The 72,089-nt window shown below is 39.4% G+C and overlaps 1 long non-coding RNA gene across 1 annotated transcript; it reads right to left on the bottom strand.

The window, feature by feature from the left end:
- Positions 1 to 31,744: 31,744 nt before the first annotated feature.
- On the bottom strand, positions 31,745 to 36,135 carry LOC134299219 (uncharacterized). The gene is made up of 3 exons (XR_010006388.1): positions 36,033 to 36,135; positions 34,996 to 35,103; positions 31,745 to 32,201 (listed from the first exon to the last, which is right to left on the bottom strand). It is a non-coding gene; the product is annotated as an uncharacterized LOC134299219 (long non-coding RNA).
- Positions 36,136 to 72,089: the final 35,954 nt, after the last annotated feature.

Here is a 72,089-nt window from a genome sequence, read left to right as displayed (position 1 = left end):
CCAAAAGTTTGTCCATGCCTGATATATATATATATATATATATATATATATATATATATATATATATATATATATTTAATACACAAATTAAAACTAAAGGGAGTTCTTTTTCAAACACCTTGTATATAATATAAACATTTCTTGGGGCTCCACAATAAACCTTTGCTTCAAAAAGGGATCCATAGCTGAAAAAGTTTGAGAACCCCTGAATTAGATTATGAAAACATTCATTAACATCCTTCCCCCAAGTTTTTGGCAAACATTTGAAATTCTTGACTACCAATGAGCATATTGTTACAACTGTCCTTGGTATTCCATGGTGAGCAAACACAGATTTAAGCCTTATTTTCTTGTTAGGTAAACTGAATGATTCCGGTTATTTTGAGAAATAATCAACTACCAGACAAAACCAGAAATTGTCCTGTTCAAACACTCACCTTCTCTCATAGTTCGTCATGGATCTCACGTGATTTAAGTGGCTGTTTTTTATATATCTTGGAGCAAACTGAATACAGACTGTTGACATACCAGACCAATACATTAACCCTCTTCTCCAAGCTTTAGTTTTCTGGACACTTTAATGAGACTCATGAATCTATGAGTTTATAATCTGTCTTTGAGATACAGATAGTCCCCGAGTTATGAACATTTGACTTACGAACAACTCATAGATACAAACGGGGCAGTGGTGGTCAGCTGGGGAGTGGTCGAGCTAGCTGTTTCTCCCCAGCCAAGGTGGAAGAGGCTGGTGAAGAAAGCCAGCAGCAGGCTTCTTCACCCCTTGTCACCAGCCTTCCTTGCTTCTCACCAGAGCCTTGGCTGAGAAGGAAGCGAAGGAGCTTGCTTATAGGCTCCTTTGCATTCCTCCTTAGCCAACACTGGGGTAAGGGGTGAAGGAGCCTGTTGCCAACCTCCCTTGACCCTATCCAGAGCGTAAATTCATGTCCCATTTCCATAGCTCCCTCTACCCTGTATAACTACATATGCTTGGATTACTCTTGCATTACATACACTCCATCGGGATGCATGGGTAATGAGCTCACTTCTGTCATCTTCCATAGAATCCCCCTCACTTAAGGAAAAATCCACATTAACTCACAAGAAGGGTATGTACCAGATACTTAAGTTTACTTGGCATATATACTATGTTAAGTTGATACTTTTGAAGCAGTAAATGCAATCAGTGGTTTTTTGAGTCACTTCCAAAGGCTTATGGTAATCTGGATTTAAGATACGTAAGGAGAAAGGTATGATAAAAAATAAACAACATCACATACTGATGAAGCATCTTAATTGCATTTTTTGATGCATCAGCATTGACAACAAGTCATTTTGCACATCAAAATATTGAAGTACAGGTGCATGGCACAAGTATTGTTTGATAATGTTAAAAGCTTCCTGATGTTCCACTATCCATTGTGAAATCATTTCCCCCCAATAAATTTCTTAGTGATAATCTCATCATTGCTTCCCACAGAATGTACTTTGTCGATATTGTACTAACCTTAAAATCCTAGCACACTTTGTTGTTCTTGAGAGGGCTTAATTTTTTTTTGTTCATAAACTTCATTTGATGACTTAAACATAAATGATAGATGATTAAAATACTATCTTCCCCAGGGTATATTGGATGTACATAATCATGATGAAAATCTTCACAATTTCATCTGTCAATAACCAACTTTCTCATGTATGATTGTAAAGTTTTTGTTTTTTTTGCAGCCAAATGACTCAAATTTTCAACTGTAAGAATTGTATGATGCTGTTTCCAAACTGCCTTAATAAGAGCTTATGGATCAAGACATACACACAAAGTCCCCTTTTTCTGTAGTAACAAGCCTATTCATCCAACTTTAGATATACAGTGTTCCCTCGCTACTTCGCGGTTCACTTTTCACTCCCTCACTGTTTCACAGGTTTTTAATAAACACTAAAATAATAGGGTTGTTGTATGTTTTCCGAGCTGTATGGCTATGTTCTAGAAGTATTCTCTCCTGACGTTTCGCCCACATCTATGGCAGGCATCCTCAGAGGTTGTGAGGTATGGAAAAAAAGCCTTCGACAACACTAAAATAATAGTATAAATCATAAATATTATAAATCCCTTATAAATCCCTCTTTCTACTTCCTTCCTAAGGAGAAGCCTAAGGAAGGGAGAGAAAAGGAGGCTGAAGCAGCTTTATTTTTGCCTTGCAAGGCAGTGGCAGTGACAGGAGCACGCATGTGCGTGCTTGAGAGGCAAGGAGTGGACAGAGATGCTACTTGCAAACAACACAAATATAGGGTCCCTATTTCGCAGATTTTCACTTTTCGCGGGTGGTCCTGGGATGTAACCTCCGTGATACGTGAGGGAAAACTGTACCTCCTTTAGTTTACATTTGACCCAAAGTATCCTTTAACCTATGATATATCATAAAAGATATTCTCCAACGCCCTTTAAAACAGGAACAACTGCCAGATCAATAGTGACATGACGATGATCTTGAAATTCACCTAAATCTTGAAATATCTTTGTTTTTCTGAATTTAACTGTGTGTATGCTCTGTATCAACCTGATAAACCAAACCCAACAAGCTGTTCTACCTAGTAATGGAATTACTAAGCACTCTGTAGCCATTCCTTTGGACATATAAAATTCAAACACAATAGTTCCCAGTGGTTGTATTCTTGCCCCATCATAAGCCACTAGAACTATATCACTCTTAGTCACTTTTAGGACCTCATCAGATGGGCAGGGGTAAAGTGTCAGGCTCTGTTCCATCTCGTTGGGGTCTGTCCTCTGGCTTCCCATGTTGTTTCCCCATTCAGATCTTTCTTTCTCTGCTAACTCTTCATGTTCTTCAATGAGGAGTTGGGTAAACACCTGATTCCTCCATGAGCACTCTGGACTCTGCTGCTGAAAAGGAGCCTCATGGAGTTCTGCTGGAAGTTGCTCAATGTCATGTGATGGACTCCATGGGATTCAGTTCGGACAGCAGAAAGAAGCAGAGAGCAGACAATCCTCTCTGTATGTGGTAAGGTTTTGGTTTTATTTTACAGAATATTCCAAACAGCAAGACATTTTACATTTAATATAAAATTAATTGAATATCCTATAATAATATCATCATGCCACCTAACTTACAACTTACTTACAACTGCACCACTCATCTCCTGACCCAACTTTCCTATCACTAAACTGCTTATATTAAGCTCATGAATCTTTCAGGATTGAATAGTGTTAATTTATATAAGACATCATAATGATTTTTCTTGCCATACTTGTTGCTATACCCTTTTTTCCAAATTCTGGGCATCTTCAAGAATTCTTGTTACTTTTATCCAGTTCTGTTTGTATTCGTATTAGATATTTTTAGCTCCTGAAACTTGAATTGAAATTCCTTTATTTTTATGACCTTCTTGTAGCTCATACAACTCCTTAGATGTTGTTACCATGGTCCATAGCTGAACTCTTGTTATCTCATCAACAGAACACATTTTAACAGCCTTCTCTGCAGTAAGACCAACATTTTTCAAAAGTCCTTCTTTCAAATTCTCCCCCTTCATGCTGGAAATAGTATTATCTCTCACCATGTCCTTATTTGTAGTCCCAAATTTGAACTAACAGCTTTCAATTTAAACTCAGTCAAAATTGCTGAATGGTGAGTGCTGGACTTGGCACATGGTTCCAGAAGCAAATTCTTTTTTTTAACAAAACCTGTTCTTAAGGGGTAAAAATCTATGTCTTTTTTTTTCTAGAGCCTTTGAGGGATCTCCTGAACCATTCTCAGGGAAAACAGAAGTATTATATAAATATAACATTTCTTCCCCTAAACAATGTAACGAGATAGCTATTAGCCTTCCTTGTTTCTTACCTGCTCACTATCAGCCCATGGTGTCTAGTGAGCCATTCAAACTGGGAGGTGAAATGGAGAGCACCTGGGCACTACTCAGGTGGTGAAGGCAGTTTGGATGTGACTAGCTCTGATTCCTGCTTTTAGCAGCTACTTTGGGGTGGAGACCAAGGAAAGGAAGGGAAGGTGAGATGATGTAACCTCCAAATTAGTTCTTCAACTCCAGCAAAGCTTTTGCAGATGAGATTAGCCATGGGTGAGTGAGCAAGGATTGTCCTCTCCATTCCAATCCCTCAGCTGAGCTCTGACCTTCATTTCCACTCATTCAGCTGCCAATCTACCCATCAATAGTGGCCAATGGGAAAACTGTACCACTCTGGTGCCTGGTAATGAGAGGCTTGCCAGCCTCTCATTATTTTCAACATTCAGGCTTGAAAGAAGCATCTATGGGTATGTATCTATGAAGACCTTTCTCAGACAGTCTGCAGAATGTCTAGATTTCAAGAATGGGGTTGAAAATGATAATAAGACACAGCCCATGAATCTGGTCCTGATCTAATCCATAGGTTTCATCTATATGATTATGTGAAAAGAAGAGAAGGTCATTTAATAGCCACCTTTAAATATCTGAAATCTTATGGAAGATAGACTGAACTAGGTTGTTGTGAGTTTTCCAGGCTGTATGGCCATGTTCCAGAAGCATTCCCCTGATGTTCCACCCACATCTATGGCAGGCATCCTCAGAGGTTGTGAGGTAATAGACTGAATAGACTGAACTTATTTTTTTGCTCCTCCAAAGAATAGGATTCAGATAAGAGTATTGTCACAAAAATGGAAATTCAGACTAAACATTAGAAAGAACCATCTGATGTAAGGCTGTCTCAGAACATTGTGGATTATTCGTCATTGGAAGCTTTGAAAAAGGTTTATTGGCCATCTGTCAGGAATGGTTTAACTGTGGATGTTTGCAGTGAAAGGAGATTGATATAGGTAGTCCTTGGGGGTTCAGTTTAATAATGCAAGTAAATATGTCAAACTGGGGTACCTTCATTTCCATAAAAATAACAGTAAATACTAGAGACAAAAAGAGAGGTTTGCCAAGAAAGGTGAATATGTGGCACAGCTGAAAAGAGATACTTGTAATTTCATTCTTAGTAAGCTGTATGACTTCTTCAGTTGCACCCTCTTTCCTTTAAGCATGTTACAAAGATCTTTGGCCAAGGAAAATCTTAGTTTGTCATTCTGAAGATGACCTGTCTTACAAAGAATAGTTAAATACAACCAATAATTCCCTTTTTAGAAGTGAGATTGTTATTTTCCCACTTTCATTTTTGTCTTACTCTGCCTTGAGCACAATACAATATAATAATTATTGTTAACAGCAAAGTCAGGATTTTCCAAAACAGGTTTGGCACTACCGAGCTTTCAACTTTTACAGTATTAATTAAGACTTTCAGCTATAACCTCTTGTGTTCAGGTCTCTTGCTCTTACTGAAACTAGGTTAAGCAGTAATGAAATTTTGGTTGGTAATTTCATCTTTAAAGCAACCTGGCTTTTAAATGAAGCAGCAATTCTCCGATGATGAATTGGGAAAGAACAGTGAGTTACTAAAGCTTTGTGGGCAATTCATGTAGGACTCTAGAAATCTGTGGTAAAGGGGATTAAATGCCTGGAATACAGGCAGAGGCTCTGTATTGATGATTATACAGAAGAGTAACTGTTAACATGATAAGCTTTTTATATGAATGCAATAATAAACCATGCAATTAATCCAAGACTAAAGAAATCTGCTGTAATTGGTTTTACCTTAAGCTGCTTCTTGACATTCTTTGAAACGACTGAAGGATTGACACCATGGAAGTGAAATTCAGTTCATAATGTGTCTGTACTTACATTTGAATTGCAGGGTACAGGGATTTGGATATTCCACATTTCAGGGTTAACTCTCCCTGGGCAAATCACAGCATATTAAAAGATAAAATGCTATTCTCACATGCTAAACTCCATACAGTTTCTATGAATGTTAACAGTATTGTGATACCCTTAGTTTTCCAAAAGCCTGAAAGTACTTCACACAAGACGTTTGTGATACTTTAAGACTATTTTATTTCACATTGACATACATTTTCATAAGTAATAGTTGTAATAACTTGTGAGTCGCCAGATGTTTTGGCCCTCAACTTCCAGGAATCCTAACAGCTAGTAAACTGGCTGGGATTTTTGGGAGTTGTAGGCCAAAACACCTAGGGACCCACAAGTTGAGAACCTGTCAAGAGTCAGACGCCAATTAGCGAACAAAAATAGTTTATTCAGCAGATAAGCCAAAAAGTAATGTTAACACAGAAAAAACCTTGAAACACTTCACTATCAGTGCTTCAAGAGTAGTTCAAACAAAAATGTAATTCAGCAACACAAGCAGGTAAAAACAAAGCTAAACAAACTTAGTGCAAACTGCACTTTCTGAGTCCAAGCCCTGCCAGCCGGCTCTGTAGTTTTCAAAGGAACAGTTCCCAAAAGAAAACACCAAATTGGTCAGGAAACAAACAAACAAACTAAGAATGCAGTAGACTGCTTCCACAATGTGGATAAAGCCGAAGGCTCCAAAAGGATGGTGAAAAGACGTCGTCCGGGATTCCAAGGTCAGGTCAGGAGATAACAGCGGTGTCCAAAGAGCAAGCCAGGAGTCAAAAGCCGATAGTAGTCATTAATCACAGGGCGAAGGCAGTAGCAAGGTCAAATTCCGATCCAAGGTCTGAAGAGGGTGCAGTCATCCAAAACAGGTCCACGATAAGACACAGCGAGAGCCAAGCTAGGTGATAACAGCAGATTCAAATCATAGTCCAAGTCCAATCTTCATGGAAACACAGAGATCCCAATGGCGCCTCAGCAACACCTTGCCACACGCAAAGTGCAGTGGCCAAACATTCCCATTTTATTCCCCTTCCTCCTGGGTGACCAAACACTCACACCCAAACGCCAGGTGTCCCAAATCTACTCAGAGTCTGAGCTCCACACAGCTAGAGCTCGTGGATCTGGAGTACCTAGCAATTCGTCGGAGTCCCAATCATCCTGCCCACACTTAGCCCCATGAACACTTAAAGAACCATCCTCCCTTCTCCAAGCATCCCAATTGGGATCAGCTCCTGCAGAAACCCCAGGTTCAGAAGTATCCATAGACCCCAAATCCCCAGACATCTCCGGTGGCTGTGCCCATTCAGTGCCCGCTTCCCCAGCCACCACCTGTTCCTCAGCATCCATCTCCCCACCTGAATCTTCCTCAGAAGATCCCCCATATAGCTCTCTAAGTCGCTTCCTGCGCAACTCCTCCAATGAACTCTCATCACGAGGGTTTTTTCTTCCTCTTCGAATTCCATCCCCATCAACCATAATCCCCGAAGGCGCAGTCACAACAGAACCACTGCAATAGTTACTTCATCAGATACTGAGGAAGAGCTAATGAGAGGAAGGGTAGGAAAAGTTACTTAAAATCTGGCCAGAAAGGAACTTTATAAAGTTCTCATAGTATGTTACATGGACTATAAATGTAACAATACATATCATGCAGACCATTCATATTGTGTGGAAGAAACCACAATTTCTTTTACAACACCAAATAATGGCACTGCTTTCCCCTTGCTCTCTTGATAAAGTAGATTGTTGCCTCAAAGAAATTATCCCATTTCATAATCAAAAGCTCAAAAAATTCAGAAAGTTAATTGCATGGTATCATGAAATGTTTTTTTCCCTGTATTTTGAGGGTCACCATTCAATTTTTCCCATGAGTGTATCCCACAGTAATAATATTTTCAGATTTCGTTTTTCTGTGGGTGAAAAAAAAGGTTGCTCCCAGGGTGAGAGAGTCAATCTTGCAAGCCGTCTACTTGTTGCTGCATAAAGGTTTACAATTTTTACTTTTATGATATTGCAACTCTGATGTCAAGGAAGAGAGGAGGAAGGCATGTTTCTTTTCTAGAGATATTGTGGATCGATATGTTTCAAAACCTACTGTTCCCTTGACATAGTCCTAGAAATGAATGAAAATTACACCACACCTAGGTATAGCACAGTTCATTAACTTCTCATTGGAATGGACTTTTTCTTAAATGTCTACAAAAAGGCACTTTTAAGGGTGGAGAAACTTGCATACTTGATTTCCCACCTTACTTATGGGAGATGGAGGGAGGTACGAAAATGTAGTTTGTTTGCCTCAATTTGTCCCTCTCTTTCTTCTAAAGAATTGTGGTCGACAATTATTTTTATATTCTATCCAGGCATTTTATGTTTGACTTGCCTAAATTACCTAAAACAGTATTTCTCAACCTTTGGGCCTCCAGGTATTTTGGACTTCAACGCCCAGAAATCCCAGCCAGCTTATCAGCTGTTAGGAACTGTGGAAGCTGAAGTCCAAAACACCTGGAAGCCCAAAGGTTGGTAACGACTGACCTAAAGACACCAGATCCTGTACCTGGATGGGTGGCCACCTGTGAATATGAGGTGCTGTAGACTATATTTCAAAGGAGGGAACTAGCAAAAACACCTATTCCTTGCTTTTAAAAATCCTATGAAACTCATGGGGTTGCCATAAGTCAACATGGTGACTTAAAGGCACAGAGTGCATACACTTTGTTTGGGATCACTTCACCCTTATTCTTTCTTTTTAAAAAATAATTTTTATTGAGAATAAAATAGTAAAGAAAGATAGAAAAAAAGAGGAAGGTAAAAACAAAAGGGATCAAACAAACAAGGGTAGTATTGACTTCTAATCTCTTCCAATTCTTCTTCCTTATTCTTTCTTGAATGAATAATCTGGATGCCAGAAACATATCTATTTAATCGCAGTGGCTACTTCAAGAGTCTGGAATTCTTTTCCTAAAGAGTCTAGGCTGATTCCTTTTATGGCATCTTTTTAGAAGTAGATGAAGACGTTTCAGTTTCAACAGATTATTGGAAACAAATTGGTTATGAGGAACGGACTTTTAATAATTGTACTGCACTGCTTTTTTGTTCTTCTTTAAACACACACACACACACATAAATTTTATTTCTACCCCTCCACCATTTCCCCCAAAGGGACTCGGGGTGGCCAACAAAATACAGCAAAGTGCCGCATATAGATAATACATAAATCTGAAATGATAAAAACCACATAATTGCAATCACACACATACATAATTAAAATGCAAAACATTAAAATTCATAAAATGCAGTCATCGCTGCGGATAAAAACAAGTTATTTCAATAGCTAAGTACTTAAATTATTTGAAATTCTATTGATAACTAAGGGAGCATAAATACTGTAAAATTAATGTAGTTTATTATCACTTTAACTGTCTTGGTTCAGTGCAATGAAATCATGGGAGCTGTAGTTTTACATGGTCATTAATCTTTTCTGCCAAAGAGTGCTGGTGCCTCACCAAACTACAACTCGCAGGATTCTATAGCAGTGATCTAAAGTAGAAGTTTAGTCACTTTAAGCCCCAGATCTGGGTGGAAAGGTGGTACGTAAATGCATAAAGTACTACTGCTGCTATTGCTATTATCATATTTATGAGTAGTCTTCATTGGTAAAACAAACTGCATCATGATCAATCATCTATTTTACATTTAAAATATTAAACACCAACCACAAAGATGGCAGGGTGTCTCAAGATGAAGATTAGGCTATTCAAGTTATATTTTTGTTACATAGAGAACTAGGTGCACACCATGGGAATAGCTTAGTGGAAATTCACAAAGACCATGAGATAAATGCAGCCTTTGTGATTGGTAATGGTAAGCACTAAGGACTGAAAACATCACTTGATTGCTGGAGATATGAAAGAACGAATGTGTTTGAAAGGCCAGTTATTGAAATAAGTTGCTTATCAAATGAAACTTGCTCTTTTGGAGGGCAAGACTGAAACAGATAAAATATGTCAGTTTCAGTACATTAATCCTAATACTTTGGAGAATCTGACAAGTTCATCTGATGGATATGGTAAAGAAATGAGATAAAGAAGTGGAGTGTCTCTAAATCTGAATAGCAAGCATATATGTCAACTGTCAAAGGGAAAAAAGACACAAGTTTTTCTTCAGGCACAGCATCATTCCTTTCTAAGAAATGCACAAGTAATTTGTTTCTACTATTGTTGAAACAAGAATGGAAACATCAGTGGAGGTACTATATAAACTATATCTACCTATGGCAAATGTCAGTGTGGAGAAAGTAGTAAATACTATCTTGAATTGAGATAGGGAAATGAGGGTTTGCTTTGTTGTATTGTGCTTTACTTTATTCACACCCTGCACAACAATAAAAGATGTACATAGAAACTGACTGGTTTGAATTCTTCAACCTCAGCCCAGTGAACATCCAAAATCCTGTTTGAATAAACTTGTCTTTGCTTGATCACAGCAGAGTAACAAAGAAGAAAGGAACTCTACAGGTCTGTCAGATTCGAATCCCATCAGACCCGAAATTCACAGATAAATGAATCTCTTTTTGGTTAAAATACTACACCGGATTTTTGTAAAAACAAGATAGATTTTGTGTTGTCTGTTTATTATCCTTGGGAAAATGGCAACAATCAAATTTTCTTGAAAAAATGAATTAGGCTGAAAATAGTAGTCTTAAAAACAAATCTGATTTGACTGGCAGTCATGTTTACAGTTTGTTATTGGTGCTGATTGAAGAGTTATTGTTTCATAGTTTACTGCCTCATTTTATTTTCTGTCTGCAGATACCATTTTTATTGGAGATATTTTGGCCAAAATATATCATGAATGTAAAGAGTGTTGAATGTTGATGTGTGCTTTAATGTTATTTCTGATTTATGGAGATCCTGAGATAAACTATTATGACATTTTCTGGGAATGAGGGTGGTCACTCAGTGGATTTTCATGGCCAAACAAGGAATCATATCTTGGTCTCCAACACCATAGTCCAATGGTCAAACCATTACACCAAAATGGTTTTCAAAGATTATCATATCTTACCCTAAAAGTAATTTATTTTAATGAAAGGCAGCTTGTTGATGTTAATGTTACACTTACAAGTATTTGTACCACATTTCTGCTAAAACTTACAAATGGATATGTTCTGTGGAAAGTGGAAAGTTCTGCTTAAATTGGTCGGTCTGTCTGTAGAACAATGGTTCTCAACCTGGGGTCCCCATATGTTTTTGGCCTACAACTCCCAGAAATCCCAGCCAGTTTACCAGCTGTTAGGATTTCTGGGAGATGAAGGCCAAAAACATTTGGGAAGCCCAGGTTGAGAACCACTGCTGTAGAACATAACACCATCTCCATAGGGAGGAATATGCCATACTCTCTTTTCCCTACCTCCCTACAATTCTCAATGAGTTATGAACCACATTGTAGTGCAATCATGGCTACATTAGTGGACTAGTGTAATACCTTGAGTGTTTAAAACGCATTAAAAAGTTCTCTCACCGGAGATGAACATAGGCACCCTCAGGATCAGGTTGAGATGTGATGGAAGGCAAATCACCATCAATGCTGTATGTCAGCAAAAGTCAGTAGTGAATACTTATGAGAATCCTGGACAGATGAAGTTCTCTGCAGTTTGGAATCTGTTCTGTGCAAAACAACAACATGCAAAATTATCAACAGATGAGTCCTGAGTTGTGAGTAAAATTTAAAAACTGCATGATATTTCAAGACTTTCTTGTAGTGAGAAGAAAATAGCTGAAATTGTTGCTACTTTCAAGAGTCACAGGATTGAGGAGGTCTATACATACAATAATCGAGGAAGAAGGTTTCTTAAGCCAAATTGTCAAGTCAATACCCATATTGGAAACAATTATTTATTTACTTAAAGTTCCATCTTTCTCCCAGCATGAACTTCAATGTGATTTCATCAAGTGCTGATAGCAGTGTGGAGACAAATCTTGGTTACATATAACAGAACAGTTGTATCTCTTCAAATTTCCCACTTATGATGACGCTGAAGCAAATCTATAATGGGGTTTTCCAGTCAAGATATGTTCAAAGGGGATTAGCTAATGCCTTCCTCTGAGGCTGAAAGAGTGTGACTTGCCTGAAGTTGCCCAGTGAGTTTATATGTCTAAGAAGGAACTCAAACTCTGGTCACCAGAGTCATAGTCCAATACTCAAACCACTACCTTCTGGCTCCTGTATGAGAGTATACCCCAAACAAAGAGTTCTAACTTTGTGTATGGCTTCCTGCTTGAGATCTCTCATGCTCAAGACATCTCATGGTCAATGGAAATCACCTTTGGGGTTTTGGTGATCAACAGATAATTTTATTTTGTGTTATCAGACAGAATACAACCATAGTTATTGGGTGAGTCATAGTCATAGTTAAGTTACTCTTAGTTTTGTAAATTGTTGGAAGATACTCTGACAGTATAGGATTTTGAGAGATCCAAGAGTATGAAGAAAGTGTAGGGAAACAAGGCTTTCTTTGCCAACAAAACTATATAGAGGTTCCAAACTAGAAAGGTAATTGTTCAGTTTCTGGCTGGTTCTTCTGCTTCCTGATTTGATTCCTTTTTGGCGATTTCTGCAAGAAATTCTGGCTTGCTGAAATTTCAGGGCTGGCCTAGGTTCAAAGCTCAAAGTTCAATGTACATGTGATCTTTTCATCCCTCCTCCCCGTTGTAGGACACGGCTCTACAAGGGCCGGAAAAATAGTACAGGTCAATAACTGGCTCAGAAAATGGTGTCAAGAGGAGCATTTTGGCTTCCTTGACCATGGTCTACTCGTCCAAGAGGATGGACTACTGGCAAGCGATGGGGTGCATCTCACACAAGTAGGAAAACATCTTTTTGCACACAGACTCACAAACCTCATCAGGCGCACTTTAAACTAGATCCACTGGGGGAGGGGAACAACAGCCTGGTGAACACTATATTACCCACGACCACAGGGAACCGCCAAAAGGCTAAACGGAGGGCTGCACAAACACAGCAAGGACCAAGTACAGAGAGCACAATAATCCCAAATAAACAGTTCGAGGGGAGGTCACAGGGGCTTACATGTCTTTACACTAATGCTCAGAGCATGGGAAATAAGACGAACTCCAACTCCTAGCACAGCACCACACATACGATGTCATAGGCATCACTGAAACCTGGTGGGATGACTCCCATCACTGGAATTTAGCCATTGAGGGCTATAACCTCTTTCACAGAAATAGAACAAAGGGGAGAGGAGGGGAGTAGCTTTATATGTCAAAAACAGTTACGTTGCAGAAGAAATGCAAGACTGTAATCCGGGAAACCAGCTTGAAAGCATCTGGATAAGAATCAAGGGAACCGGGACTCAAAAAGATCTTGTCGTGGGTGTCTACTACAGACCTCCGAGTCAGGATGAAGGACTTGATGAAGCCTTCTGTCAACAGCTGACCAAACAGGCACAAAGAAGAGATATAGTAGTCATGGGCGATTTCAATTATCCCGATATCTGCTGGAAAACAAACTCAGCCAAGAGTACAAAGTCCAACAAATTCCTCACTTGCCTTGCAGATAATTTTATGGTCCAGAAGGTAGAAGAGGCAACAAGGGGATCAGCAACTCTTGATCTAATCTTAACAAATGTGGAAGACCTGATCAATACAGTTGAAGTGGTTGGATCCTTAGGGGCAAGTGACCATGTGCTCCTGCAGTTTCATAGAATCATAGAATCATAGAATCATAGAATAGTAGAGTTGGAAGAGACCACATGGGCCATCTAGTCCAACCCCCTGCTAAGAAGCAGGAAATCGCATTCAAAGCACCCCCGACAGATGGCCATCCAGCCTCTGCTTAAAAGCCTCCAAGGAAGGAGCGTCCACCACGGCCCCGGGGAGAGAGTTCCACTGTCGAACAGCTCTCACAGTGAGGAAGTTCTTCCTGATGTTCAAGTGGAATCTCCTTTCCTGTAGTTTGAAGCCATTGTTCCGTGTCCTAGTCTGCAGGGCAGCAGAAAACAAGCTTGCTCCCTCTTCCCTATGACTTCCCTTCACATATTTGTACATGGCTATCATATCTCCTCTCAGCCTTCTCTTCTGCAGGCTAAACATGCCCAGCTCTTTAAGCCGCTCCTCATAGGGCTTGTTCTCCAGACCCTTAATCATTTTAGTCGCCCTCCTCTGGACGCTTTCCAGCTTGTCAACATCTCCCTTCAACTGTGGTGCCCAAAATTGGACACAGTATTCCAGGTGTGGTCTGACCAAGGCAGAATAGAGGGGGAGCATAACTTCCCTGGATCTAGACGCTATTCCCCTATTGATGCAGGCCAGAATCCCATTGGCTTTTTTAGCAGCCGCATCACATTGTTGGCTCATGTTTAACTTGTTGTCCACAAGGACTCCAAGGTCTTTTTCGCACACACTGCTGTCAAGCCAGGCGTCCCCCATTCTGTATCTTTGATTTCCATTTTTTCAATACAAAGGAATGCTGAAACTAAGACAAGTCAAACACGCATTCTGGACTTTAAGAGAGCTGACTTCCAAAAAATGAAGGAATTACTGAGCGGCATTCCATGGACGCCGATATTAAAAAACAAGGGAGTTAAGGATGGATGGGAGTTTTTCAAAAGTGAAATACTCAAGGCGCAAATGCAAACAGTGCCAACAAAGAAGAAAAATAAGACAAGTGCAAAGAAGCCAGAATGGATGTCCAAAGAACTTCTAACTGAGCTAAAGCTCAAAAGTGACATGACAAGAAGTGGAAAAGGGGAGAAATCACCAAAGAAGAATTCAAACGTATAGCCAACACCTGTAGGGAAAAGGTTCGCAAGGCTAAAGCGCAAAATGAGCTCAGGCTTGCCAGGGACATAAAAAACAACAAAAAAGGCTTTTTTGCTTACGTTGGTAGAAAAAGGAAGAAAAAGGAGGCGATAGGGCCATTGCAAGGAGAAGATGGGGTGATGGCGACAGGGGACAGGGAAAAGGCAGAACTACTTAATGCCTTCTTTGCCTCGGTCTTCTCACAAAAAGAAAGCCATCTTCAACCTCAGCAACATGGAATGGACGAAGGATTGGGGGAAATCCAACCCCAAATAGGGAAACAAGTTGTCCAGGAACACCTGGCCACTCTAAACAAATTCAAGTCCCCAGGGCCAGATCAGCTACATCCAAGAGTACTGAAGGAACTAGCGGAAGTTATTTCAGAACCACTGGCAATTATCTTCGAGAGTTCTTGGAGAACGGGAGAAGTCCCAGCAGATTGGAGGAGGGCGAATGTGGTCCCTATCTTCAAGAAGGGAAAAAAGAACGACTCAAACAATTACCGTCCGGTTAGCCTCACATCAATACCAGGCAAAATTCTGGAAAAGATCACTAAGGAAGTGGTCTGCGAACACTTAGAAACAAATGTGGTCATTGCTAATAGTCAACACGGATTTACCAAAAACAAGTCATGCCAGACTAATCTGATCTCTTTTTTCGATAGAGTTACGAGTTGGGTCGATACAGGGAATGCTGTGGATGTAGCGTACCTGGATTTCAGTAAGGCCTTCGACAAAGTCCCCCACGACCTTCTGGCAAACAAACTAGTAAAATGTGGGCTAGACAAAACTACGATTAGGTGGATCTGTAATTGGCTAAGCGAACGAACCCAAAGGGTGCTCACCAATGCGTCGTCTTCATCATGGAAAGAAGTGACAAGTGGAGTGCCGCAGGGCTCTGTTCTGGGCCCGGTTCTGTTCAACATCTTTATTAACGACTTAGACGAAGGGTTAGAAGGCACGATCATCAAGTTTGCAGACGACACAAAACTGGGAGGGATAGCTAACACTCCAGAAGACAGGAGCAGAATTCAAAACGATCTTGACAGACTAGAGAGATGGGCCAAAACTAACAAAATGAAGTTCAACAGGGACAAATGCAAGATACTTCACTTCGGCAGAAAAAATGGAAATCAAAGATACAGAATGGGGGACGCCTGGCTTGACAGCAGTGTGTGCGAAAAAGACCTTGGAGTCCTTGTGGACAACAAGTTAAACATGAGCCAACAATGTGATGCGGCTGCTAAAAAAGCCAATGGGATTCTGGCCTGCATCAATAGGGGAATAGCGTCTAGATCCAGGGAAGTTATGCTCCTCCTCTATTCTGCCTTGGTCAGACCACACCTGGAATACTGTGTCCAATTTTGGGCACCACAGTTGAAGGGAGATGTTGACAAACTGGAAAGCGTCCAGAGGAGGGCGACTAAAATGATTAAGGGTCTGGAGAACAAGCCCTATGAGGAGCGGCTTAAAGAGCTGGGCATGTTTAGCCTGCAGAAGAGAAGGCTGAGAGGAGACATGATAGCCATGTACAAATACGTGAAGGGAAGTCATAGGGAGGAGGGAGCAAGCTTGTTTTCTGCTGCCCTGCAGACTAGGACACGGAACAATGGCTTCAAACTACAGGAAAGGAGATTCCACCTGAACATCAGGAAGAACTTCCTCACTGTGAGAGCTGTTCGACAGTGGAACTCTCTCCCCAGGGCCGTGGTGGAGGCTCCTTCTTTGGAGGCTTTTAAGCAGAGGCTGGATGGCCATCTGTCGGGGGTGCTTTGAATGCGATTTCCTGCTTCTTAGCAGGGGGTTGGACTGGATGGCCCATGTGGTCTCTTCCAACTCTACTATTCTATGATTCTATGATTCTAAGCTTTGTCTACTTCAGTTCAAGCTGAAATCCACCTGAATCTACACAAATCAAATCTTTAGTCATAAAGATACAATCATCTGTTCTCTTGCCTGAAATCTGGATTCTATGCCAGAAGAATCCAGATTTGTCTTCATTTAGATTTCAGCCCTGATCTCATCCACTGCACCATCCAGAATCACAATCTTTCTCAGCATCTCTTCTGAGAATTGATGTGAGATTAAGATCACTTTAAATCTAGTTTTCAGGTAGAATTTTCTCAGTTCTTACATTTGCTTTTCCAGGTATGTGGTATGTACCTACGAGTTAAAGAAATATATTTATCATATCCTTCCCCATTTTTGTAAATGCTCCTCTCTCCCCTCCTCTTTTCAGTGATCCTTGAGCCTCTGCTTGCTTAACCCCCAAATCTGCCACATCTTCTATTATGATTCAATCTACAGCACCCTCAATTATTTCAGGAACAGCACCTTCATTTTTTTAAACATATAGTCTGCCTTATGAATTTGCTTTCTTCAGTTAGCCTTTTCCCACTCTGAAGCAACTATGTTATATTATATGTTTTTGTCATCCATTTACTGTTTGCCTTTTATAAAGCTCTACTAAAATATTTGCTATTACCAATGCAATCATTTTCATCCTTTTGTGATAGTTTATATAGATGTGGATTTCAGAGCAGTTTCCCAGGATTAGCTATTGTCAGTAGCAGTAGCTGTGTGTACACTAAGAACATCTAGGTGTCAATACTGTGCTTGTAACATAATACGAAGACAGAGAGAAAAGCACAGCAGAAAGGCAATTTCTTCAGGTTTGATAGAATGCATATTTGAGTACACATTCAAAACATTCTTTAATTCAACAGCAAATTATTATTACTATTATAATTTTATTATTACTATTACTATTACTATTATTATTATTATTATTATTATTATTATTATTATTATTATTATTTAAAACACAACAAGATGAGTCCACAGCAGACACTCTGCTGGCTGTTGTACTGGATCACATGCCGGACACTTCCCAAGTGTCTAGGGCTGTGTGATGTATCGGCGAATAATGCATGCAGATCCCAGTAAGGTGGCCTTCTGCAGCTGGCAGATGGTAATTTTGTCAACACCAATTGTGTTCAAGTGCAGGCCAAGGTCTTTAAGCACTGCACCCAGTGTGCCGATCACCACTGGGACCACCTTGACTGGCTTGTGCCACAGTCTTTGCAATTCAATCTTTAAATACGCATATCGTGCCAGCTTTTCTAGTTGTTTCTCTTCTATTCTGCCGTCACCTGGGATTGCAACATCGACAATCCATACTTTGTTTTTTAACATGATTGTGAGGTCAGGAGTATTGTGCTCCAACACTCTCTCTGACTGAATTCAGAAGTCCCAGAGTAGCTTAACATGTTTATTATTATTATTATTATTATTATTATTATTATTATTATTATTATTATTATTATTAATATTTCACTTTTTATAGGACTCAAGAAGCCTTACAAAATTTAATTACAAAAATTAGAAATATCACAAAAAAACTATTCAAAATTTTACAATAATTACTATTAAAAGAAACAATATATTTTTTGTGGGTAAACAGTTTATTAATGATATGTTACATAACAAAACAGCAAATTATAGCAGATAAAGTCAGATGACAATCCTTTTGAAATGTACATGCATATCTACATTAGTCAATCAACCGGTTAATTCTACCATTGATTACATATTATTATCAGTAACTCAAAACATATAGAATTGCTCTTTCTACATGTTGTCCACTATTTTCAATCTAGGTTTCTACTCATTTTTTTAAATAAATAAATAAATATAAGAGTTCACCCTAACATTCAAACAAAGACATACAATGTATTACACACAACAGACCCTGCACGTGCCCCAAACCCCTATCCCACACAAAATAAAATCCCTTCCCCAGACCCGTGCACCCTTCACCATGACTTCCAACCGTGAAGCACTATGAAGCCTTTAAGCCAATTTATCTATTCTTGTTAACATTAACCCTATTATAATATAGAGGAGTTCCATTCGTAATTTAGAAACAAAATATATTGGGCCCTTGGTATCCTCTGGGAATTAGGTCTATGCCACCCTCCCTTAAAAGATACCAAAATCCATGGATTATTATATACAAGTCTCATTATATACAATGGAATGGCAAAATCAAGGTTTACCAGAGGAACTTTTAAAATATTGGTTGAATACATGGATAAAGAATATAGATATGAAGAGCTGATCATAAATAAACACAAGATAGACAGTAGAGCACAATTAGTCAATGGCCAGTACCCTTGAACATTATCTCTTTGAAGGCTTGCAAAATCAAAACAGGTTTAACCTGCCTGTGATAAGATAACAAAGAAATTACCAGTCTCTCTTGTCTCAGATGGGAGTTCCAGAGCCTGGGAGTAGTCACCACAATATCTGCTTTTGTGTTCAAGAGGTTGAAAAAGAAGCAAAATACAGCACAATGGCAAGATTCTAAATGGTTTTGCACAGCAGAAAACTTCCACATGTAGATTTCTGGTACATTTCCTCATCACTACTCTCAGGGCTCATAGTGTTGCTATGATGGGAGAGTGAAGAGAAATTTAAATGTTTGACCATGTTGCCATTGTCATAGCCAAATGAAGAATAAGGGATACCTCAATCAGTTCTTAAGGGCCGGGCTGTGGCGCAGGCTGGTGAGCAGCCAGCTGCCAGCTGCAATAAATCACTCTGACCAAGAGGTCATGAGTTCAAGGCCAGCTCGGAGCCTGCGTTTGTCTATGTCTCTTTTCCATGTTAAGGCATTGAATGTTTGCCTTATATGTGTGCAATGTGATCCACCCTGAGTCCCCTTCGGGGTGAGAAGGGTAGAATATAAATACTGTAAATAAATAATAAATAAATAAGTTCCTCCATTTCTCCACCAATAATGGAATGATTATTGTGGGCCATTATTTCAGCCACATAGTGAACCCCAGTGTAGCCGGGAAAGGGGGGGGGGTGTTCAACCCCTCCCCCATTTTTTTTCTGGCTACAGCCCTGGTGAATCCTGATTTTTTGGGGGGGGGGGTAGCTTTGTTGGAATACCATCCTCTTCAGTGGCCAAAATAATACAAATGCACTGAGGCAGAATTATGCTTAGTAGAACATTCTTTATTTCACAATGAAATCCAATTCTCTTCTCAGACATTTTCTAAAGGGTAAGGATGAAGAGGACAGAATTAAACATGATACAGTCTGATATTGCCTTTGAGATACATTTTGCTTGGTGCTTCATCTCATTCCTTCTCAAGGGGAGAGGAGAAAGGTGTAAAGAGCAATTTATTGTGATTATCAAGCAGATATCACCTTTTAAAGGAATAAATCTACAAACTAGAATGTGCAGTTGTCTCCCCTTTTCCTGTCCTCGAATGAGGTGGAGATTTTGATTGTTTGAGCATGGTGGTGTTTTAATACTTTGCATTATTTTATCGCCACAGATTGCCACCAAGGGTTATCAAGCACATCCCTTGCTGGCAGCATACTATGTACTGCTATTTGTGTTGGCAGGGAACATTTCTTGCAACAAACCCCCCAAACTGCAGTACAAATTGTTTACAAGCAACATGATGTTCTGAAGATTCCGGAAGTTAGCACCAGGAGCCTCTCAACATCCTCAGAAGTTCCTACCATACCTTTGAAAAACATAGACGTCCCTTGGGCAGTCCTTCTTTCCTTAATATTCTCAACTCTCACGTCTCACCGGAAGATACTTCATGTCTTGTGAAGCTTCCAGGAAGGGAGAGAAGGGAGTTGCTGCAAGATGGCTTGTGGGAATCCAAGGATATGTTGCAGTATGCAGTTACTTAGGCGATCCCTCATAGTTCGAGGATGATGGTCCTCCATCTTCGCTATCTTGGGGATGGATCCGTAGATGGCTGAAGAGATCTATTCTTGATTTGCATGTTCTCCCGCAGTGAGGACATCGGTTTCCAGGTGGAAGGCGGTCTCGGTCAGGGTTGGCTTGACGGGTCTTCCTCTTGGCACATATCTCCCTTAAGCCCTCCATTCGTGCCTCTTCGAACTCCGCAGCACTGCTGGTCACAGCTGACCTCCAATTAGAGCGCTCAAGCGCCAGGGCTTCCCAGTTCTCAGTGTCTATGCCACAGTTTTTAAGGTTGGCTTTAAGCCCATCTTTAAATCTCTTTTCCTGGGAACAATGGGAACATTCCGTTTCCCATTCTTGAGTTCGGAGTAGAGTAGCTGCTTTGAGAGACTGTGATTGGGCATTCGGACAACGTAGCCAGTCCAGCGAAGTTGATGGCATAGGAGCATCGCTTCAATACTGGTGGTCTTTGCTTCCTCAAGAACGCTGACATTTGTCCGCCTGTCTTCCCAAGAGATTTGGAGTATGCAGTAAAGTCCAGGAGTCTGGCCTGGCTGCTATAACTAACAGAGGCTGTTTGGCAGCTCTAACCTTTTTATTCTAGATCTAAAGTTTCCAGGACCCTACAGCCATATTCTGAAGGCACTGGAAATTTAAAGCAAGCATTATCACATAGAATCATAGAGTTGGAGAAAATCACAAGGGCCATCCAGTCAAACACCAATAATTACCAGATGCCTGTTGCATAAAGCCTTGCTTGAGCATGTGTTGTAATGGAAACCATTGGACTCAGTGCATCCTCCCCCCACTTCTCTACACATTGTATCTACAGAATAATTTGTATTAATGTATCAAACTAGTAGATACATTTTCGAAGTTGGGGTCATCCACAACATGGTCTCTGGTCTTTCTTTGTTGGTGCTATGCATTGTTTACAAGTAACATCATGTATGGGATGAGTTATTGCACGAAGGATGTGGGTGACATTCACTTGAAAGATTTGCAGCATAACCAACAGAGGCCTACTCAGAAGTAAATCCTATTCTGTCCAGTGGGGCTTACTATCAGACAAGTGGATATAAGATTGATGTTTGAATTGACTCTGTGACATTTGTATCAATGTAGCAATTCAGAGACAATTATCAGTTTGCCATGCCGAGACATTAGATGTCATACTTGGCATTTCTTTGCTGTTCCCTTTTCTCTTTGTTATCCAGAGTTTATGTCAGCCTCTGTCTATCTGATAAGGAGATTGCAGAATAGCAGACATTATATTTTCAAGAAACTGTTGCCATGACAATATAGGGAGGGATCTTTCTCTCCTCTTAAGAAAAGATAAAAAATAACAAGAGTACAAATCAGTTTTGTTCTTTGAAAATGTTCTTAAATTTCCAGGAACCAATTACTGTTTAAAATAAAAATATTAAAGTTCATTTTTACTGTCAGTGGCCCAATTAATTGTTATGTGACCATTGTAGTGCTGCAGCGATTTTTTAATTATCCAATCTTCTACCACACTAATAACATTTTTAAAATGGGAGAGGGATCATAGAATCATAGAATCATAGAATAGTAGAGTTGGAAGAGACCATATGGGCCATCCAGTCCAACCCCCTGCTAAGAAGCAGGAAATTGCATTCAAAGCACCCCCGACAGATGGCCATCCAGCCTCTGTTTAAAAGCCTCCAAAGAAGGAGCCTCCACCACGGCCCCGGGGAGAGAGTTCCACTGTCGAACAGCTCTCACAGTGAGAAAGTTCTTCCTGATGTTCAGGTGGAATCTCCTTTCCTGTAGTTTGAAGCCATTGTTCCGTGTCCTAGTCTGCAGGGCAGCAGAAAACAAGCTTGCTCCCTCCTCCCTATGACTTCCCTTCACGTATTTGTACATGGCTATCATGTCTCCTCTCAGCCTTCTCTTCTGCAGGCTAAACATGCCAAGCTCTTTAAGCCGCTCCTCATAGGGCTTGTTCTCCAGACCCTTAATCATTTTAGTCGCCCTCCTCTGGACGCTTTCCAGCTTGTCAACATCTCCCTTCAACTGTGGTGCCCAAAATGGGACACAGGATCTGCACAGTGAATAATATGGTTCCTTCCCATTCTGGTACACTAAAAGCTCCATATCCACAAAAAATATGTTCTGGCTGGACTGTGGTGACCTGAAACTGCAGATACAACTGAATGCTATTAAATTTCCTAACTTCTGCTTCCACTATATCATAAAGTTATGCTGGAAAAACTAGATATTAGAAGTGTGCAAAATTTCATTTCTAATTACAGTAGAGTCTCGCTTATCCAATGTAAACGGGCCAGCAGAATGTTGGATAAGCAAAATTTTGGATAATAAGGAGGGATTAAGGAAAAGCCTATTACACATCAAATTAGGCTATGATTTTACAAATTAAGTACCAAAACATCATGTTTAACAACAAATTTGACAGAAAAAGTAGTTCAATATGAAGTAATGCTATGTAGTAATTACTGTATTTATGAATTTAGCACCAAAATATCACGATGTATTGAAAACATTGACTACAAAAATGTGTTGGATAATCCAGAACATTGGATAAGCAAGTGTTGGATAAGTGAGATTTTACTGTAGTAAGTCGTATCAAATTTGTAAGTTTTGTATATACAAACACATATTAAGAACACTGGGAGGTGGGAGGCGACACCCACACAAAGACTTAAGAATCAAAACTCGCCGAAGACTTTTTAGTTTGAATTGTGTAATGCTCAGAAGCCTGTCAAAGTCAGTTTTATTTTCAGCATAAGTGAGGGGAAGTCAAAAAGGCTGCCATTCCTCTTTAAATTAATAGCCTCTTGCCATGAGGGAAGGAAAGCAGTAGGGCAGGACAAACTGAGTGAACTGGGAAAGAGACAGAGAGCACAGAATCCTGGGAAATGTAGTTTGAGAAGGCGAGGAGCCCTATGGCAAATAATTCATAAGGCCCTGCTCTAAACTACATTTCCCAGAATTCAGCTCAGAATCAGAAAGCTCCAGTTAGAATAAGGGAGAGATCCCCCCCCCCCCCCCCGCAAGCAGCAACCCAAGTTCCAATAAATTGTTGAATCTGCAATGAGGAGGACTGACTGATACTTCAATACTAGTAAGTAAATCAGTGCTGGGCTGGGAAGAAATCCTTAAATTGAAGTTTTATGAGAGACATTCAATAAGATAACTGTTGTGGCTTTAAAAAAGAATAAAAAAACATTTTTGTCAAAACTTTTTTTAAAATCCCAAAAATCAATAGATCTATAAATATTTCTGAATCTTGGGGAACAATCTCCTGTTACCTTGTGTCATTGTACAGAAAATTCAAGGAGATAGCTCTTGTAGTGTTTTTTAAAAAATATTTGTAAAAAGTTAGAAGATTCTCCAAAGGTCTGTGGATGAGTGAAACGTTTGGAAATTTGATGGGCTAACAGTGGTAAATGTGTTCTAAAATCCTAGTAAGTTTCATGTCACTAGCTCTAATAATGAGGGAGTAAGGCACCCCTGAAATTTCCCAATTGGCACAATTAATTGCTTAACGAAAAGTAACGAAAAGGAATTAACTCATTATAGTTACAATACAGACCCCATCCAATTTCAGAAACACTTTAGAAACAATTCCCCAACCTCATAATTTTGTAATGAGAATTGGAACCTTTTTTCCCATTGCTTATATAGGCCTTCTAGATATAGCTAGAAAGATATCCTTTCCAATTTGACTCCATAGTAACTCTTGGAAGAACCATGCCATAGAATTGTGTTGGCTTGACCTAGCAAATTTCACAACCTGGGAGCCAACACTGAGAACACTGCCTTCCATGACTGAATGAAACATTCCGGTGAAAGTGATGAACTGAGAGAAATTGATTTTAAAACTAGCAAGTTCACATGGGGAGACATGAACTTTGATAATATAGATCTAATCTATATAGTGCTGTATGGGTTGATTTTGAATTGTGCCTGGAAATGAATTAATAACTGCTGAGAATGTTGTAACAAGGGAATTTATATTCCCTGTGACTGGCTACACTCAACACTTTGGTCACTGTTTCCTGACTTGCAGATCTAATGAAGGTTACAATACAGATTAAAACAGATTGCATCCAAAAGCGATCATAAAGAACAATTAAAAATACAACAAATGATTATATTAGAAAGAACTGAATCAAAAACAATTTGAAAGTATAACATTTGAAGGGTCATGCATTGTTCACTCATGTTCATTACTGTAACTGATTGCTTCATTTGAAGGATTTAATCTGAGTAACCATTCTCATGAATGTAGAACGTATTAAAATAAAACCCAGCTTTCAGTAGAAAGCGCGATATCTTTGTGGAAGATGCCTTTCCAAAAAAATGTTCAGGTTCTGACTTTGGCTTGTTGTCACATTATAGGCCCCTTCCACGCTGCCATATAATTCAGATGATCAAAGCAGATAATCCACATTATCTGCTTTGAACTGGATTATATGAGTCTACACTGCCATATAATCCATTTCAAAGCAAATAATATAAATGTTATGGCAGTGTAGAAAAGGCCATAGACTATCAACGGGGTGTCTGTGCAGTAAACAAGAAAGGAGTAGATCAACCCCTCCTTCTTGCTGGTTGCTTGGGCAGCCTGTTCTAACATCACAGACACAATTGTGGTGCCTAGGTTGCTGCAAAATCTTAGAAAATTCTGGAGTATCCCTAGACATTGCCTGAGATTAGGCAAAATTGAATTAAGGCAAGAAAATCTGGGATACTCACTAAGTTGGCATATTTTTTTGGGGACACCCATGATGGATTCCAAGATGAACCCCTTTTTTCTTGATCAGGTAGACTCACCCTAAGTATTTCCATAGATGCCATTCAAGGTTTTGTATGCAGTGCAAAAAGCTCTTGTAAATAAAATTCTATAGTATCTGCCTTGAGCCATCTGCTAGGAAAATGATAGAATATACATTAAATAAGGTAAAGGTAAAGGTTTCCTTTAAGTCCAGTCGTGACTGACTCTGGGGGTTGGTGCTCATCTCCATTTCTAAGCCGAAGAGTCGGTGTTGTCCGAAGACACCTCCAAGGTCATGTGGCCGGCATGACTGCATGGAGCACTGTTACCTTCCCGCCGGAGCAGTACCTATTGATCTACTCACATTTGCATGTTTTCGAACTGCTAGGTTGGCAGGAGCTGGGGCTAACAGCGGGCACTAATTCTGCTCCCAGTATTTGAACCTGGGATCTTTTGGTCCATAAGTTTAGCAGCTCAGCGCTTTAACACACTGTGCCACCAGGGGCCCCCAGTTATGTATTTTACATTAAATACATAAGTAAAATCAAATAAAACACAAGTTGTTATCTGAAGACCTGGGATTGTTCCCCAACTTTTAAATAAGTTGTTACATACTCTTGCAATACATTTTTAAAATTTGGAAAAGAGCAGGTTTAGTGCTGGAGTGAAAGAGCAACATGGAGCAGTTTGGGGGACAATGTAGGGATGGAATTCAGCTTTCTAAAATCTACCTAAAGTAGCAAGTAGGAATAACATCTGCAGCTTGCATCTCTCCAAAGTCTGAAATGTTGATTCAACTCTTATCAGAGGGCCACCAAAACCCAACCAACCTATGATGAGGATCCTGATAACCTGTTATGATTTTATTTAAAATAAAGTTAGAATATTGTGACCTTAATTATAAGTCATCTTGTAATCAAAGCAGAGATACAATAGGTGAAAACAAAAAGGTAGAAACAATTTAATTTTGACACTTGTTTATCTGGCAACTGGTTCCAGAAGGCACAGCATTGATGGGCACAGAAAATAAAAAAAGATATTCTAAAACACACCTAAGCCATTTTTCTGGTTGGTTTGCAACGCCGATTTTAAATTTGTGACCATAATTCCCCATAAATAGAGTAAAAATGGTATCATTCATGTCTTCCTGTAGAGCTCCTAATAATTTCAGCTTCCTTTTATCACAGCACATGGGCTGCTAATGATATCTATCTAGATGTCCATTATTTCAGTAAGCCATTTTACTGCTCTGTTGCATTTCAAGTTCCATCCCATTGAATAGTTGTATTTCAGTTTATTTTGCCTGAGCTACATTAGCTTGCATTTTTAAAGGATGAATGATTCTCAATTTGTTACTTCCAGTACCTATTTAAATTATGGTCCGTTTCTTTGCTTGTATGCATATATAAGTATTCTCAGAGCCACACAAAACATTTTGTACTTTGAGAATGTTTTCCATTGTTGTTCCCTCTTGCTTTTCAGAATATTAATTGCAATTTTAACAAAGGAACCCAGAATATATTCAGTGCAATTTTCCCAATTCACTTCATGGTCTTTGAATTGGGACTATCAGCCTGTAGTGTATGCAGTCTCAGTTTCTTTTTCCTGCACCAGGTCAGAACACAGAAATGCTAAGGATGTATTTCTGTATTTCTAGCTATGAGCTAGATGGATGATTTGCACAGGAAGCATGCATGGATGCACAGGAACAAACTCTCCATCATTTATATAGTAGCTTCCTGATATCTGTGTAAAGCAGAGGTGATAGGGCTGTGGTCCAATTTCACCCCTGACCCCCTATGGGCCTCATCTCCTGATGATGCTACAAAATATCCTCTTTTGTCAGCTTTAGCTCAGTCAAAATAACAAGTAGAAATGATGTTTTATCACTTCTGAGAGGGAAAATGAGTTTTTAGGTTGTAAGAATACTAGGGAGGTTGGTGTGTGTGCGGCTATTGTCATGCATTTTCTTGCATTAGAGGAGAGCTAGGATATTTTCATTATACCAAAAAAGAGAAAGATGGGGAGGTCTTCTGTGGACTTGGAGGACTTCTATGGACTGCAAAATGTGGCCCAAAGCCAAATGTGGCCCCATCAGCTTCACTTTCTCCATATCTGATGTAAAGAATCAGTATGTCCTACCAGTGACACAGACAATAAGTGACATAAATCTTTGCTTATTTTATTCTTACATGCAAGAAAAAAGTGTTATACTCAAGATGACCCTGACTGCACATTTTCCAGTTGGTTTTTACAACTGTGTTAATCTATATGTGCATATATGTAGTACCATTGAGGCTAACTGAGAGAAAAAAGTTTGTAGCATAAGATGCTGGAGACACAGGTCTACATCTAACCGAGCATATTGCATCTGTGAAAACTAGTCTCAATTGTGTTACGACTTTCTTTTGTACAAAATAGAATAATTTTTTAATGCAAAAATCCCAATATGACTTGTTTTCAAAACAGAATCCAGAAATGTGAAAAACCTTGCAGTGGTTGGCAATCAGAATGCCTTAACAGAAGATTTTCTTAATAATTGAGAAGCTGACTATTTCTAAATATTCCTCATATTCCTATACACAGAAAACAGAGGTGCAAGATCCTTTCCCACTCTTTTTATTTCTCTACTACATGTTGGTAGCATCTTGGAGGTGCTTCTACATAGGCAATTAATCTGGAACATAATGTTGATTATAGAGATTTGGTTCACTCCAGAGTGCTTACACAAGCACCACACAAACTGGTTGGAAAATACAAGAGTGTCCACACAGATCCACCAGATCTCTTAATCCACATTCTGCTCTGGATTAATTGGATTAATTAAAACCCAGGATTATTTCTTCTTTTTTTTAACTTTCCCACAGAGACAAACAGATTTCCAGCAGCAGTTGCCTTTCAGCTCAACAAGGCAAGGTAGTAAAATCAAGCATTCTTATGGGTGTTCATTGCCGATTGCTTTCTTTTTACATGAGCATTGTTTATACACAGGATAAATTCTGCATATTTTATGGCTAGATCTGGGACCTGGTGAGTTTTTTTTCTTTTTAAAAAAATGACACTGGTAATTACTGGATTTGCTTTGGAGATCACATTGGGGAAAAAAATTTGGGCACCCTGGCTCCAATTTGACATCATCCGGATTTTATTGCCTATTTATTTATTTATTTATTTATTTATTTTTCAAACTTATATGCCGCCACTCCCCTAGGGCTCGGAGCGGCTTACAAGAACCGGCTAAAATCAACAATTTAAAAAACATTTTAAAAACATCTTTAAAAAAAATCTTTAAAACATCTTAAAAGCACCTTTTAAAACATCAGCAACAGAACTCAAAAGCCTGCCGAAACAGGTGTGTCTTACATGCCCTGTGGAAGGCCAACAAGTCCCGCAAGGCACGAACTTCAGGTGGCAAGGTGTTCCACAGAGATGGCGCCACTACTGAAAAGGCTCTGCGTCTAGTTGCAGTTAGACGTAAGGTCTTAAAACTGGGGACTTCCAGCAGGTCTTGGTCCTCAGAACGGAGGGATCTCTGGGGTTTGTAGGGGTTGAGGCGGTCCCTCAGGTACATCGGCCCTGGACCATGTAAGGCCTTGTGATGACTCATGGGCCATGTAGTTCCGTTCCTAGTACTATTGTGGCAGATGAAGAGGACAACTTGGGTTTCCCACCGTTTCAGCCAGAATTGGAGCCCTTGCACCTGCAAGATGTTTGCCCACAAGAAGTCAGCCAAACAAGCCTTGAGCAGAAATCTCCCCCGTTTTCTCGCCGGGATAATTATAATCGAGATAGAGGCGCTAGGGAGGCGAATCGCAGAAGCGCCAGAATTGCTGCCAGACAATTAGCTGATTAAGCCTGTTTCCCTTGGGAAATCTTAAGGAGTCATGCATCTGGACACAGTATGGATTTCACTTCTTGTTCCCCAGGGAAAGTGTTCCTTGGCGGGAAAACAAGATCCTATATAGGTGTTTAACCGCAAGGGAATCCTTGCGGAGTCAATTCGTCAGCTTCGGGAGCGAGATCGTGTGTGGACTCGCTATTCCAGTTCCTTGTTTCCAGGACCTTGTTCTTGTTCCAGCCCTGCCTTGTTTCCCCGGACCTTGCCACGGACCTCGCCACGGACCCTGTTCTCGTCTCTTGCTTCTTGTTGCCTTGAATCAAGCCTTGTTTGCCAAGAATCTATTTTGCTCTCCAGCCTTGTTGTCAAGCTCCATTGGACTAAAGGACCTTGTCATTTCCCCACACTTTGCTTGGCAAAGTGTGTGTTTCGGTTATTGGATTATAACTTTGGACTCTAATATCTCATATTGGACATTGTTTTCCTGGACTATATTTGACCTTTCCTGAAAGGTCTACTTCTGAACTTTATTCTTCACTTGTTTTTATTGACTTTATATATTCCTTTAATAAAGATATTAGATAGATTCTGGTCTCTGTGCATGGTTATTGGTGCTCTGCAGCCTGGGTCCTGACAGGCCTTGAAGGTAAGCACCATCACTTTGAAAGTGATCCGGTGCTCAATTGGTAACCAGTGCAGCTGCCGTAAGATTGGTGTTATGTGGCATCTTATCGGGACTCCCGCAAGGAGCCGGGCAGCTGCATTTTGCACCAATTTGAGCTTCCGGATCACCGACACAGGAAGGCCAATGTAAAGGGCATTACAGTAATCCAGTCTCGAGATGACTGTAGCCTGGATCACTGTAGCCAGGTTGTCCCTAGATAGATAGGGGGCTAGCCGTCTAGCCTGCCGAAGATGAAAAAAGGCAGTTTTGGTAACGGCGGAGACCTGGGCCTGCATCGTCAATGAAGGGTCCAAGAGGACTCCCAGACTCTTTACTAGCGAAGACGGGCATAGCACTTCGCCATCCAGGGTTGGCAACTTGATATCCCCACTGCCCAGTCGGCCCAGCCATAGGATCTCCATCTTTGCTGGATTCACCCTCAACCTACTGGAACGCAACCATCCAATAATGGCCTCGAGGCACTGGTGAAAACTGTCGGGTACAGACTCCGGTTGGCCTTCCATCTTTAACACAAGCTGAGTGTCGTCAGCATATTGATAACACTCGAGCCCGAAATCTCGGACCAGCTGAGCAAGTGGTTGCATATAGATGTTAAATAACAGAGGGGAGAGAATGGCCCCCTGAGGAACCCCACAATGTAGAGGGGACCTCTCAGAGACCAGGCCCCCCCTCTCCACTCGCTGTCCATGGTTGTGAAGAAAGGAGGCCAGCCAATTTAAAGCTGTCCCCCTAACTCCAGCAACGGCAAGGCGGTGGGTCAGAAGATTGTGATCGACTGTGTCAAATGCTGCTGTGAGATCCAATAACACAAGCAACACCGACCCGCCCCGGTCAAGCTGGCATCGGAGATGATCTGTGATGGAAACCAATACAGTCTCTGTCCCATGCCCCGCACGGAAGCCAGACTGGAAAGGATCCAGTCCGGCTGTGTCGTCTAGGAACTGCTGCAGCTGCACTGCTACTGCCCTCTCAATCACCTTGCCCAGAAATGAAAGATTCGAAACTGGGCGGTAGCTGGAGGGAACCAAATGATCTAAATCTGGTTTTTTCAGCAGAGGAGAGACCACTGCCTCTTTTGATCCCTCTGGAAAGACTCCTTGCTCAAGGGAGCTGTTTATTATCTTCAGCAGCGGGTCACGTAATCCCTCCAAGCAGGATTTTACTAACCAAGAGGGACACGGGTCGAGGGAGCAAGTGGTCGGTCTAGCTGCAGCTATGAGCCTATCGAGAGCCTCTGCGTCCAGTGGGATGAACTGGTCGAGGGTGGGCCCAGCAAGTGGCCACGGAGTCTCAAGTTCTCTCATTGTATCAGTTGTGGCGGGGAGGTCCCGGCGTAGTAGTGAGATCTATGTAAATGAGGCTTTGGTTGGGTCATTCAATCTAAGGCAGGCTCATCAAATTCTTTTGTCCAAAAAGACCCTCTGAGGGGCACATTTTGTCTCATACATTCTTTCCAGGAGCCTCCATCAAGAAACAACAAAAATATTTTCTAAAAGTAAGAAGAATTCACTTTGACCACTGGGAATGTAAATTCTGGTTCCCAGTGACTGTTTCATTGCAATATACTGTAGGTCAGTAGGTATTAGAAATGGCCGCCTCCCCACTCTTTTAGTAGAGGAACTTAACTTTAATTCTATGAAGCTCAAGGGTATGGATTACTTCTGTATATTGAAGCAATTGCTATACACAGCTTCTCTTTTTTGATGGTCCCAATGATCTTAAATAAGTTGTTTTCTAGCACTTTACTCTATTTCTGTTTTAGCATAACCCTTCTGTAATCAGAAGCATTTAAGATATATGTGGAGTTATCAGTTTAAAGTTCTTATATATATATTCTTTTTGCAAACTTCAAGCTGGGTTTTGACAACTCAGTATCATATCATGAAGTATTTGGTTTATACGGCACAAATATTTGTTTGGTGGTTCTTTCCAAAAGGTGGATATTTCAACAACAGAATTATCACAATATCATGTCAAATTATTTGGATGAGGGTGTGAATGTTTTTTTTAAAAAAATTAGAAAGACCCTATTATACGAGAATAGAGTTCAGTGCTTGAGGCATCTTCATTTGTTTGAAAACAGTGCAAAGAGTATCTTTTTGGTAAATGCTTTTCATAATAGAATTTTGAATGGTGGCAACACAAAACAAAAGATAGCAGATGGAGAGCATTTTATTTTTAAAAAAATGAAAGTTCATAATAAAATCACAGCATCTTGCAAAAAGGAAAAAAGAGCAACAAGTATACAGTTTTACTTCACAGATTGAGAAGATTATGCAAATCCTGACCTTTTTAGTGTGTGCACATCCTTGGTTTTGTTCAGTTTTGTGGTTTATTAATATTTCTGTAATTTTAGACAATGTCGTTAGAAAACTTTTGGTATAATTACCTTGTCATCAAATCAAACAGTTCTGGTATTTCTTTTCTTTTTTTCCTTGTGTTTAATTTCTTTTCTTGGTTGGACAAATTATCTGCCTGGACCCTGCAGCCAACTATAATAATTTTCACTGACGGTAGTAATGAGGGCAAAACTGATTAAATGGAGGCTTCCTTCTTCCTTAATGCAGCCAACAAGTAGCCTTTGGAAGGATGATCTCTCCCTTCCCTCCACCCCTGTAAATGAGAATTTTGTGATTAGAGCTTTGTCTTCCTGTCAAAAACTATAAAAGCAGAATAATTATCTACCCAGTCGCTAATGGATGGTAGGGTCAAGATACCCAAGCACATTGTCTACAGAAGAAAGTGTCTGAACAGAAAGAACCTCAGTATCTATTCCCTCTGTTTGGGAGGTCAGCTACTTTATGTGATGGAGAATGTAGGGTATACTCAGTGAAATGAAAAAAGACCATGACCTATGGCAAAAAAGGTCTGCAGAGAGACAGAAAAACAGCCAACATGTTGTAGCACATTCTCCACATGTTGTTGATTGAGAAGTACGTCTCATTGAATCAAGAGCTGTCATCCTAATTTCATTCTGCACTAGGCTTGTAACTTGTACATTTATTTCTTATTTATAGCATGCACCTCTTGTATTTTCTACTTAGCATGAAATCTCAGTGTGTCATATAAAAGGGAATTATAGAAAAACTGTAACAAAGGGTGCAGTCTTTCAACATACATGTAATGTGGAAGAACTCCATTATTTCATAATCGAGTCCTGAGGTCATTTCATACTGCATAATTATAGCACAGTGTTTCTATTTTAGCTGACATGGCAACATACTATGAGATCCTTGACTAATTCCTTGCTTACCCCAAACCCTCATCACTACAATGTGACACAATTTTAGGGGGCAGTTGTGTCTCTTCTCCAAGTTTCCATTGTGATACAAGCCATTTGGGGAGCATGCACCATGTTTAAAATAGATTCATGTTTCTGGGAAGTTTTCAGGAACACAATTCTGCTTTAAGATAAAGCATGTACTTCTCTATGCTTCTCACACAGATATTTCCAAGGAGTGAGGTTGCTGTTGCTGTACCAGAGACTTGATGGCAAATTAGACCAAAGGTTGGAATTCTCTGGTGGGAAGGTAACGGCGCTCCATGCAGTCATGCCGGCCACATGACCTTGGAGGTGTCTACGGACAACGCCGGCTCTTTGGCTTAGAAATGGAGATGAGCACCAACCCCCAGAGTCAAACATGATTGGACTTAACGTCAGGGGAAACCTTTACCGTTTACCTTACTGGAAGGGGAACAGCACCCCAGGAGCCACCTGTATCTCAGAGGTTGGATGTTTTTGTGAGATACAAATAAGTTGCTTGACAATTGTTTTATCTAGTTGAGTCAGATTTCTCTTGATATTCCCTGCAATTCCTACTTCCCTGGGGAACAGCCTCCCTCTGTTGTTCACTTTAAGTAAAGGGATAGAGATGGAAAGGGAGGGAGAGAGAGTGCAAAATTCATAATATGTGCCTATTGAATATCCTCTTGCTGGTGATTTATAGCATCCTTGTAGTGAGACATTTTTCTCGAGCAAGAGGCATGCTTTTAGATCATGGGTGATATAGAATAAATATTGACAGGATACATGTACTGTGAATGTGCCCCACAACACACACTGGGAATCCCTCAATAATGCTGACAAACCAATACAATTCCACATTTATTGTATTTGTATTTTTTTAAAAATAGCATTCGATCACTATTCTTGCTGGGCTCTCTGAATTTTGGACACATTTGAAATAGGGGTTTTGACTTCATGATTCAGAAACTCATTTTACTACCAGCTTACCATAAAATAAGTACTCTAGCAGAGACACTATTATATTATTTTCAATTCCCAATGGAGATGTGGGTGTGGGTCAGGAAGCACAGAAGATAAGCCAACAAAATGTTTATAATAAAGCACAGAATATGGAAGGGCTTAAGGTGACTGAATGGTGCAAATAATGAAGCTAAATATACTCAAACGTAAAAAAAGACCAACTTTTTGGTCTTTTAAAAAACATAAATAATGAATACTCTGTAAAACCTCTTTAGAGCTTCCCTTGTTTTTGCATACAGTAAATGTTAGCTGGCCTGTTTTCTGGATGCCAAATATATTTAATCAGTCAGTCTCCCTTTTATTAGCAGAGGGAGTCTGAAAGTTGATAAATCCATGAAATGTAATGTGGCTTATTCAATGAAAACAGTTAAGCCAAGTAGCTCCATCTTTATGTATTATCTATATATTATCTTTCAAAGCCAGACACAAAAAACTGGGGATGGGCTAGTCCAAATTCCTGAATTTGAATTCTAAATTCCATAGGGAATTGAGTTTTAGAATTGATTTTAAGTCTTGTTCTATCTTTCTGTCTTTCTGTCTGTCTGTCTGTCTGTCTGTGTGATCCTGCCATATGCAATGAATCAAATCTGAAAATACTCATAAGAGTGTTGGCAAGTGATAGCATGGTGCCTCTTTCAGCAAGACATATTGGGCCACATTTTGTGCAGCTTTTATTCTGTATAATCTGAGAGGGATAGCATGCTATCCACATTAGCAACAACAACAACAACAACAATTTATTGATTACCCAGTTGGCCTTATCAAGCACAGACAATACAAACATGCTATCCACATTAGCAGTACCCTATAACAAGTGTTTCCAGAAAACAAAGTAATGATATAAAAACTAATATATTCATTAAAATATAAGTTTTATTAGACAAGACCTTCTCTGGAATTTGGCCACTGGTGACCAGTGGATTCAGTCTGGCCCTAGGATACTCACCCAACAATTGATCTAATTAGTGGGATGGAGCAAGTACAAACTTCCATGCAATTTGAACATTATCCTGCATTTGCACTTGGTAAGAAATTAGGCCCATTTAGATAGATTGGACAATTTGCATGGATGACATGTTCAGTTTTCCTGAATACATTAGCGATTTCTAATTTATATGTCTAAGGAAAGAAAAATGTCACCTTCTAGAGGTTGCAGGTAGAAACGTTCAGAATTCATCACTGTTGCCCATGGTGTTTACATTCTCTAGGAGTTGTAGTCCAACATCTGGAAGGCTGCAGTTTTTTCACCTTAGTGCACATATTTATTGCATTATCTTCCCACATATGTACATATGATAATGATGGTTCTAGAACTGGCATGATGGTTATGAAGAAAGATCTGTGGCTGTTTACTCCCTCCATAATTTGGGGTAGCCAGACATGTATTGTGAGAACCAGCCCAGACAGACAGAGATAAATATTTGGGCTCCCATTCTCCTGCACCATCTTTCCTCCCCTTACTTCATGCAGCACAATGTTTTAAGTCTGTGTTGAATTTCTTTTAAACCAGTTGTTCTCAACCTGGGGTCGCCAGATGTTTTTGGCCTACAACTCCCAGAAATCCCAGCCAGTTTACCAGCTGTTAAGATTTCTAGGAGTTGAAGGCCAAAAAGCATCTGGGGACCATATAAGTAAACCATACTTGTTGCAGCTAAACTAGACAAACTAAGGTTTGACCAAATGAATGACCAAACTTTGAGTGGTGATGATGATGATGATTTGTGAATTTTTTTAAAACAATATACCAGCGGCAATAGGATAGCTCAAGATTAAAAGCAGAGCCTCATAGCAAAAGCCATGCTCAATCATACCAACAGCTTATCCAAACAGATTTCTAATGGAAGCCCACACTGAGACATGCACACGTATATTAGCTCTTCCTGATTGATTAGCTTAGCAATCAGTATTTGGTCAAGTTCATATCTTTCATGACTAGGAGCCACTGATCACTATCCATTTTGTTTTTCATTTTTTCCCCGGTCACTATGTATTATGATAGCAACATATATGAGCTGTATAAGGAAGCATTTATTTCCATTTGTATTGAATGCACATGTGTTTTTTCAAAGATAAAAAATTTAAAAGAAAGCAGAGAGCTTTGCTGTTTCACCCATCAAGGCAAAATGATTTGAACACTTATCTCTTAAATATATAGGCTTAAATCTTTGTGCATTCACCTATGTCTGTGGCATCAAACCAGAATATCTATGCCGCCCCCGGTCCCCCGGTAGGATCTTCATGTTGAACAGCTACTCGATAAGCAGGTCCAAAATGTCTGGCTAGCATTCTGTTTAGCAATTATGATGTCATAAATCTTCCAACTGACATTCACTGAGATTGCATGATTTCAATGACAAAAAAAAACCAACCCTACCTTAGTAGGCTTGGAACTTACCCTACAGTAATTATTTAAGTAATATTTTATTAAATATTTTCTAATATGTTGAAAGGAGAAAAATATAGACAATGAGAAAAAAACAAGAAATAAAAGGAAAGAACAACAAAGAGCAAAAATGAAAACAATTTACCATATATACCCGAGTATAAGCTGAGTTTTCAGTCCTTTTTAGTGCTGAAAAAGCCCCCCCCTCGGTTTATACTCGAGTGAGGGTCCTGACCTGCTTATATTCGTGTTGGCTTATACTTTAGTATATAGGTAATCAGAGTTGTACAGTCTTATCTTAAATTACAGTTTTATGTAAATATTCAAAAACATTTAACCTACTTATGCCTCAATTGATGTAATTTTATTGGCATCTATTTTTATTTTTATTTTTGAAATTTTCCAGTAGCTGATGCATTTCCCACCTTCATCTTATACTCAAGTCAATAAGTTTTCTCAGTTGTTTTGTGGTAAAATTAGGTGCCTCGGCTTTTATTTGGGTAAGTTTGTATTCGAGTATATATGGCACTTTGTCTTGGACTTTCCTAATAATGGTTATGCATCTTAATATAAGTATTATTCATAAACTTCTTTAGTAGACTGATCTTCAGGCAGAGTGAGAAAACTGCATAGTAGTGGCCCTCGTTTATTCTTTTGAGTCTACTTTCTTGAGAGAATTATGTGTGTCCTAGTAGGGCTTAACCAGTGGTCCATAGAGGGGCACCAGAGGGCTCGTGAACCATCCACAAGCCATAATTTCTCCCTTTCTATTTCCTTTTTGTTTGAAAATTAAGTACGTTTTAGAGGAAGGGCACAGCTTTCATGAGCTTCCCAAGGGGTCTCTAGTCCCCCAAAAGCAGTATAAGCTTTCTTTAGACAGTAAAAAGTTCTCTTTTCTTTATATACTACTATGTGACAAAATTCAGATAGACACCAGCTGTTACTGAATGGACACTTCACTCATGCCCTTTCTATTTTATATATAGATCCTTTGATGTTTTCCAGCCTTGCATTTCCTTTATGCTCAAGAGTGAGACATGGCTTGGAATGAACAGAAAGAGCCTTGGTATCCACCAGAAAGATCAGAAGAGTATAGTTGTAATGCCAGAGATTTTCTCATTCCTGTGGACAAGTTATTGCCTCAAAACAGCACCTCTTGTGTCTTGACAGTGTGAAGAAATCTTGATCACATACCCTTGCTTACCTGGCTTCAAGCACTAAGTCAGTACTTATGCTGAGATGGTGGAGCTGGACTGATTAAGAAGCTGAGCTCTGACCTAGATTTCTCTCCAATCTAAGCTCAGCTAGAGGGGTCCTTAGGCATGCCACAACTACTCAGCCAATCTTTCTGCCTTGTTATCTACACACTGACAATAGCATTCACCAACTTCACAGTTATTTGAAGGTTAACTGAAAATTAATCTGTTGTGAAGCTCTTTGAGAAGTTAAACTGAAAGATACATGCACTCTCACAGACATATGTTATACAAGTAAATGTGGTTAGGCTTCAGCTGTAGGGATTTTTTTTTCATCTGAAGACTTTGACTTGTAGGATTAGGCTGCATACCTGTAGCTGAGAAGCCCCAAAACGATGTTAGGCACCAGCTATAGTGAAGCTGTTGCTGGTCTGAAACCTCACCCTACAATTCACATGTATTTATTTATTTATTTATTTATTTACAGTATTTATATTCTGCCCTTCTCACCCCGAAGGGGACTCAGGGCGGATCACATTATGTACATATAGGGCAAACATTCAATGCCCATAAACACATCGAACCGAGACAGAGACAACAGACAGACAGACACAGAGGCAATTTAACCTTCTCCTGAGGGGATGTTCGATTCTGGCCACAAGGGGGAGCAGCTGCTTCATCATCCACTCTGATGGCACTTCCTCACTTCCTCATTCCAACATTGTAAATTAGTTAAACTTGCCTCCCCACTTTTATAAGTGGTACCTTATTTCCTACTTGATAGATGTAACTATCTTTCGGGTTGCTAGGTCAGCAACGAGCAGGGGCTATATTTTATTTTTAATTGACGGGTGCTCACCCCGCCACGGGCTGGCCTCGAACTCATGACCTCATGGTCAGAGTGATTTATTGCAGCAGCTGTTTACCAGCCTGCGCCACAGCATCCTTCTCTCCCTCTCTCTCTCTCTGACACACACACACACACACACACAAATACACACCATTTCCAGCAGCATTGCATTTATTCTCTACCTCCTTCTGTTACATATTATTCCTTATTTTAAAGTCAAAGTACTTAGTTACACCAGTAACTCTGCCCCTCCATCTTACCTACATAAATAAAATACTCATTACTCTTACTAGAGGACCTCCTCATATGTGCCACCAGAACATATGGGGCCGGGCTGTGGCGCAGGCTGTTGAGCAGCTGCAATAAATCACTCTGACCATGAGGTCATGAGTTCGAGGCCAGCCCGTGGCAGGGTGAGCACCCGTCAATTAAAAATAAAAAATAGCCCCTGCTGACCTGGCAACCCAAAAGATAGTTGCATCTATCAAGTAGGAAATAAGGTACCACTTATAAAAAAGTGGGGAGGCAAGTTTAACTAATTTACAACCTGGAATGAGGAAGTGCCGTCAGTGTGGATGATGAAGCAGCTGCTCCCCCTGTGGCCAGAATCGAACATCCCCTCAGGAGAAGGTTAAATTGCCTCTGCGTCTGTCTGTCTTGGTTTCTGTTTGATGTGTTTATGGGCATTGAATGTTTGCCCTATGTGTGTATAATGTGATCCGCCCTGAGTCCCCTTCGGGGTGAGAAGGGCAGAATATAAATACTGTAAATAAAATAAAATAAAAAATAAATCACCACAGATCATAGTGATTCCAGCCGTGCCCATCAGGGGGCATGGGAAACCCGTCGCCCTGCATTGCTTGCCTTACTGGTAAGTCCATCCCATGGGGGAAGCATCCGCCACCCAGTTTCCTCCATTAATCCAAGGCAACACAGGAAGTTTCCTGTGTTGCTGAAATGGCAGCATGCACCAGTACACCTTCCCTTTCACCATGCAAGGGTGAGTAATATCATCAATGGCTCTCTTGAACATCCGTTGAGTAATATCATCAATGGCTCTCTTGAACAGGGGGTCTTCCCAGACAACCTAAAAGAGGCAAGGGTTCGTCCCCTGCTAAAGAAGCCTAGCTTGGATCCCATGACCCTTGCCAACTATCGTCCTGTCTCCAACCTCCCATCCTTGGGTAAGATGATAGAGCGGGCTGTGCTGGGACAATTGCAACAATTTCTGGATGATACAGCCGGACTGGACCCTTTCCAGTCAGGCTTCCGCCCTGGCCATGGGACGGAGACAGTCCTGGTTGCCATTACAGATGAACTTCGTCGCCAGTCTGATAGCGGCGGATCAGCGCTACTGGTACTTCTCGACCTTACCGCAGCGTTTGACACTGTTGACTACGATCTAATGATTCACCGTCTTGCCATGTCCGGAGTTCGCGGTCAGGCCCTCAATTGGTTCAACTCATTTCTGCGAAACCGGAGCCAATGCGTGGAGTATATGGATCAAGTCTCTGACAGATCTCCCCTCCTATGTGGGGTACCCCAAGGTGCAATTCTCTCCCCTCTTCTCTTCAACATCTACATTAGACCCCTTGCTAGCTTGGTTCGGAGTTTCGGCCTAGACTGCTACCAATATGCGGACGACACCCAACTCCTTCTGCGCTTGGAGCCTGGAGCAACGTCAATACCAGAAAATTTCACCTTATGTCTGGAGGCTCTGTCGAACTGGCTACGTGCTAGTAGACTGTAGGTGAACCCGGCAAAGACTGAGATTCTCTGGCATGGCCGTTCAACTGGTCTGACCCACTTGCTACCCACCTTCAATGGTGCTGCCCTATCTCCTTCGCCTACCGTTAAGAGCCTGGGTCTCGTTTTAGATTCGCAGCTGACAATGGAAGCTCAGGTTGCTGCTGCCAGCAAACAGGCCTTTTTCCATCTACGACAAGCGAGGCAACTGGCACCCTATCTATCTGATGAGGCACTGGCAACAGTCATTCATGCCACGGTCACATCTAGGCTGGACTATTGCAACGCCCTGTATGTTGGGCTTCCAATGTCCACGACCCGGAAGCTCCGTATTGTTCAGAATGCGGCAGCCAGGCTACTCACAAGAACACCCATGAAATGCCACATAACACCAGTGCTGCAACATCTGCATTGGCTTCCAACTGATTACCGTGGTCTATATAAAATGCTAGTCCTGACTTTTAAAACTCTTTACGGCCAGGGCCCATCGTATCTTAGGGACCGTCTCTCCTTCTCCCATCATCGGAGGTTGCAATGACCATCCCACCGAGACTTACTCTATGTACCGGGTCCTAGAGAAGTGCATTTGGAGAGGACCAGGCGCAGAGCTTTTTCTATCTCTGCCCCTGCCTTATGGAATGCCTTGCCGCCCTATATGAGAGCCATGCATGAGTTGGGGCCTTTTACCCTAGCACTCAAGACATGGCTCTTTACTAGAGCTTTTAATCTATTTTAATATTTTTAATCAATATTTGTATGTATGTATTTTTATCCTTTACAATTTTATTTTGTAAATCGCCTAGAGCATCGTGGATGGAGGGCGATTAATAAGTAATTAAATGATGATGATGATGATGATGATGATGATGATGATGATGATGATGATGATGCAAGCCCACTGGAAGTTACAGTGCTTTGTGGGATGGGAGCTGGTGGGCTTCATGGTGAAAGGGAAGGCGAACTGGTGCATGCTGCCTATTACATCCCAGTCTGATGAGATCTCCTTCTCTCTCTTGGATCCACCCACACACATTCTATTACTTTCTTCATTACACACAATCATTAGTACACATTTATAAATCTACACTGAAACAGAATCAAAATATGTGTCTGTACATATACAGATATAAATATACGTGTGTCTGCATTGAATCTATATCCCTTTCCCCCCCCTAAAATGGAATTGAATGCAGCACAGAGAATTATGCCTGGCCCTATCTATTTGGTGAAACTGATCTGCTGCTATTGGTAAGTCATGAAGCATTATATACTTTGCTTAAAAATTATAACTCTATGTTTCATGTTAACTCATGTAGAAACATTCTATGGAATAAGATTGGTAGTTTGGTGAGATGCTAGACTTCAAAATAATTTGCAAATCCGCATAGTCAAAGCAATGGTATTCCCCATAGTGACCTATGGTTGTGAGAGCTGGACCATAAGGAAGGCTGAGCGAAGGAAGATAGACACTTTTGAACTGTGGTGTTGGAGGAAAATCCCGAGAGTGCCTTGGACCGCAAGAAGACCCAACCAGTCTATCCACCAGGAAATAATGCCCAGCTGCTCACTGGAGGGAAGGATACTAGAAGCAAAATTGAAGTATTTTGGCCACATCATGAGGAAACAGGAAAGCTTAGAAAAGATCACAATGCTGGGGGAAATGGAAGGAAAAGGAAGAGAGGCCAACCAAAGGCAAGACGGATGGACGGTATCCTTGAAGTGACTGGCTTGACCTTGAAGGAACTGGGGGCGGTGACAGCTGACAGGGAGCTCTGGTGTGGACTGGTCCATGAGGTCACGAAGAGTTGGAAATGACTGTGTGACTTAGCAGCAGAGCAGTATTCCATAGAATGAAACAATGACTGTTAATCCTTGTGTTTAAATGGCCCAATACTGAAAAGGAAACAATAGGTAAGACATTTTCAGTGGGCACCATTGCCATTTTTGCAAATGATTCCTGGTTTTACCTTCAGATTTTCCCTCTGTCATGCTGTTCTAAGGCCAAGAGGATGAGTAGGAAAATCTGTCTGCTTGAATATAAAGCCTTCCTTCTAGTAGGCTGAGAGTATCCAGAAAATACATTATATCTTCCATTCTAGGGATATACAGCATTTCAGAGTATGTATAAAGAACGTGCATTACAAATGCTTTGTAGTGTGCCATGCTTCCTTTTCCTGCCCTTATATTTTGTCGCAACGACTTTCTTCTGACACCTGCTGCAACAAACTGGGTTAAAAAATATGTGTGAAATTGCCAGAAATTCCAAATTCTGTCAACATTAAAGGTGGAAATGATAATTTTTATGGTTCTCATATAGTATGCATAAAGTTATACAAGCATAACACAGTACATGACTTTGCATAAAACTAGCTATAAATTTCACTTTACTATTTTTTTTTGCTTTTGAAGGTAAAAGCTCACACTCGTTTTTTTTAAAAGGGAAAACTTCCAAAATGCTGCTACAGAGATCCAAGCAATGAGCTGTTGTTGAAGCATTGCCAATACAGTGACAGTACACTTAATGGAAGGCGTTGTTGCCAAGACTGGCACAGCACAGATATTTGTTTTCCTTTTTTTAAAAGGTCTTTGGGATGCCCTGAGACAGTAGAATTGGATTTACAATCAGTCACTTGACCAATTAATCAATTATAGTAGTGCCGATTATACTTGATTCTGCACATCTATCTTGCTGTATTTCCCATTTGAGTCATGACTTTTGGATGAAAGTCAATCTGGTGTTGCCATTTGGCTCAGTGAGGTGGTTACTTCTGTTAGCAAACCACTCCAAATTATAAATATGGTGCCATGATGCTTGTTTTCCCACCTCCAAGGTCCTGCTTTTGATACCACCTTCCCTGCTGTCCCAGAAAGAAGAGGAAGTCACTGCTATAGTTTTCATACGCTCCTGCCCCCTTCCCCGAAATGAGACAATATTGCTGTCACATCCACTTTGTGATAGGGGAGTATGAACAGCTCTTCTATGTCTTTACCATTTCATAGACCAAGTCTACAGAGCCATCTATTTCCGGAAACAGCCAGCACAGCCTCCAGGAAGGTGGAAAGATCACAATTGCATCCTTTTCCTTCATTTGACATATAGGGTGAACCTGCCAACAGCTAGATGGAACCACCATCCAGCTGTGATCCTGAGAATTGCATTTTAAGAGTAAGGTAGGGTATTTCCACTTGCCTGTAGAAGCAAGTGAAATGAGACGCTGGACTAACTAGATCCCTGGAGTCTTAAAATACCTTTCTATAAATCTCCCAGCCATTCTGGCAGCCCTCCTTCTTGAAGGTTAGCAGTACTTTTCACTTATTTGTGTTTTCCTGCCTTTGGACTGGCTATGATTTATGAATCTGCTTTATTTCTTGGTGGCTTTGTTTACTTGAACTATGTATTGACCTGGTGAACAACATCTGGAATAGCTGACAACCACTCTATATTCTGTGACTGACCTGGAAAGAATTAACTTCTTGACAGCTCTTATGCTCCAACCACCTAGTTCCTGAATCACTTGATGATTGGAGTATAGGACACATTAGAACAGTGGTTGATATGAAGTGAATTACATCTTTTTTTCATCAGGAAACCAACACACCTTGAAACTGAATGTGGAGGTTTTTAGCTGGTATTGGAGATAGATGACAAAAGAGAGATATTACAAATGTAATACCATTTAGATGTTTATTAGTTTTCCTGACTGAACAGGAAAAGATGACTTCTGATATGATGTTTGCAAACTGCAGGAGAGAGGTCTTGGAGAACGCCATTAGTTGTGTTGTAGTGAGTAAGAACTTCATGACCATCATGACAATCATCATTGACCCAACATTGTATCAAATGGAGCACAAAAGGCATATTACTTCATTGAGGCCATGTAATTTCCTGCTGATACAACAGGAGTGGGAAATCTATTGAGATTAAGTGGAGGGTGCACCAATACTACCACAGCAGTATTGGTTGTTGTCGAAAATTGAATTTGCTTCTGTAGTGGCTGCCAACATTTATCTGCATTTTCTGAAGTGAAAGAGATTGACAGGGGTATTCTCCTGTCTGACTGGAAGGAAATGTGAGAAAGTGAATTCTCCATAAGCATTTTGATAACATGTATAATGGTGATAGCAGCTGATAGTGGGGTGGTTGGTGGTGAAAAAGAGGAGAAAAAAAGAGTACATAGCAAATGTCCAATGTGATGCCCATGCCTTTTGTAGAAAACTGATTTTCTCCATGCTGATCACATTTAGATGCCAGTTAATCACATATTTATTTGTAGTATAAGTAACAGCTTTATTTGTTTTTCTCTTGATTGTAATGATAGCTTTATGGTATTTTATTAGATATTGGTTATGTTACAGTTATGGTTGTCTGTCACAGTTTGTCAGCTAGTGGAGAAGTAATTCCTCACTAAATTATTTCTCAAAGCAGGCAACAAGTAATTTTTCATGCTACAAAAAGTCTTCCAAATCTGTCCGCCACCATACCTGTGGCATAAATGTCTAAACAGGGTATATTTATTTACCTCTTTCAGCCTGGTAGATCCAAATCCTTATTAGTTCAAGTGACATCAAAATTAAAAATTTTGCCCGGATGCAGAGTTTGTGGCTGCAGAGAACTAACTGTTCTGTTAAAACATACAAGAAGTAGTGATTTTTTTTTTAAAAAAAAGCATTTAACAACAAAAGTACAATTATTTAAAATATTCTTTTGTAACAAAAATAATAAAAAGTACAGAATTTACTAAAGTAATTCTTTAAAAGTACTTCCAAAAATCAACCAGCCATTGGTGATGATTTGTGGGGTCTTCTGGAAGTAGTCCAAGATTACAATCATGGCAGACTATGGACCCTTCCACACAGCCACATAACCCAGAATATCAAGGCAGAAAACTCCGCAATATCTGCTTTGAATTGGGTTATCTGAGTCCACAGTGCCATATATTCCAGTTCAAAGCAGAAAATGTATGATTTTATTCAGCTGTGTGGAAGGGGCCTGAGTGTTCTGTTTTGGTGTTTCCATGGGCAGTTCATTGGTCACTATGTGAACACAATGCTAGACTCAATAGTTCTTCAGTCTAATTCATCCTGGTTTGTTTTAACTTCTTATTTGCAGTCTACAAACACTGTAGCTTTTGTTGTCACAAGCTAGTTGTATTGTAATATTAAAACTAAAGAGGAGCAAAGGATGAGTCAGGTAGAAAATGCCATGAGATTGTTATTATAAAAGCTACATGTCAAAGATGATATAGGATTGAAGTCAACAGAACACTGAAAAGAGAGGGATTTTTATGCTGAAGTAAAGAACCTTAAGGGAGAAATCAATAAAGGTCACTTCAGTGAAAGAGGACAATGCAGCAGAACTGATTATAGACACGACGGAGGGATATGCCAGATAGAGAGAATATTTCAATACTCTTTATAATCAAACAGTACTTAAGAGTGTAGCAGCTTTTTTCCTGCCTATACTGATATTATTAGAATTCATTTTGAAGAGTAATGCAGAACACTGGGTTACGTATGGAAGAAAAGGCTTCTGGAATGAAAGATGCCATTCTATTTCAGTATGGGAGAATCGCATTATACATATGAATCACTGAGTTAGTGTACAAAGCCAAAAGAGCAAAGCATGTTTTGGAATCTAAATCTGGCGTGTTGTATATTAAAAAAGAGATCAGGTTAAAATAAAGTAGTAAGATGTATAGTGAATTTTAAGTCCAGACATTCAACAGCAGAGATGAATTAACTCCTCATATTATTATTTGGGTAAAAACCAAGACAATGTGGCAGTTTGTGACTATGCTTCTGGAGACCAGGGTTTGAATTGCCACACAGTCACTGAAACCTTGGGCAAGTCACATTCTTTCAGACTCAGAGGAAGGCAAAAGCAAATCCACTCTGAGCAAATCCTGCCAAGAAAATTCCATGATAGGTTTGCCTTAGGGCCACCATATGTCAAAAATGATAAAGCACACAACAAAATTAATTATATAGAATTGTAGTTTTTTATTTTTCTATATGTTTGTTACCATTATTCATTTACCACTGAACAGTATAGTATTTAGGACTGTGTGTTTTAATACCTTCTTCCATGGCCTTTGTTAAATGAAATACTTAGTTAAATGTATTCATAACATTGGTCTGTTATGGGTGCTATGGTTTCTTGAATTGAGAACTGCATGATTATTTTATTTGGTCAATCTAAAACAGTTTCCCCATTGATCCCATTCCTTGTTCCAAAGCCATTTTTTCTAATTCAGCTTAATTCTAGTTTTAGCAGCTAGCTGGTGTTGTTGTTGTTTATTTTTTCAATTGCTTCCGACTCTTTGCGACCTCATAGATCAGACCAGGCCAGAGCTTCCTGTCGGCCATCGCCACCCCCAGCTCCTTCAAGGTTAAGCCAGTCACTTCAAGGATACCATCCATTCATCTTGCCCTTGGTTGGCCACTCTTTCTTTTTCCTTCCATTTTCCCCAGCATCATTATCTTCTCCAAGCTTTCCTGTTTTTTTCATTATGTGGCCAAAGTACTTCATCTTTGCCTCTAATATTCTTTCCTCCAGCAAGCAGTCAGGCATTATTTCCTGGAATATGGACTGGTTTGATCTTTTTACGATCCAAGGCAGTCTCAAAATTTTCCTCCAACACCAGAGTTCAAGTGTTAGTTGGTGGGGAAAACTAATTGCAAATCTATATTAAAAGGGAGTCCAAGAAAACACAACAAGATGTCAAACTCATTTTCACTAAGGGCCACATTAGCCATATGGTTACTTTCAAAGGGCCATTTGTAATAGTAAGACTGTATAAATGTAACTATGTTGCCCTGACAGTGAAAACCTCATGCGCCATATAAAATGACATGGTGAGTTGGATTTGGCCTGCAAACCTTGATTTGACATATGCTTTAAAGCAGTGGTTCGCAAACTATTTGGCCTACTGCCCCCTTTCCAGAAAAAAATATTACTCAGTGCCCCCTGGAAATTATTTTTTTAATTTTAATAGCAATTAAACAGAAAGATATATTTATTAATGCATATGGCACATGCACCTGTGGCCATCACCACCCCCCTGGATCACTGCAGCACCCACCAGGGGGCGGTAGCACCCATTTTGGGAATCACTGCTTTAAAGGAAGGCAGAGCAGGCATGTTGCAACTCTACTTGCGGTGTACAACACTATAAATAATGCAGTTTGATAGCATTGCCATGGCTCAATTTTATCAGATCTCAGGATTTGTAGTTTTGTGAGGCACTAGCAGTCTTTTACAGATAATGTTAAAGATACTGTAAAAATAGAACTTCCATGAATCCAGAGCATTGAGCCATGGCAATTTTAGTTGTGTCAAACTGCATTAATTCTACAATGTAGATGCACCTGTGGATAGAGCTTTATGCCCCATCTCCTGATGCATTGCTTGAGAAATATGTGAGCCAGCTTTCAGAACACGTTTTCTCAAGGGGATGTAGAAGATATAATGAAATTGCATAAAACTGATATCATTATTTTGGACGGGGCGGCAACTATTTATGAAGAGAGAGAGTAGGAGGGAGAACACAGCATTCCAATTTTGTTAACCACATTCTAGGACTAGTGTTGCATCTTCATCAGCCTAGTGAGGTATAGAAATAAAAATGAAGTGTAGCAAGAAAAATTCTGGTTTAGATGCATCGTGAATGTCAAGCTTTTCTCAGAATAATATAATACAATGCAAACTTTTTTCAGCTTAGCAATATATGGAGAAATTATATGGAGATTGAACTCCCTGCAGTAGCTATTCTAATATATTGGGATGGTTATACAAGTACATATTTGCAGTGTGGGAAAATGAAGCCATCTATCTAGTCCTTTAGTTATGGTTCAGCTTTTTTTCATCAGCTGAAACAAAGCATCAAAGAAAGGAAAGAAAGGAAACATAAAATACGAGTCCCATCTCTGCTAATTATTAAGTACAGATGCAGCATTTGTATGTAGATGGTTGGACTCTACAAACAAATTTGCCTGTAGACAACCATTTCCAAATTCAATTAAATGTGAATCTAAATATTAATTAGGATTTAAAAGAAAAAGGTTAAACACCATAAATAACATAGTACAGAATTCCTAGGAAATCTGACTGCAGAGACTAGAAAATGGTATTAAAACATGGAAAGTCATTAAATGTGCAATGTGAGCCACCTGTCTGAAATGTTCTGATGTTAGACATGATCAAAACTCCCAAAGGAATTTAGATCCTTTACCTCAAGGAAATCTGAGGGTTTGAGTTGGGTGGGGAGTCATCAGTCTTTTGTTTTTAGCTCTTTCTTTCTCTACCTCTACCCACCTACCTTCCTGACCATGTTTCCCCCTATACACCTACACAATCTTTTCGTTTCGAAGGGGAGGCCCTTCTCTCGCTCCCACCACCATCACAGGCTCAGTTGGTGGGGACCAGGGAGCGGGCCTTCTCAGTAGTGGCCCCCCGGATCTGGAACTCCCCCCCTAGGGAGGTTAGGCAGGCTCCCACACTTGCATCCTTTAAAAAGCAATTAAAAATCTGGATTTTTCGCTGCACATTTGAATAATTTAGTCCCCATGTCCAAAATTAAATTAATATATTTTTACACACTCTTAAGAAATGTTTCCGTTGTGTCTTTTGCCCCAAAGCACTTTATAACTATACTACTGCATTTTATTTCAAATGTCATAGAATCATAGAATAGTAGAGTTGGAAGAGACCTCATGGGCCATCCAGTCCAACCTCCTGTCCCCTTCATACCATCCCCCTCCATCAACCTGATGTTTCATTTTATTTTATTTTATTTTTTTTTACTCATTTTATGCTTTTAATGTGTTCTTATGATTAATGTAATGTATTGTTTTTATAATGTTGATCTTATTGTGTTTTATTTATTGTAATATGCGTTGTTGTATTTGTTTGTTTTCGGGCCTTTGTCCCATGTTAGCCGCCCTGAGTCTCTGCTGGGAGATGGTGGCGGGACAGAAAAATAAAGTTACTTACTTACTTTATAGTTGGCTTACACCAATGATTAGTGAGGCAATTTCAGCAGTTCTAGATCTTTCAAGAATCACATCACTGTGAACAGAAGAGACCAGAAAGAGGGGAAGGGAGAAATGAAGGCACTGTTCACCCTGTTAAGGATTCTGATCCCCAAATGAATTTTTCATTGAGACCATAAACATCTAGCATTTAAGTACCTCAAGACACCAATTACCTATTTATAAATATAATGTATGCATCTAAAGAAAAAGGGCAGGCAAAGGAATCAAGAGAACATGAATACAATAGTTATAAATATTCAAGGTATGAACAGGTTTTACTGCCTCACTCTTACCAATGCTAAAAAATTGTAGACTGAAAATATACTGGAATGGGGTAAAATCACCTTGGTGAGACAATGATTTCATTTTGACCCCTCTTTCCTACACCCCCAGAAGAAATTGTTGGAATCTTAAGGAGATAATTGGGGGGGGGGGGGGTTGCTGTTTCAGTCTCCCAGTATCAACCACAAGGTGGTTTCCTCATTCTGCCCAATTGAAGAGGCAGCCCTGCTTCACCTTTCTTCCTATGAATTTGTGAACCAATTTGCAAGAAAAACCTTTTGGAGTCTCACCTCCAGTTTCACCTTGTCCAATGTTTTACAGAAAAGTAATGCCTTAGTTTGTTACAACAGTCAATTGGCCATTATTTGCATGTAACATAAAACCAAATGGTGCACTGGGTTTCTTGCATTGCAACAGGTCACACATGGAGCTCGGCACATTGTAAAAGAGCACTAGCTGATGTGTAATCAGATGCACAGCTGAGTGGTTTGAACATTGGGTTATAATTCTGGAGACCAAGATTTGAATTTTAGCTCAGCCATAGAAACTCACCTTGATAAATCACATTCACACAGTCTCAGAAAAGGATAAAAGGTAAGCCCCCTCTGAGAAAATTTGGCCAAGAAAACCCCTTGATAGGGTCTCCTTAAGGTCAGAAGTCAAACTTGAATTGAAAGCACACAACAGCAAAGTCAAGTGAAGCGGTTGGGGTCTCAAAAAATAAACCAGACAAACAGAAACTAAAACTAGAAGTATGGCCGTAGACAGGCTGTATCAAACTCACACATTGTAGTTGAGCAAGAAAAAGCAGTCTGCTTCACTGTTCAAATTTTTTTTTACTGAGATTGAGGAACTGGTTTTTATAGAGCCTAGTAAGTTTCCCTTGGCTTCTGAAATTAGCTAACTAAGTAATTCCGTGGGGTCTACTTTTAGCACCCAGACCTAAAGCCTAAAGAGACATTTGATTCACAGACCATTTGGCTGCTTGGTTATTTAGTTGGCTAGCTGGAAGTCAGACTCCTTGGCACATTTACCATGCATCATGTAGATTTGGATTCACACTTTTAAAACTGAAAAGTATGAAAACAACCTCCAATTCAGGGTGAGTTGCAAAGCTTCTTAACATGATGATCAGAGGTAAGGAAATAAAGCTTCAATTCAAGCAGAACTGTTTTCCTAACCCTACATGTTACATGGGATGGCAAAATTAGGACTGAAGTTGAGGAAGGGAGAATTAAACCTTCCATTATACTGTGGTCCTGATCTGCAGAGAGACCCTAACCCTAACTCGAAAGCCCAAATTGCTCAAGACAGCCAGTGACCCTACCCAAAGAATTGCAGGTGCTCTGATACCTGGTTGCAAGTCACATTCAGACCAACAGCTAGGACAGGGTCAAGAGAGTTTCTCCAGTTGCCCAACTCACTATATTCCATGACCAGGAGAGTGTTACAGTCATTTCCCAGGCCTTGATCTGTAGCACTTCAAAACCCCTTTAGTTGAGGGATTGTGTAGCTTAACATATTTTTTTGCATGTGGATGGGATTGGCACAAATAGCTACGATGATGGAATTCTGCTGCCATGGCTACATTTGACAGTGCAGAATCTTGCTTGCTTTTTTGTGCAAAAATACCATGTGAAAATGTTCTGTAAAGTTCCCAGCTAGATCACTTTTGATGCAAAAAATGGCACCCCCCCCCCACACACACACACATACAAATTAGTGAGGAATTACATATCTAAGATAGAGGTCTTACCTTGAAATAAATACTCTTGGAAGTTAAAACAACACATTAATACTAAGGGCCCTTCCACACAGCCCTACATCCCAGAAAATCAAGGCAGAAAATCTCACAATATCTGCTTTGAACTGGGTTATCTGAGTCTACACTCAGAAAATGTCAGATTTTCTGCCTTGATATTCTGGAATATAGGGCTGAGTGGAAGGGCCCCAAAAAGTAGTGTGTCTCAAATAGCAGAACTCTCATCAACCCGAAGTACAGAACATAGACATCTTTTAAAGGATTTATCAAGATGTCTTACACAAATACATTATCCTCTACATCAGGGGTCCCCAAACTAAGGCCCGGGGGCCGGATGCGGCCCTCCAAGGTAATTTACCTGGCCCCCGCCCTCATTTATAATATAATATTTTTATATCAGTTTTAATAATATAATATATTGTATATACATATAATATTGATAATAATATCATTTTATATAATATAATACTAACAATAATGCCATATAATAATAATAATTATATGTTATATATTACATATAATATTACAGTATAGTGGTATAGTTCAATATAGTATAATGCTAATATTGTGCTATGCTAATAATATAATATATTGTATGTACATACAGCTGCTCTGAGTTCCCTCCGGGGTGAGAACGGTGGGATATAAATGTAGTAAATAAATGTAGTAAATGAGTAAATAAATAATTTAGGACTTAGGCTCGCCCAAAGTCTGAAATGACTTGAAGACACACAACAACAACAATCCTAATTAACCTGACTATCTCATTGGCCAGAAGCAGGCCCACACTTCCTATTGAAATCCTGATAGGTTTATGTTGGTTAAAATTATTTTCATTTATAAATATTGTATTGTTCTTTCATTGTTATTGTTGTGGTTTTGCACTACAAATAAGATATGTGCAGTGTGCATAGGAATTTGTTTGGTTTTTTTCCCCCCAAATGATAATTCGGCCCCTCAACAGTCTGAAGGATTGTGGACTGGCCCTCTGCTTTAAAAGTTTGAGGACCCCTGCTCTACATGGTAAAAATTATATACAGAAATAAATAAAACAGGAATTTCTGTGGCAACCAAAAGCTGAGAATCACTTTGCTTTTTGTTCATGCTAATTCATATTCATGCAAAGAGCAGGTGAAACCCAAGTTGTCGAATATTCTAGGGCTATTAAACTAAACCACAAACAAGTTACCTCCTCTTTTTTCAGACAATTGTCTTGACCCATTTAAATAGCTTTCTGAAATTCTTAGTCTGCTGAAGATGGAATATTTTCTTTGCTCAGGGTACTATAGCTAAATTTAATAAATGCCTACCTAATTCTATATTTTAGTCAAGAACAAGTCAGACGTGTTTCTAAAGACTAATGGTTCATTAAGCACTACATTAATTTGCAGAAGGGTAAATGACAATTTTCTCTGGAGTAAAGACACAAACTATGATGTCTTGGCCATATTCCAAAGTGGTAATTACAGTCTAACTACATTTCTCTCTTGATTACATGGCTTCATCTATACGAAATCTTACAATGTGGAATGTACTTCTGCACCATCAAATGGTTGACTCTTAATCTGGTAGCCTTTTCAGCAATGTTAGAATAGTACAGTACGAGTTAATTTCTCAAACATATATAGAGTTGCACATTTTCCAACCTGGTACAACTGAAGATCCTTGAGCTTATTTCAGCATAGACATATCAAACTAATAACATTTATTTCATTTCATTTCTGTGCTGCCTTTCTCCTAGCACTGGCAGCACACATAAAGTTAAAAACAAAATACACTATAAAGCTTCTTGATAGAATTTTTTTTTTTTAAAAAAAGAAAAGTTCTACACCCATGGTTTTGTGGTAGTTCAAATCACTTGACACCTAAATAAACAAGTCTTTACTTGAGAACAGAAAGAGAGAAGGCAGAGAACAATTGGGCCTTCCTGGGAGAGAATTCCTTAAGTTTGGAGCAGCCATTGAGAAGGCTTTATTCTTTATCCTCACCAAACATACCTCTGAGGGTGGCAGCATAGAGATCTTAAAAGTCAAGGAGTTTCATAGGGCTCGCCCACACCATATTAATACTTACAGTGTGTTGGATGATAAATGTTCCCAGGATGTATTACCATTTCTGGTAGGTATTGTGGTATAAATTGGGGGAGGAGTCCCTTGTGCATTCACTTGCAAACTCTGACAAGTGGGCGAGGGAGGTGTAAGGATAGGCCCCTGGTGGCACAGTGCATTAAAGCACTGAGCTGCTGAACTTGTGGATCAAAAGGTGCCAGGTTCAAATCCCGGGAGTGGAATGAGCGCCCGCTGTTAGCTCCAGCTCCTGCCAACCTAGAAGTTCGAAAACATACAAATGTGAGTAGATCAATAGGTACCGCTCCAGCAGGAAGGTAACGGCAGTCCATGCAGTCATGCCGGCCACATGACCTTGGAGGTGTCTACGGACAATGCCGGCTCTTCGGCTTAGAAATGGAGATGAGCACCAACCCCCAGAGTCAGTCACGACTGGACTTAATGTCAGGGGGAAACCTTAACCTATAGTCAAGTTATGTGTGGGTCTCCAGAACAGATGGATGGTGTTGAACAAGAAGGAGAGAACAAGGCAGGTAGGTGGGATAATGGTGACAAGAGTGGGAAGGGACTGCAGCAGCCCCTTGCTACTCTTCCTATTCTAAGAGTAGGAAGGAACCGTGGCAGCTACTTTTATGGTAACTGAATTCCTTCCATCCAACTTGGAGTGACACACACCACCTACCTTTCTTCCCCCTGTTCCCCCTGTTCCATCCATTTCTTCCCACCTTCATGTGGTAGTGAACAAGTGAGTAGGGGAATAAATGAATGGTTCAGCAACCACATAATTACCTGCACTTTTTGTGTGCATTAAATATGGTTGGGGCGGGGGAGAGATATTCATGGTTTTCCCACTTTTGTGAGTGTCTTGTATACCTAACTCCATGAAAGTGATGAGCCAACTGTATGTCTTTCTCATGTTGAATTGCAACATGCTCAAACTGAAGACATACAGAAGTTGGAGAGCCAATGTATTATTCTTATATTGTTGAAAGACAGCAATATAACAGTTAACAGTTTAGTAGAGCAGGACTATATTCTTCAGCTATGAAATTTAATCTGATACCAGTAGTGAATTTATTGCTTGTACATGGATTGTGCTGCTTGCCTCAATCTGTGCTTAACTGTATATTTGTAAATAAACTATGCATTGCAAAAATAATGTAAGTCTCATGTGTTTTAAAGAAGATCAGATCTAGTAAGCATCATAGCTTTTCAGGTATTGCCTCTTCAGTTGGAGTCAATATATGAAGATCTCAAGCCCAGGCCCTTCATTGTTATTTTTCTCAGACAGATAGCTATAGGTCCGAAGTGAAGACGTTGCTTTTCATATGAAAGCTCTCCACACAAATAATTTTTCAACATATCGTGCAGATCTATGTGAGCAGGAACCTCTTCTTATCACATATGATTTTCTTTGAAATATAGGGGGTGGAAAGAGATGGTCTCTGTGTCAAATCTGAATAGGGCTACTACTTCAGGAACTTTCTACCATTTGGAAAAACAGGTATGCAAAAAAAAAAAAAACCCTCTGAAAACACTATGGAATTATTGGGGCCTTCACAAGTCAACAGGCAACTTGAAGACAAATGTACACACAAATATAGGGATTAAATGGCATGGAACAAACGACCAGAATCTTATTGGTAGTTCCAACCAGGTTAGGTCTTTTGAAGCAATAGTTAAATCATGTGTGAAATATTACAATTTATCTACTGTATATAAATCCCTCTGATTTAATTGGATTACTTTAGCTTGTGATTCAAGCTTGTGATGCTGCTTTGCTTTAGCACTAAATACTGTCATAATCTAAACTATAAAGCACATATATTGCATTGGTTATATATTCAAATTAATATTTTATATGGATTTTTAAAAGCATGCTTTCCTGTAGCCTAGATGAATAAAAGAGTTTTGTTTTATTTGTTTGTTTGTTTTTCATTCAATCCACTGATGCTTGACTTCTTTCACCATCTAAATGTAGAGGCATTTTCTTCAACTCTACAGTTAAACTGTACAATTATTCAAACTGTTTCTGGTGATAATCAAGTAGAAAATCTGTAATTGATTTGAGCTTGGTTTACAGACTTCAAATAAACCCACTGTAAAATTCTCTATGTATCTTTCACCCACACATTTTCTGTGTGCTTTTTCCTTCCACTGTTAAAGTAGCTATTGCATTTAAGTGGAAAATCAATAGGAAAACAGAAGATGAAATAGAAACCAGGAGGAAGACAGAAGTATAGAATCAGCCTGTATCAAAATCCTTTCATCCTTTGTACAGATGTAGGGATGTTAGAGTTATATCAAAGCATGTAGAAAAGACTTTCTGATGCTGCTTCTTGTTTAACTTTGCCAATGTACCATATACTCTTATGCATATTTACTTAGAAAGAAGTCTCAGAGAACTCAACAGAAATTACTTTTAATATGGGTGTGCACAGAATTAAAAGTCTAGCATGTAAGTGGGGAAGACAGTGCTTTTATACATAGAGCAGTGTGATATCTTTTAAGTAATATGATTGCAGTTTTTGGAATCCTGGGATTTGCAGGGCACTTAGAATTCTCTATTGTATTTCCAAGATCCTCACCAAATGGATGTTGGTGTATTTTGGTGTAAGGGTGAAATGTTGAATCAAGTGTTTCTGATATTGGGTTTTTGCAACTGTGTATTCCGGCATGCTTTCCAGCAGCACACCGGTTAATGGCAGGCCAGCTTGAATGATAGCCTGCCTAGTCAATAGGTCAAGCCTTCCGGTCTCAGAGGGCGGACAGGACGTTCATAATTTCTGCTATGGAGTTGCCGGCAGATGAGCTTCGCTGACAATCAGCAAAGAGAAAGGACATGCTTTGCCTTTGCTTAGGGAAGCATGGGTCCTATTACGATGGACTTTGTAACTTGTATATAGTTTGTATATAATAAAGCCTTGGAATCTCTATGAACAGCTGAATTACGACTGTGGTATCTTTGTCGGTGCTGCTTAGCCGGATGCTTAAGCAGTCTGATGGAGGATGGATTGGTGAGAGGCCTGACTCACCAATAAATCAGGGTGGTTCGGAGCTGATTAATCCTCTGACAATGTAAATGCTAGTATTCCAGAGGATGAATCTATGTCAAACTTGTGTGTGCAGCAATACTATCAAAGATATACTACATGAATCCAAACCCAAAGGGCATTATTCAGTGATCATTTACACTTCAGGAATCTCTCTAAAGTCAACTGGAGTAAAAAATAATATGTCTGTACCAGCATAAGTACTCACTGAAAAGCCCCTCAAGAGTATGATGTGCAACAGAACCCTAGACATGCTCAATTATCCCATTTTGGAGACTCACATAATATATAAAGACAGAACATGGCCTAATGTTCACTTCTAATGTAGGTCATTTCAGACATGAATCTATGTGTTGATCAAAGTGCAAATAATTGCAAGGTCACTTCACTCACTTATGTTAAGTTGAACAATGTATCTGTTTTTGTTATGTAGTAATTTGACAATTTAGGTCTAACTCTGCTATATCCCACTTCTTCAAACCTGGGGAGGGGGAGAAGACTCTTGAGAGTGACTACTATCTATTTCACAGGGAAGTGGAAAGTGATGACAAATAGCAGAAATGGAAGGAAGAAGGTAAAACATAGTTTGATTCCATTATTCCATCTGCAGTACAGTGTAAGCGGCACTGTTGATTCCTTTGGAGCAACTGACTTTTACCTACCTTACACTGTGGCAGTTGGCTCATGGTGGTGTCTTAAACAGATGATTACTTTCCAGGTAGTGAGGGGAGAAAACTAGATCTGCCTCTTGAGTTATGGGACTCAGCGGATGGGAGTGGGAAAATTGCTAGGGGTTGGCTTGGGGTCTAAGTCCTCGTTTTAATTCATGTGACTTAGGAGGAATGTTTAGGTTGGCCTTCTAATAACAGACAGACTGGGGAGTAACCCATCTTTGAATTCTCCTTGGGACTCAGGTATTTTGTCCAGAAGAAGCTGGGAATAATGTCTAGGTGAGACAACCTACCCCAGCTGCCCCCACATAGCTCTCCCTTTTGCACCTCTGAGGATTAGAATTTGTATAGGTGAAATAAGGTCGACTTTACGCAACCCAATCTTTATTTTCAAATATCAACAAAGCCCAATATACAATGAGCTATTTGAGATCTAGGTCCTCATCACATGGGCAAAAAACTCCCATCCTAGGATGCTACCAAGATGTAGGGCTACTTCCAGTGGGGTTCTGTCCTGGCTCCATTTTGGCTGCATCTCGGCAGTGTCTTGAGAGGCTGCCCTGAGAACATGGGCAGTCACCTATGTTCTCATTGACTAAACAAATAAGCTGCATGTCTATATTATATGTCTCCATCCTTGACTTAGAAAACATGAATGAAGCTAGGTACACATCTGATCGATACCTCCAAGCAGATCGAATTATCTGTCTAAATGCATATATAAGTTTGTGTTATCAAGTATCCAAATGTAGTACACATCCATTCTTCTAATCAGTCTGATCATATGAGTTGGTCTCTTTGATCATTTGAGACAGTGTACTCCTTCAAGTAGAGTTTTAGTTGGCTGGTGCCTGTCTCCATAAAATAAAATATAATTTTATTTAGCATTTGCCAAGATAATGGATTTCTCCAATGAAATGAAGCACACTTATTAATCTTGTCTGTGTTCTTTTTACATTTTTTTTAAAAAAATAAGTATTTCCAAAAGCTAAAAGGAAATATTTCCCTTGACATATGGTTAATGGACTGACATAAATGTTATATTATTTCTGTCAAAAAGAAAAGGATAGAGGGAATCTAAAATATTAGAACAATAAGAGCAAAATCAAATATTTAATATGCTATGTGGGTTTCCAAACAGCTATAAAATTGTTCATGTTTTAAACTACTCTTGTGCCAGCTCATTCATGTTAAATAAGACAAATCTTGAAAAATACAAAGGCAGAGATATTGACATAATTACATTATGGACCTTTAAAAACACTGTTTCTTAGGCAATGACAGATCATAAGATATGGAACAGCCTTATCACACTAAAGCTCCAGTTACTCCATTATTCTGTTTCCATCCTCCTACCTTTCATCATCATCAGCAAGAAATCTATATGAAAGTTATATATTTGTAAGTGGACTTACATATAAGGGAATTCAAATCAGGTACTTTTGTAATGCCTGTATCCAAGAGAGGGCTGCTGATCTGTTACTATAAAGCTGGCAAACTGAATATTGTACAATGAGAGCAATGCATATTAGGGGCCAATACACACTGAGCATTATTGCTATTGTCCTAATATACATCTTCACAATTCACTAACAGGATTTCTTAGTGCCTCTGCTCCTTAGAGAAGTAATGTTTAAACAGGCATTTAGTGAAGAAAATTAATCAGGAATGACAGGAACATCATATGTTATGGACTGGAGTAGAGTGCAATATATGTCTCGATATGATGCCTCATGAACTTGAATGTATACTGTAGTTGTTTTTCTTAATCTGTTTATCTTATTGTGCTTATATTATTGATGTATTCTGATTGTTGTTTATGTGATTTTAATATGTTGTAAGCTGCTCATTATTATTTTCATTATTGTTGTTAACTCTCAGGTAATATTGTATGTATATGGTGCTCTGAATTACATAGTGCAACTTATGTTTTGAAACTTTATAGTATTCGCTTATCTTTTTTACATAGAAGGAAGATAGCTCTATACTCAGAGAGGCCTGACTATTTCTGTGGCCTTTGCAAGATGCTCTAATATACACATCTCTTTTTATGTTTTGAACCTTTATAGTGTTTATCTCTTCGACATTGTCTAGTATAGACATTTGTGTGTATTTATCATTAAGTCCAGCCATGTCTGACTCAGGGGGTTGGTGCTCATCTCCATTTCTAAGCCAAAGAGCCGGCATTGTCCGTAGACACCTCCAAGGTCATGTGGCCGGCATGACTGCATGGAGCGCCATTACCTTCCCGCCAGAGCGGTACCTATTGATCTATTCACATTGGCATGTTTTCGGACTGCTAGGTTGGCAGGAGCTGGAGCTAACAGCGGCCACTCACGCCACTCCCAGGGTTTGAACCTGGGACCTTTCGGTCTCCAGCTCAGTGCTTTAACACACTTCGCCACCGGGACTCCTCTTATTAGTCATAGAATCATAGAGTTGGAAGAGACTTCATAGGCCATCCAGTCCAACCCTCTGCCAAGAAGCAGGCAATCACATTCAAAACACCCTATATCAGTTAAAGGTGATGCAGGATTCTGGTTACCATCTTTCTTTAAATTCTTCCCCTTCCCCTTCCAAAGGTAGATGTAACATATATATGAAAGCAGTTATAAAATGTTTGCCAAACTCTTTATCAAAGTTGTACACTGCTTGATTGGTCAAGACGCAATGTCGTACTGATGAAATGAACAGATAGGAGCCAATGAATGAGAATTGGGGCAAAAGAAAGTCTCTGAGTGACTATAGAAGCTGTTAATTCAAAGAGCTACTACATCCATCTCTGGAGAGCCCCATTCAATCTGTTTCTAGAACTCCTGGTCTATCCATTTTGTACTTTCTTGGCCTTAGAGCAGTGTTTCCCAACCTTTGGGCTTTCAAGTGTTTTGGACTTCAACTCCCAGAAATCCCAGCCAGTTTACCAGCTTTTAGGAACTGTGAGAGCTGAAGTCCAAAACACCTGGAGGACCAGAGGTTGGGAACCGCTTCCTTAGAACTTCAGAAAGGAACATAAAAGTTCAGGAACAGAGGAAGCTCCCTTGTATCAAGTCAAGCCATTAGTCCATCTAGCCAAACAGTGTTAGCTGTGACCAGAAGCAGATCTCTAGAGTTTCGGACAGAATTCTTTCTTAGCTCTACTTGAAGAACTCTTGTGTTCCCTGATAGTCCTCCGTTCAAATAATAATTGCTTGGCTTCCATAATTAGAGAAGATTAGATGGCATGTATAAATGTATGGTTTACAGGCCCAGAGGATCCCAAGAATTTCCAAAAGAGAGAGGAGGTATGGTCAGCAAAAGAATAACAGCAACCCCCACAACAGTTGTAGTTGACTACTATGGGGAATAATACATTGTGTAGAGAATGATGAGGGAGGATTTTGAATGCCTAGATCAATCAAATTGAAAAGACATGTGAAATTGCCAGCTCATCCTTTCTGTCCTGTCTGCTGCAGAAAATGTAGTGGAAAATCTGTTCTCCACTCCTTCCTGTCCTCATTTAACCTCTCTTCATCTTGAAGTTTTACTCAGTTGCTGTTTATTCACTCATGGCTGTACTAAGATTGATAATTAATAATGCACATAGTTTAAAATTCTAATCCTGCTGGTCAGATGTTGATAGCTATTCCTCTATGAGTATATATATTTTACTTCTTTGGCCAAGGAAATTAGGCCTTATAGTCCACAATATAACAAAAGTGGATTACAAAAATGTTTTGTAATGTTTTAAGTCTCACTATGAGACTGAAAATTTAAAACGCACCTTTAGTATCAAAGGTGCATTTTAAAATTTCAGTGTCACAGTGAGACTTAAAACATTACAAAAAACTCAGTATTTAAACAAATAGTATTTAAACAAATGCTGTAACTTTCAAAATAATCCCGCATGTCATATTTTCCTCTATGGGAAATAAATGGGAGTTCACAAGCATAGGAGCATCTTTTAGTCTTCATTTTCCTGGATATAAACATCCCTTTGTTCATTTGCTTGACTTTCAAAAATAATTAAGAATACAGGTTTTGGCCCAATGCTGATCCCTTGTCTGGTTCTTAAATATAACTTCTTTAAAAGAGAAAACTTATCAGACAGCTGCAGCAGTTCAGCTTGCAGAAATGAAGAATGCCATTTCCAAGGTAGATATGCAGCTGTCCTGCTGTCACTTAAGTTGTTTTTTTAAAAAAAGACAAGTCTAATTAAATGTCTACCCAAAAGGCTGACAGAATAATTCTGAGCATGCTAATGAATTTTGTCACAAGTCAGAAAATGCACAAGAATGTCATTACACATTTCTTCTGGATAACCTAACAACCAGAAGGCATTACTGTTAACCTTATTTTTGGCACAGGAATGAAGAGATATGTGAAAAGTACTACATAGGAGTTATATTTCATTTTTATTCTGCTGCTATTCCCAGAGTGAAATTGAGTATCCCCCAAGAAGGCACATAGTTTGGAAGACTTATAAAGGAAAGGATTATAAGAGCTGTTCTGTGGAAAACAGCAAGCATGGTTTACTTATTTCTTAATTCCTACTTTGCAAATGTTCTGAAGTATAATACCTATTTCAAAAATAAATGATTAATCATATTCCAGCAAAATACAGAATACATATTAATATCTATTTAAAGTAACTACATCAAAATACTTGATGGCATTCCAAATTCACTACTGGTGAGGTTTCAGGGGGATTGACAGAGGATGATGAGAGTTGTAGTCAATTCATATCAGGAGAGCCATGTGAATCCAGCCAAAGATAGATCTGGACCAAACTTGGTATGCATACTCATCATGATCCAACTTAAGACAATGGCAGGGTTTGAGGAAAATTGACAGAGGATGATGGGAATTGTAATCCACCCACATTACCACCAGTTTTGATTGTAGTGAGAGTCCTACCCCACTAGTTCTGAGGGTAAAGGGAGTTACAGCTGGCCAGACCTGGATCTGATGAGAGTTGTAGCCTGACCAGATCTTGGGCTGATAGGTACGTCATCCACGGTGCATTGTCCAGGGTGTGTTGTCTGCCCAATTATCATCTGTGTGCATTATCACTCAGTGTATCATCAGTATATGTATCATCAATGTGTATCTGTCAATTTACCTGTGTATTTACCTGTGTATCTATGGACCTCATCACATGGATGAGGTCCAATGCTGTGATTCACCAGCCTCTGTGGCAAATCATGGTGGTAGCAGGGCAATCCCAGCACTCTGTCTGCTTCATCCTATGTGAGGAAGTGTCGTCACTCCATCAAAGCCCCGTTGTTCCTATTTGTTGGCAGCAGCAGCCTCTCACCATGCTGCTGCCCCAGTTTGCCGATGGAGCCCCACCAGAAGTCACCCAATGTCATTTGATCAGCATCGTGGGGCTCCAAATAAAGTTTATTTATAGGGAAATCATGGCAGAAGTGTCTTAGTAAAGGTAAAGGTTTTCCCCTGACGTTAAGTCCAGTCGTGACCGACTCTGGGGGTTGGTGCTCACCTCCATTTCTAAACTGAAGAGCCGGCGTTGTCCATAAACACCTCCAAGGTCATGTGGCCGGTATGACTGCATGGAGCGCTGTTACCTTCCTGCCGGAGCGGTATCTATTGATCTACTCACATTGGCATGTTTTTAAACTGCTAGGTTGGCAGGAGCTGGGGCTAACAGCGGGTGTCATTCCGCTCCTGGGATTTGAACCTGGGACCTTTCGGTCTGCAAGTTCAGCAGCTCAGCACTTTAACACACTGCGCCACCACCAGGGCGCCTTAGGACACTTCAATTGCCGTTTGCAATAAGGCTGTATGTAGGAGTTTATCTGTGTAGGTTGCCATGTTGCCTTGGTGTTGTTACGTTCCCGCATTGTTGCACTGCCACATTGCTGTTGGGGGAAAGGGCGAGAATAGCAAGTAGCTCTGTCGGAGTTATGCAGAAGTCGACTTACCTTCCATTGTTGGTGAGGAAGCGTTGCAAAATGTTTCTTCGCCACTTTTGTCATCAATGGGGCGGAAGCATAGCCTGCATTATGTGATGGTACTTGGCAGGCTCCATGGCTGAAGAGGAGCAAGGGGACGATTTCCCCTTGTGTGATGAGGTGGCAAGTCAGTATCTAAGTCAGGAACCCAGTTTTCCAGTTACTGAGTAACTGGTACAGGATTTTGTCCTACTAAAAACGGTTGGAAATTGAAACTATAACTAATTGTGTTTTAAAATAAATTGCTATACTCCAGTCTTAGAAAATGTTTAGGCTATGTGAAAGCTGCCTAGCTCTAAGCACCTGTTGCTAATCCCTTGTCTGTATGAGAAGGTCAAATTTTCAGGTAGGAGAAAGGTGACATTTGTAACTGCAGTGTTGAGATAACATAAGTGCTGGAGTGTATAAGCTACTTAGTGATGGCAAAATAAGAACAGGTAAATGGAGTCTAAACCAAACTAGTACCTGGAAGGTATTTAAGGGAATCCAGTGGCAAATTGAACTGCTCTGATTACTAGGAGGATTACTAGGGAAATGGCTTTACATTGTCAGCATTTTGACAAAGTTCACATAATATTTCCCTGAAACCTTCAGGAACACTGTTTGAAAACATTCTTTTGCTTAGATGATGTATATTTTTTAAAGTATTGGTGATAAACTTGGGAAGACTTTAAATCCGCTGTGATGACTGACTGACTTGCAAAGCTTTGTTGCTTAGCTAGGAGGACACTCCTGGATTTAAGAAAGCTTTTGCATAAAATGCCTTTGGGAGTTTTCTACCACATTTCATTTAACTGGGTTATAATTGCTAATACCCTGAAACAAAGGGATTAATGTAAGACTTGAACTATGGAACCTGGTGAAATGAAAACGTCATTGAGGAGATGAAAAGTGTAGTTCTATAGGCTTTAAATTTTAAAGAAGACAAATAATGGTAAAGTTATAGAAAATCACATGGCTAATACTCAGCACTGAAAGCTTTGATTAGGTCCTAAATTCCACATATAAAACTCGTTTCTAACATTTAAATAAGTATGCATTTAAATAATACATATTCCATGCTAACATTGTAAATGCTGCCATTGCAAAGACTACCAAAATGAGTCTTAAATATCTTTCTTGTTGTTGCTGAATTATGAGATGGCACTTCACAACTTACTTTCAAATAGCTACATGTCATGAACATATAAAACAGCAGCAATTCCACCTTCAAGAAGGCTTAAAATACAAACTGTGTTCACACATAATTAACAATGTACCACGAGAGAGTGAAATTGAAACAGGTGCCTAAAGCAAGGAGAATGAGACAGCAGTGTAAACAACAGATTTGGGAGAAAGAACAAGTAAGGCATTGGAGTTATTTGCCTCCTAATTTGGAAAGCATTGATTGCATTGAAGTAAGTTTGACAGCATTATGAAAAGTTTGAGCTGCTAGTTCAGTTGGCTTTTGTACCTAGAAAAAGAGAATGCATCAGGGTGTTCTTTGTCTGGAGACATGACATATCTTGTGTTGGTCATGATGATATGAGTTTTAGTGGCTGAGCAAGGAAACAGATGCAGGTCTGCAGAGTCATATGCCAAAAATGAAACCACTGGTATAGGTGTAGTGTAGGAAGAGGGCCATTCTTTAAATAGTACAACTTTAGGATAAGACAGGATTCACCAAACAACAATAAACCATGGTGCTTTTTTTTTTGTATCATTGAACCATGCATATCTGATGACTGTCTATATTTTGATATATGTACAGTGGGGGGAAAAGTATTTAGTTGGATACCAATTGTACAAGTTCCCCCACTTAAAAAGATAAGAGAGGCCTGTAATTGACATCATAGAGTTTTTAATTGATGTGGTATTGTTGTAATGTTTATTTATTTATTTACAGTATTTATATTCCGCCCTTCTCACCCCAAAGGGGACTCAGGGCGGATTACAATGAACACATATATGGCAAAAATTCAATGCCAACAGACAAACAACATACATTAGACAGACTCAGAGGCATTTTTAACATTTTTCCAGCTTCACGATTCCGGCCACAGGGGGAGCTGTTGCTTCACCATCCAGTAGTGGCTGTACTTCCTCATTCCTTTCCTCGTGTTTTGCTGGCAGTTTTATGGTGTTGTAAATTAGCCTCCCGCATAAAGCGTCCCTAAATTTCCCTAATTGACAGGTGCAACTGTCTTTCGGGGCTGCATAGGTCAACAGCAAGCTGGGGCTATTAATGGTCGGAGGCTTAACCCGACCTGGGCTTCGAACTCATGACCTCTCGGTCAGTAGTGATTTATAGCAGCTGGTTACTAGCCAGTTGCGCTAGTTTATTTTATTGAATGTGTTCTGGGCAATGTAAATTGCCGACTGTTGTAAGCTGCCCTGAGTCCCTACGGGTGAGAAGGGCGGGGTAAAAGTGATGTAAATAAATAAATAAATAGGTAGACCTCTACGATGAGAGACAACATGAGAAAACACATCAAGAAAATGACATTATCTGATTTTTTCATGAATTTGTACAATTGGTATCTGACTAAATACTTTTCCCCCCCCACTGTAAGTTCAACGTTTTTCAAGGATAGTCTCATATAAAATGCATTACATTAGTATAAATGTGAAATGATTGAGGCAAATCAAGCAAAGCTGGACAAAGGCATCTCTGGCCACAACAGTTATCTGAGGGCCCTTCCACACAGCCATATAACCCAGAATATCAAGGCTGATAATCCACACTATCTGCTTTGAACTGGGTTATCTAAGTCGACACTCCCATATAATCCAGTTCAATGTGGATTTTATGCAACCAAGTAGAAGGAGCCTAAACTTCTAGAGGCAGTGCTGCATCCAGGAACACTGCAAATTATGAACCTGAACTCTCAAAGTGCAATCCTATGTAGAACAGGTTATGACCTTGAACCCAGGTTACTTTTCTTACTCACCAACAGCATTCCATTTTGTCTGGATTGATCCTTAGTTTATTCACCCACATTCAGTCCCTCAGTGTTTCTAGACAACAATTCACGACTTCCACAGCCTTGTAGGTACCAGCCATAAAACTCTGACGACCCCAAAACTCCAGATGGCACCCCTCAGTGGTTTTATGCATATGCCATAAAAATTGGAAACAATATCTGGCTCTGTGGAATGCACAAGTTAATAAACAGTAAGCCGAACAACAGGCCCCCGTTCCCATCTTCTGGGAACATTCAGCAAAAAAAATATCAGAACCACTATAATACAGTGCCACCAAGACCATGTCAGCCAAAAGGCCCAGAGGTATGCCATGATCAAAGATACTACATTCATTTGAGAAGTCCAGCAGAATCAAGATGAACACACTAGCTATTTACTCTCCAGCATAAATCATCCTTCAGGGTGACTAGTAAAGGTATGTTCAACTTGCTTCTTTAAAAGCAGTTGGACTACATATCTAATAAAAAAAATTCGTGTCAGGAGCAACTTGAGAAACTGCAAGCCGCTTCTGGAGTGAGAGAATTGGCTGTCTGCAAGGACGTTGCCCAGGGGACACTCGGATGTTTTTTGATGTTTTACCATCCTTGTGGGAGACATATCCCCACATGGAGCTGGAGCTGATAGAGGGAGCTCATCCTCTCTAATTAAATAAGTACTAATTTAATAATTAGTTATAACATCACCTGCAAATCAGCCGGACTTTCTCTGGCATCTTTAATCATCCGGGACGAACATGTTTTTCATAGCCAGGTGATTGGCCTCACTTCTTGTAACTTGTCCACATCACCATCTTGAACAAACTTTGTTATGCATGAGCACTTGTGAAAAACAAATCTGAGTGGAAGGGGAATTCAGTAGCATCAATCACTCATAAAGGTAGGAGGACCAGAGGTCTCATTTGCTGGGGTCAGGGATGTTAAACCGCTTTCTGAAAATTGGTATGCAAATCAGTTTCAGATTCCAAACAGAGGTGAACTCTCTTGGCACTATTTCTATAATCCTGGATAACATTTCTTCAGTTTAAGTATGATGGGCAGAATTGTGTTGGACAATTACGAATATGTAATCTACAGTTATGTATTCACATTCAGTATGTGTTCATGATTGCTATGTAGTCCCTAGTTTAGGAACTATGTTGGGACATAGCAAAACTTTACTTGTTTATAAGCAGCCACTGAGATCAATTAGGGAAGGGCTTGTTTGATTGTTAATCAGAAAGCAGCTGGCTAATGCTGGCACTCCATCTTGAACAAGCCTGTAATGTGAGAGGTACTGTATATACTTGAGTATAAGCCTAGTTTTTCAGCCCTTTTTTAGGACTGAAAAAAGCCTCCTCGGCTTATACTCGGGTGAGGGTCCTGGTGGGCTTATATTCAGGTCAGCTTATACTCAAGTATATATGGTATATTTATTATTTTTCTCTATTATTATTGGTATTGTTACATTTATTATTTTACTCTATTAATTAGTATTACATTTATTATTTTACTCTATTACTGTTGTTACTTTTACATTTATTTTACTCTGTTTTTATTATTATTAATACATTTATTATTTTACTCTATTATTACATGTATTATTTTACTCTATTATTGTTGTTACTTTTACATTTATTTTACTCTGTTTTTATTATTATTAATACATTTATTATTTTACTCTATTATTACATTTATTATTGTACTCTATTATTGATACTTTTACATTTATTTTACTCTATTATTACATTTATTATTTTACTCTATTATTGTTGTTACTTTTACATTTATTTTACTCTATTTATTATTACATTTATTATTTTACTGCATTTATTATTGTTATTACATTTATTATTTTACTCTATTATTGTTGTTACTTTTACATTTATTTTACTCTATTTATTATTACATTTATTATTTTAGTGCATTTATTATTATTATTATTACATTTATTATTTCACTCTATGATTATTAAAAGGATACATAAGCACATTTGCATTGAAGAAGATGAAAATAATGATTTAATCAGAGTTGAACAGTCATATCTTAAATTACAGTTTTGATGTAAAGATTCAAAAACACTTAAACTACTGAGGACTCAATTAATGTAATTTTATTGGTATCTCGGCTTATATTGGAGTCAATGTTTTCCCAGTTTTTGTGTGGTAAAATTAGGTGCCTCGGTTTATATTCGGGTTGGCTTATACTTGAGTATATACGGTATTTACAACAGGGATCTTTTTTCTGCCTATCTCATCAGAGAGCATTCATGGGAAGGTTTAGGAATGTCAGCAAACTGCTTCTCAATAGATAGGAAAGGATTCCTGCTGATCCCAGTTCTGCTTACTGGTGAGTTTTACATGTGCCATGCCAAAATTCAGTATGTTGAATCCTATATGACCATTGTGTACTCCATTTTTACATTGTGTTACATTGTTATATTGTCAATTGTGTACTACATTCTTACAATTTAAAGATGGGCTGAAAGCTAACCTCAAAAACTGTGGCATAGATACTGAGAATCTTGTCCGGCCCTTGTGCACTCTAACTGGAGGTCGGCAGTGCAGTAGAATTCAAAGAAGCATGAATGGAGGGCGAAAGGGAGAAACGTGCCAAGAGGAAGGCACATCAAGCCAATCCTGATGGGACTTCCTTCCACCTGGAAACAGATGCCCTCACTGTGGAAGAACATGCATTTCAAAAATAGGACTCCATAGTCACCTACGTACCCACCGCCAAGACACTACACCGCCAAGGGCTATCATACTCAGGCAATGAGGGATCGCCTAGGTAAGTACATTGTTACAATGCAATGGTGCTATGGGGTATGAAAAGATTAAACATTTTAAATTCAGCAACCATAACCTCCCAAATTTCCAAGGTTTTTTAGGATAACATGTTTAATCCAATTTTATTTTAAAGCCTGTCAATCAACAAAAAGGATTAAAGCAAAGTAAAGGCTGCATGGAGTCTTGGTTAAAACATGAGAAGTGTAAGCCGGGGATGAGATCGTAATGGATTAAAATAGACAAATCTGATAAACAATTCTTATAAATCTACATCTTGGGCCAAATTGTCTGAATTTCCATTGAACAAGAGAAAGGGATACTCACATACCGTGTTTCCCCGAAAATAAGACAGTGTCTTATATTATTTTTTGCTCCCAAAGATGTGCTAGGTCTTATTTTAGGGGATGTCTTATTTTTCCATGAAGAAGAATTCACATTTATTGTTGAACAAAAAAATGAACATTTATTATATACTGTACAGTAGTTGTCATCACAAACCAACATAACCAAACCAGACAAACTATGACTCCTGTCAAGAATTTCTTGTTACTACTGTATAAATATAAATAATATAACATTTTAATATATTATTACCATTATTTCCATGTACAACTGGTATGTACATTTACCAATCCTGCAAGTTCTGGTGTTTTGTTTGGCAGACGCAGGGCATGCTTCCAAACAAAAACTTTTCTAGGTCTTACTTTTGGGGGAGGCGTTATATTTAGCAATTCAGCAAAACCTCTGCTAGGTCTTATTTTTTGGGGATGTCTTATTTTCGGGGAAACAGGGTAGTACATTTAGCAGGTGAAGCTATCCCTCCATCTGGTACATTATTGTGAATTCAGATTGGCAGAGGGATTTTGGAGTCTTGGAGGAAAGAATCTTCCCTTTGAACTGACCCTCTTAAACAAAAGACTAGCTGGTGAATGCAAAATGCATGCTTTTCCCAAGCATGCCCTTCTTAGCAAGGAAATACTTCCCCTCCCCCCTACATACATACAGTAGAGTCTCACTTATCCAAGACTCGCTTATCCAAGGTTCTGGATTATCCAAGCCATTTTTGTAGTCAATGTTGTCAACATATCATGATATTTTGCTGCTACATTCGTAAATATAGTAATTACAATATAACATTACTATGTATTGAACTACTTTTTCTGTCAAATTTGTTGTATAACATGATGTTTTGGTGCTTAATTTGTAAAATCATAATCTAATTTGATGTTTAATAGGCTTTTCCTTAATTCCTCCTTGTTATCCAAGGTACTCGCTTATCCAAGGTTCTGCTGGCCCATTTAGCTTGGATAAGTGAGACTCTACTGTATGTGTACATGTATGCAGAGTTCTATACAAAATTTCATGCACATTGTGCTGTGATCTTTGAAAACTGAACTTGAAGGCTATGAAAATACAATAAATTCATTATGTAACACGATTTTTTTCCTGGGTTAATTATGTCATTTCCCAATTGATTCTATCATAAAAACATTCTGCAGCACATTTTGCTATAGTTTTTCAATGAATATCTCATAGAGTCTCAACCAATTCAACATAGTTTGTGGCAGCCACAAAAACGAGTATACCAACTACAGTAGAGTCTCACTTATCCAACATAAATAGGCCGGCAGAACGTTGGATAAGCAAATGTGTTGGATAACAAGGAGGAATTAAGGAAAAGCCTATTAAACATCAAATTAGGTTATGATTTTACAAATTAAGCACCAAAACATCATGTTATACAACAAATTTGACATAAAAAGTAGTTCAATATGAAATAATGCTATGTAGTAATTACTGAAATTTTGAATTTAGCACCAAAATATCATGATTTATTGAAAACATTGACTACAAAAATGCATTGGATAATCCAGAACGTTGGATAAGCGAGTGTTGGATAAGTGAGACTCTACTGTACTTTCAAAATAAATAGTGCACAATTAAACAGGAAATAACACTTTCAAACCAGGAACAGAAAATTTTCCAAATTTTGTTACATATTAAACAGATGGCGCTTTGCTTCAGGTTACAATAATTCTCTTAAGTTGTTCATTTTATTAAAAAGCTGAAGTAAGCAGAGCTTTTGGATCCCAAGGGGGAATCAAACTGTGGAACAAATTAACCTTTGCTGATTTGAAGATTTAAATACAATTTAAAAATAAATACAGTTTAGAGAAACAGTATGGCATACACACACACACACACACACACACATATTCCACAAACTGTTATGAGGGAGAGCCATGGGAAACAAACATTTTCTTCTTGTTAAGACCTTACAAAGCTATGCATGGAGTTCTTCAGATGAGTACCATCTGTTGGTAAAGTGCATTTTGCTAACTCAAGATAGTCATGTGATAATAGTCTGATTTCGGAACATGTTCCCTAAAAATACAAAATCAACTCATTTTAATCTATTCTCCCAAACATTTTAACTCATTTCTGCCAGGACAGAATTTTCAATTTAGGCGTTTGTGGCACTGTTGCCTAGACAATTACAGTATAATCAAATCATCCAGCTTTTCTACACATGCCAATTGCAGAGTTATGTTATTTATAAAGCAAATATATATCACAGGGGAAAGCACCACAATTCTGTGGATTTTCACAGTAGAACACTTTTTGTCTTGGACAATATAACAAATCAAAAATGGCTTATCCCATTATTCATTTATGTAGCATTTTCTCTGAATGAGGACAGCCTATTAGTTAAAGTAAAACATAGAATGTCTGCTTTGCTGGATCATGCTTCCCTGACAAATGGCATGGACATCTTTCAGTGAACCATGATACAGCAAAGCAGATGTAGTATTGTCTACTCTAGTTATAGGTTAGGTTTCATTCAAGGACAAAATTAGCAAATCAAAACTTTATTATGATCCAAAGACCCAATTTGCTCAGCGGTAAAAGGTGCACAATTGCAAACAGATTCATAAACTGGTAAGATCAGTCAAACCCAATACAACATGCAATACAACACTACAAATAGATACAAGGCAAGTTTCAGCCTGTCTAATATGGGAAGTTGTCTTATCCTTGCTATCTCAGAGAGAAAATTGGCAACAGCCAAGGTCCCATTGGGGAAATTGTCACTTAGTAAAAACTTAGTAAAATCTTAGTAAAAACCGGAGCCCCAGATGGCACGGCAGGTTAAACTACTGAGCTGCTGAATTTGCTGACTGAAAGGTCAGCGGTTCAAATCCAGAGAGTGGGGGGGGGGGTGTTCCCACTATTAGCTCCAGCTTTTGCCAACCTAGCAGTTCGAAAACATGCAAATGTGAGTAGATTAATAGGTACTGCTCCGGCAGGAAGGTAATGGCACTCCATGCGGTCATGCCAGCCACATGACCTTGGAGGTGTCTATGGACAATACTGGCTCTTCAGCTTAGAAATGGAGATGAGCACCAACCCTCAGAGTCGGACATGACTAAACTTTACCTTAAAAACTTTACATGGAATTGGGCTGATTTACTATGTAAGTTTCTCAGTACTGGGTGAATAATATGTAGCCTA

Source organism: Anolis carolinensis, chromosome 5, assembly GCF_035594765.1.
Source record: "Anolis carolinensis isolate JA03-04 chromosome 5, rAnoCar3.1.pri, whole genome shotgun sequence".
In the NCBI taxonomy this organism is placed as follows: domain Eukaryota; kingdom Metazoa; phylum Chordata; class Lepidosauria; order Squamata; family Dactyloidae; genus Anolis; species Anolis carolinensis.
Note: the sequence above shows the minus strand (reverse complement) of the source record. Positions and strands in the feature narration are given on the sequence as shown.